The sequence below is a fragment of the Miscanthus floridulus genome, chromosome 4, assembly GCF_019320115.1.
Source record: "Miscanthus floridulus cultivar M001 chromosome 4, ASM1932011v1, whole genome shotgun sequence".
In the NCBI taxonomy this organism is placed as follows: domain Eukaryota; kingdom Viridiplantae; phylum Streptophyta; class Magnoliopsida; order Poales; family Poaceae; genus Miscanthus; species Miscanthus floridulus.
The window spans coordinates 41,896,361-41,968,449 of NC_089583.1; the positions used below are offsets into that span (position 1 = coordinate 41,896,361).

General features: G+C 45.2%; 1 protein-coding gene and 1 long non-coding RNA gene across 2 annotated transcripts; one reads left to right on the forward strand and one right to left on the reverse strand.

Moving 5' to 3' along the window:
• Positions 1-6,904: 6,904 nt before the first annotated feature.
• On the forward strand, positions 6,905-7,395 carry LOC136551406 (uncharacterized). The gene is made up of 3 exons (XR_010782553.1): positions 6,905-6,976; positions 7,059-7,134; positions 7,222-7,395. It is a non-coding gene; the product is annotated as an uncharacterized lncRNA (long non-coding RNA).
• A 9,521-nt stretch (positions 7,396-16,916) lies between these two features.
• Positions 16,917-20,412, reverse strand: LOC136548429 (uncharacterized). The gene is made up of 2 exons (XM_066539958.1): positions 20,248-20,412; positions 16,917-17,486 (listed from the first exon to the last, which is right to left on the reverse strand). Exons 1-2 carry the CDS (start codon positions 20,410-20,412, stop codon positions 16,917-16,919), a joined length of 735 nt encoding a protein of 244 aa, XP_066396055.1.
• Between the last annotated feature and the right edge of the window lie 51,677 nt (positions 20,413-72,089).

The following is a 72,089-nucleotide window of genomic DNA, read 5'->3' on the forward strand; positions in this document are numbered from 1 at the left end:
GGTAATTTATTGGATATATTTAATGGCTTGCAAATATTTGAGTTGAAGCTTGCTAGTTGGATGATCATGAGCTAACCAAGGTATATCTCTTATTGATCATTTCTTTTGGGTGCATATGAGTTAATTGAATTGGATAAATATGCAATGTTGCTTGCTATAAGATGATTGAATGGATAATTGCTTAGTAATCAAGTTTGGATTGATTTGTGTTGGATAAATTCATAAGATGACATTTAGTAAGTGGATTGAATGGATTTATGTCTTGTGAAAGTATTCAAACAAGTTGATTTTAAGTTTGATTCACATTTGATGAAGTATAGCTCAAGTGATTGAAATATGTCCTATATTAAAAATCTGAGTGAGCTGTGATCTTAGGAATGTTTGAGTAACCAAAACTTATTGGATTGGCATAAAAATTGGTGTACATGCTCTAGACTTATGGTATAAGATGCTGTACAAATTTCATGAGAATTGGATAAGAGATGCTTCAGTTTTAGAGTAGATCTTGTTAGCTATAGTGCAACAGTTTTTAGCATGTAACAGTGGTGGAAGAATTGAAATCTGGTAGTAATTAGAAGTCAAATAAAGCTCAAATATTTACAGCTGCTAGATAACTTAGTGAAGCGCATCTCCACTAAATTTTGTAGTATTTGGATTTATACTTTGAGAGATATGCATTTTTCTTTGAAGAGTACAAAATCTGCCAGAAAAGTGACAATTATTGGATTTATTTGGAGTCACTTTGATTGAAAGGTCCTCAAGTTGGAATCATGTTTATAAGTGATTGAAGCACCTAAGTTTGGTTTTGAGAAGATGTAGAAGCATGACAAGCAAAGAGTACAAGGCCATTTGATTGTGGAGTGAACTTTACACATATTTGGTACTCAAATTGGAAGATCAAGATTAAACTCAAGATGAAGATGAAGTTTAAGTTCTAGTGACTATTGGAAATCATTTGGTGGAAAGAAAAATGACATAAACAAGTAGAAATAAAATGACTTAAAGAAGGATTCAAGGTTACTCATCAAGTTAAGTCCATCACTTGGATCAATCAATCAAGTTATTTCAAGTGAGTGTCAAGAATGGTTCTTTGGAGAGAAGTCACTTCTCCCTAAGTGTAGGGGCTTGCCGCCTATGTGTAGGCAAACCAAGTGTGGTACTTGGAAGGCTAATATGGAAGTGGTAATCCGAGGGACATTTGAGATGCTTAATTGAAGCAATCAAAAGGGTTGATCAAGAAAAGCAAGTAACACCCAAAAAGAGCTAGTCATGATATTTCAAGTGGTATTCCAAATAGTTCTCTCATGCAAGCATTGATCAAATGATGAAGCAAGCTAACCACAACAAGATAGTGCACTTAATCATATTAGTGGTTCTCAAATCATATGGGTGAAGAATGGATTTCATTATACACGATTGGTCTTCACCAAGCTTATAATTGGACTTCACATTGCTATTGAAGAAATGAATTGGAATCTATGTGACTATCCTCTACTCCAACATAGCAAAGGTATCATTGTAATGTGCATGATCACTTCATCCCTTACTAGTATATGATTAGTGCATATAGTACATGCTTCATAGGATCATGCATAACAAATGAAATGTTTAAATTCATAGCCTACCACTATTGCTTGAATGATTAGTTGATCTAGTGGTTATTATATGAATTTGTTCATGAGCTAGTGAACCCAAGTACTTGATTTAATTTAGATTGCTAACAAGTGACAAGTACAACATTGTCAAGATAACCCTTGTAAAAGGTGTGAAGAAGCTTGTCCTTGGTTCAAACCGGACTTGGAAGCTTAGACAAATCAATTTAGTTCAAGTCAACTTAGAAACTCATGATAAGTAACAAGAGTACAAACAAAAGACAACAATGCAAATGGATATCTAGTTTGTTTATTTCATGTGGTATCTAGACTCAAGTATTTCATCAAGAATTCACAAGTGATGTCTAGATTAACTCACAAGAGATATCCTATAAGTGGTACTCATGAAGATAGCAAAGGTTCAAGAAATGATTTTTATTGATAAATTCAACAAGTGGTTCCATAATAGCAAATTCTTTCAAAGTGGTATCACATCTGTATGTGGTATCAATCATGCAATACGATGGTTTCACAAGTGATCCTCAACTTTTAGTGATCATCAAATGAAGAATACATCCCTCACCTATAAGAGGTCAAGTTTATCAAATGGATGACCCATGCTATGATATAGGGGGAGGTGTCCCACAAATTGGTATCAAGATCAAAGATTCTATGTGTGGTATCTCAAGGGTTACAAGTGGTGTCATTCCAACAATCAAGTGATGTCCATAAAAATATGCAAGATTCAAGCCTCAACCATCTACCCCAAATGCAAATCTTTGCATCAATAAGACACACACCTTTTATGGAAATTGATGACAAAGGGGGAGAGATTGTACAAAGATATGAAAGCTTTGGGAGATTGAGACAAAGAAGTAGAGGTTGTACATAGACATGGACAAAGAGGGAGCAACATTGAAGAAAAGAGTTGAAGAAAAGAGATGGATCAAAATTATTCTTGGACAAGAGAAGCACACAAGTAGGGGGAGCAAGCTCATGAACTTTGATTGGATGCATTTGTTATGTGCATAGTCATGTGCTTGCTTGCATTGCATAAGCTTTTTAAATTCAATATGCTTGCTTGTGTGGTGTATGCTAGTTGAAGAATTTGATTGATGAAATGAAAACTAGCATGCATAGGATGATAGCTAGACACTTGGTATGCTTTTCAAGTAATGCTAGTACCTTGCTTTTAATGTTGATCTCACGAGGTATCTAGTGATTTTATTTCCAAGTGATATCTAGCTAACCATGGTGCTAAGGATGAACTTAAAGGTGCAACTCCGATTGGTATCATGCTTCAAAGGTTTACTCTATACACCTTAGCATCATTTGGTAGAAATTACTCTCCCACAATTCCAATCTATACATATGTGCGAGCTTCAAACCAAACACTAGCACATATGTAGGGGGAGCTAATACTATCATTTCGGGTTTGTGGTACTTGTCCAAAATCATTTACACATGGTAAAATTGCTTGGGCAAGTAACATGAATCCAAAAGAGCTTAATTTCAATATCTTTGTAGAGTTGTCATCAATTACCAAAAAGGGGGAGATTGAAAGGTACTTGTGTGATTTTGGTAATTGTGTGACAACCTAGGTGGACTAATTGTGTTTATGTGAGATACACAGGTGATTAGTCCACAGGAACATGTGTGTGAGCAACATATGCCATGAAGGTGGAAATGGCTCGAAGATGTTGCAAAGCTCACACATGTGATGATGAAGGAGCTCATTGCACATGAGACATGACATTGAGTCATGTGATCAAGGTGGAGAAGATCAACACATGACTTGGCTTGATGGACCGGTTGCAAGCGTGAAGGGCAAGTTAGAGGCTTTGGAGCGATGGACCGTGTGGCGGTGAAGCTTGAGCAAGACTTGGCACCGATGGATTAAGGCAATGGTGAAAAGCAAGTGAAGTCAAGATCGATGAACCAATATGATCACGTGATGATATGAAGTGGATCATATCTTTGGTGATTGGTTGGTGCATATGTTGCATCAACAATCGAGGAGTTGGAATGGAATGCGCAAGGCAAAGGTATAACCTAGGGCATTTTATTTCACCGGTCATAGGTGTGTAGAGAAGTTTATGATTGGGTTTAGGATAGATGGCCGTACTATCAAGGGGGACAAACTTGTTTGCATATCGGTCATCTAGTGCCACTCGAGTGATCTAACTTTGCATCATTTGTAGGATCGAGTGGCGTGGCAAGTTGAGTGGCTAACTCCTTAAAAAATGTTTGTGAAAAGCTAACACACATACACATGGTGGTGTTGGCACATTTGTAAAGGAGAAGGAGTTGGAGTTGAAATGAATCAACTCGGTGAAGAAACGGAGGCGAAAGGAGGCATTGCGAGTGACCGGACACTGGCCTCGGCAGGACCGGTGCATCCGGTCAGTGATAGCAGTTGGGTGCGGTCTCGGTCAAGTGACCGAACACTGCATAGTAAAGGTGATCGGACACGCAGGGCCTGCGTCCGGTCACGTGTGACGTATGGTGACGTAGGCGATGCTGAAGTTGGCACATAGGCGCAGAGCTGATCGAATGCTGGTCTACGTCTGGTCGTGCAGCACTGGACGCGTCCGGTCACAAATTAGAGGCTTGGGGAGCTCTCTAAAAACGACCAGACTCTAATTGGTCTGCGTCCGGTCGCAAAATAGAGGCTCGGGGAGCTCTCTGGAAACGACCGAACTTAGGCATAGTAGCGTCCGGTCATCCTCGAGTTGTGTCCGGTCGCAACTTAACCATTGATATCAGGCGGTTAGCATATGAAGCTAAGGATGACGTGGCAGCCATCCATTGACCGGACACTGGTAGGGTGCATCCAGTCGATACAACCGGCGTGTTCGGTCACCCCGAGTTTTGCCCTGTGAAGGGGTAACGGCTAGTTTAGCCCATGGGGCTATAAATAGAAGGTGGTCTCGGCCATGGCTGGGGTTAAGCACCTTGGGGGACTTTGTGTCCATGCTTGAGAGTGCTTGAGAGCCCTCTAACTCACTCTAGCTTGATATTGTTTATCCGATTGAGTGAGTGAGCGATTCTAGTGTGATTGCATTATGGGGTTGCATCGAGTGGCACTAGGTGGTCGCCTTGCAAGTCGGTGGTGCTTGTTACTCTTAGAGGTTGCCACCTCCTAGATGGCTTGGTGGTGGTCTCCGTCGAAGCCCGCAAGAAGCTTGTGCGGTGCTCCGGAGAAGAGCTTTGTGAGGGGCATTGTGCTCGCCCCGCGGGAGCCGCAAAAAGCAACTCTAGTTGAGCGTGTCATTGAGCTACCCTGACTTTCGGGGTAGGTTCTTGCGGTGCCCGACATGCGGGCTTGGCGGGTGATGCCAATTAGCCGCCGAACCACCAAGTGAGCAGTCGACACAACGGGGATGTAGCGTGTTGGCAAGCACGTGAACCTCGGGGGAAAATCACCGTGTCAACATTGTTCTTCCCGTTGGTTTGCAATCCCCTTACACAAGCTTGTAATTACTTTTATATACATTGTGCTTGTGTAGTTGCTCTTGTAATTAGTTAGCATGTGTAGCTCACTAGTTACCTTCTGGCTTATGTAGCATAGAAGTAGCTCCCTTGCGTGGTTAATTTGGTTTGTGTAACCTTGTTAGTCACATTGCTTAGTTTGTGTAGCTAAGTATTTGCGCTCTCTAATTTGGCATTGGTTGCATTGTTATTGAGCATTGCTAGTGAGCTTAGGAGCTTTGTGCTTTTGCTTACTAGAATTGCGTAGGAGCTCTCCGGTGTGTAAAATACTAGTGGCATACGTTTGTGTGACATTGCTCCTAGAATTGGATAGGTGAGTTCTAGCTAGCCTGCCACCTTTGTTGCCTAATTAGGATCTTTATAAGGTGCTTGTGAACTTCGATAGAGGGGTGTAGTCTTGGCTAGACCGATTGTTTTTAATTCAGCATTTATTTCGGTTAGCCGACACAATTTAATTTAGAAAAGGACTATTCACCCTCTCTAGTCCGCCATCTCGACCCTATACCGAGGGAGGCGCCCGCCCGCGCCCCGCCGCGTCATCGGATGATAGGCGCCTGTCCGCGCCCCGCTCGCGCCAACGAGCCGCTGGCGCCCCTGTGATCCAGGAGCCACCAGGTTCGGCGGCTCCTCCCCCTTCTCCACCGATCCCATTTCGTTGTGCTGGGGATGGCATGGAAGTTCGTCGCCAACTGCTGCCTGTTTTTGAAGTGTGTGAGGATGGCCAGCGTGACGGCTGCTAGCCCCGCCGACGAGGCAAGGGCCATCCACGGCGGACGAGAGGGCATGGAAACCAGGTACGCATCATGCTTTTGTATCCATTTTGTTGAGGTAGCACACATGGTTTGAAATTGTAAGGCTGAAGCTGAAATATTCTCTTATCAGGGATACACTACATGAATCTGCCATGGACAACATCGGTGATGCTGGATATGAGGAGAATTTATTCTTCAATCTTGGGACCGGTGATGATAGTAGTTCTGAGGATGGTGATGATAGTAGGTTAGATGATACTGATACAAGTTCTCCATCGAAAGGCAACCATTCCGGCGGTGGCGAGGCCAACTATGGAAAGGTAAATCAATAGCAATATAACTTTTCTACAACTGATGTCCAATTTAGTAATGTATGATGTCAAGTATTGAGTGAAACATTATCCATTTTCATTTGCAGGAAGCTGGCAATGTCGGTTATGACAAGGAAATGTTCGGAAGTACGGTAAATGTTGGGGACAGGTACAAAAAAATGGATGAGTTCTGAAGCATAGCAAATAAGACTTTTGCAAGTGAAGAGGAGGCATTCACATTCTATAATTATACGAGGGACAAGGGTTTCAGTGTTAGAAAGGAGAAAGTGAGACGTAGCAAGCAGTCAGTGGCAATTGTGTTCAGGCGGTTTGTGTGTTGTAGAGAAGGGGAGCGAGATGAAAAACGGCTAGACAAGGAGGATTACAGCCGTAGACCACGAGCCCTAACTCGATGTGATTGCAGTGCATTACTTGATATTAGACTACACAGATCTCGTGGACTTTGGTACGTGAATAATTTTGTGGACGAGCATAACCATTGCCTAGCAATGCCTGATGAAGTTCCGTTCCTATGGTCTCACCGGAAGATTAAGGATTTCCATAGAAATGAGATCATGTCAATGGAAGCTGCTGGAATCCGTAAGCATGTCATAAGAGATGTTCTTCAATGCAGATATGGAGGATATGACAAAGTTGGCATTGTTACTAAGGATATTTACAACTATTGTTCTAAGAACAAGAGGTCAAGAATCGCATGAGGTGATGCAAGGAGAATTCTAGTTCTCATGCTGAAGAGGAAGAACAGTGATCCAGATTTTTATTTTGATTATAAAGTCGATGATGACAATTTGCCACATCAAACTGATGGGTGAGTACATTCCAACACTGATCATCCAGTACATGTATTCTTCTACTGTCTAGTGTTATCTTATTTTCCTTCCTATTCGCAGAACCTTCTGTGGGTTATTTGTGCTCAAGTATATGGAGCTCTGGGATGGAACAAGGCTAGTCCGAGATTTCACACAGGTCAGTCAATAGCCCAACACTTGCTTTTAACTTAACATTCATTGTACTTATGTGATTGGGAGTACTGATGATGGAATTGTTAATCAGGATGACGTGCACATCTTTCGGATGAGTATGATTGCGGACATTATATTTTCCCCGACAAATGATATTGAAGAATCGAAATAGAGCATTGAAGGCATCATGCAAGCATTGAAGCGTTAGAGAATAGATATTTATTTTGGTCAAGATCCAGATAGTTTGGTGGCTATGTTCTATTGAGTTCATTTGTTACCTTATAATGGTTTCTTAGCTTCGTTTGAGACTCATGTCCTATTTTGGTTTAGAAATAAGATTGGGCTGAATGGTTTGTTAGGAGTTGGAACTCGAAGTTGCTGCTATTTGGTGGCAGATTTTAAATTCTTCTATCTCCAAACATTTCTACACTTGTGATTATAATTTGCCTTCAACCTGTGCGTTTGAGGCTCCAAGTTTATGCTATTTGGTGACAAATTTTAAATTCTTCTATCTGGAAACGTTTGTGCACTTTTTGATTATGCTTTGGCATCGACCTGTGCATTTGAGAAAGTAGCATTCAGGATGCAGACCACAATCAGGCGCACAGGTGCAATGACTCGCCTTCAAACACATATCTTGTTCATCTACCAGCACTGCTCCCAGGATCCAGATGCTATACACATGCATCAACTATGCCAGATCAAGTCTCCTCACCTCCAAAAAAGGATGGCCTGGGAATCTTCATCATCAACACAGGAACGAATCCTCCACAAAATATCTACATCAAGGCAGCAACTGCAGACTGTCTTGGTGGTCATGGCAGAGGCACCAGCCATGGCGCTTGCCGCTGCTGTCATTGAGAGCCTGCATTTACACAACATCAACTTCCTATCTGACAATCAAGAACTTGTCAACTTCTTCGGTAACAGAGATAGGTCCACGCCACCTGACTGGAGGATCAAGCATCTCACACAGAACTTCATCAACTCAACAATGCAGAGAAACACAAGTGTCTTCAAGATAAGAAGAAGCCAAAACCAAACTACTCATACATTAGCAAAACAGGCATTTGTAGGGGTTCAATCCCAGCCAACGAGTCTATCATTCAGTTGTTCCAACAGAAGCCATGTTCCACAGTGCCCGTTAAGGGATGCACTGACCTCTGTAGTTACAGACTCTGTAACCATTCTATCAGCTTCATGCTGTTGAAATAAAAGTGTGCTTGCTGTCAAAAAAAGTTTAGATATCGATAAGAGGGAGCTCTTATGACCACGAAAATGCACATTGTAGGCCATGGCGTCACAGCTGCGGGAACACAACAACATTCACATGAACTTTAGCTACTAGTACAAGGAACGGTAATATTGAGAGTATCTTCTGCTAGTCTGATGATTGTAAAAAACTTCACAATGATCTTGAAACGCTCCGTCTTGAGCCGCTATACTTTTGTTTTTCTTCTATATACTTCTCTGTTCTTACGCAATGCAGGTGCAGCTCAGCAGAGCGGCAGGGGCTCGCCGTTCCACTTCTTGAGGCGCTCGAGCAGCGAGTCGATGTGCTTGCGCGGGTTGATGGCCACGAGCACCTTGAGGCACTCATGTAGGAGCTGCCTTCCAAGATGTGCTCCATGATCGCGGCAGCCACGATCTGTCCCGGGTGGTGCTTCAGCTTGTGCCTCAGGTGGTCGGTTAAATCACTGGCTCCAAAATTTTTAAAATATATTTTAAAAACTAAAGTTATTTAAACTCTATTTAAATTCCCTTCGTACTTATTCCATCTCAAGTATATCCCTTTATTCTCCGTCCAAATATATATCCCCCGCATCGCACCAATAATATCTCCAGCCATCCCCCACCGTTCTCGCACGCGCTCCGCTCGCCCTCGCCCGACAGCGCTCACGTGCGCCGGCCCCGCCGCCGCCGCTGCGGCGCACCGTGCCCGGACCCCCTCGCCGACTGTGGCCGTCCGCTCGACACCACGCCATGTGGGCCCTATCCCTCTTGCACGCCGTGGGCTCCCACTCCTTAGACTATCTCCAACAACGGAACCTAAAATAGAGACCCATTCTATGATTTAGGTCGTGTACAGTAAAAAGGATATCCCACCCAAATCTTTCATTCTCCAATAGCGACCCAAAAAAAATGCGAGCGAGCAGGCGGCGGCGGGGGGCGGAGCGAGCGAGCAGAGCACGTCGGCTGGGCGAGCGGCGGGGGCTGGGTGGAGCTTGAGGGTGAACCAGATCTGGACGGGGAACCAGCAAGCTTCGCCGCCGGCGCCTGGGCGGAGCTCGAGGGCGGAGCTCAAGGCCTTGGTCGCGCGGGAGCAGCGGTGGCCTAGGAGAGCAGCAGCGCACCTGGGCGAGAGGGGGCGGCGCGCCTCGCGTGGATCTGGGCGAGCGGCGCGCATGGCAGAGGTGGCATACCTGGTCTTCGCGGGGGCGGCGCGCATGGCGGCGGCGGCGCTCCTGGGTGAGTGGCAGCGGCGGCGGGATGGCGAGCGGCTTTGGGTGCTCGGTTTCGCACGGCAGGGAGGGCAGAGAAGCGGCTTTGGGTGGCTCCCTCTCCCCTTCCGGTCAGCTGCCTCGATGTCCGCGCAGATGGCCCCCACGCGGAGCTTCCAGGGGCAGGCGCGCCTCACCGTCGTCGTTCGCTACAGTTTTGCGTCGTGGAGACTGAGGACGCTTTTTTGCCTACCGACTCACGTGTTATGCAAAATGGCTGCTTGGTTTGCGTCCTTCGTTGGAGCGTATTTTTGGGACGCAAATCACTGTGCATAACACATTTTGCGTTTGGGTCTGTCGACAGAATATCGTCGACAGTCCTCCGAGGGGTATCCCACGAAGGTAGATTGATCGGCAGAGGAGCGCGTGATGAAGAACAAGAAGGCAACAGAGACACACGAGTTAATAGGTTCAGGCCGTCTGTATGACGTAATACCTTACTCCTGTGGTCTGTTGGTTTGTATTAGCTATCGTATGATATGCTGTGATTTTGGAGGGGGTCCCTGCCCGCCTTATATAGTCCGGGGGGGGGCAGGGTTATAAGTCGGCTAGATCTAAGAGATAACCGGAAAGTAATAACAGATTACAAGAATCATGGGACCATACATATCCTAACAAATCTCGTAGTATCCTCAGGATATCTTCCCTATACCTTGCGGGAGGTGCCGAGCAGAATCGTGCCCCGCAAGGCTTCGTCTTGTGGGCTGGGCCTCCCCTGGGGGCGCAGCCCATGTGGTCTGCCCTGGGTATCCGGGGTCGTACCCCCCACAGCTAGTCCCCGAGCGCCTTGTACCCGTTGTGCAACGCCGTCTTGAGCTTGTTCGAGCAGGTGCGAACCAAAGCCGAGCAATCCAACTCATGGTCCAACCACCGTGATGAGTTACCGAGCAGTTGACGAGCAGCGTGAACTGTCGCCGAGCAACGTGAACCGCAGCCGAGCAAGATGTCCCAAGTACGGCTTGTCATAAGGGTGTAAGGGGCTCAAGTCCACAATTGAAAATTTCTTCACAGTGGACCAAGTGTGCCCACTTAGAGTCCGACCACGAGGAAAGGAGATAATCTTCTTTGCCTTCAAGAGGCACGGAGTCTTCCAGAAAAAAGAAAGCACATTCACCGCGAGGTGAAGTGTGCCCACTTAGTCTTCGAGCCTGACAGTAGATGACGTAGTCATTTGGTGCTAGGGTCCAAAGTAGAAGAATAGAGGACCAGCCGAGCAGGCAGCCAGTCCTCGGGCATAGACCCGAAAAGCACATTCACCGCTTGGTGAAGTGTGCCCACTTAGTCCCCGAGCCTAACAGTAGGTGACTGAGTCACGTGGTGCTAGGGTCAGAAACAAAGAAATAGTGAAAAACCAGCCGAGCAGGCAGCCAGTAACCGAGCCACAAGCGAAGATATCAGAAGAATCAAACTGTGGAGAAAGAACCGGAGGAACGGCTGTACAGTAACGATTACTGAGCCTCAATAAATGGCGGAGAAGTCGGTGATTATTTGGCGAGTAACAACTGTCGACGGCGATAAATGAGCGACGTGGGCTGCGGTTGCGCAAAAACCTAGGTTACGACCCCATTAAGCCGCGTCGGAGAAATCAGAGCGACACAGATCGCGGGAACGGTTCCCCAAAAACCCTTGAATGCAGAAAGGTGGGGAAAGTGCTTTATAACAGTACCGCCGCATACCCCATTCCCACCTTTTCCACTTCATCTTCATCCTCATCTCTCGCATCGCTGAATCCGCAACCACATTTACCTCCGCCGCCAAACCCTAACCAGATCTGGGAGATGGCACCGAAGAAGGGAGCTGCGAAATCGAAGAAGATTAGTCCCAAGAAGACGTCGCCGTTGCCCGACGTGACAAGGATTGGGTGCCGTCGCGAACAGGACAGGCGGAGCTAAATAGATTGGTGGAAGCCGGCGTTCTCCCTGACCGTGCCACCGCCGGATGGCGGCCGGCCCTCGGTGAGTCCTTCCCAACACCCCATATTAATGAAGCAGTGGTATTCGAATATTATTTCTGGCGCGGGTTAGGATTTCCTGTTCATCCATTTCTGAGGGACCTATTGGAGCTCTAGGTGGTTAGTCTATGCAACCTCCACCCCAATACCATTTTGCACATCTCAATCTTCATCCATTTATGTGAGGCATACCTCGGAATCCTACCCCACTTCAATCTCTTCTGTCACCTATTCTGGCTGAAGAAGAGAGGCGGCACTGGTTCCAAGGTGGTCGGCGGGGTGTACCTTTAGCTGCGGGATGGAATGGCGAGCGAATACCTTACCGTGCCGCTGGACACATCACTGAAGGGGTGGAACACCAGGTGGTTCTACATGAAACAAAGCCATCCAGCAGTCTGCTGTAACGCCGACCACATCCCAGAAAGCCAGAGGAGTTGGTCGGAGATGCCGAGTAATGACGATATGGAGCAAGTGAAGGAACTCCTCGGCTTAATAAAAGGCATGAGGACCAATGGCGGATTGGTAGCGGCAAGTTTCATAGTGCACCGTGTTCAGCCCTATAAAGAGAGGGCGCACCTAGGCTTCGAATTCAAAGGGGAGACCGACGGTACCCGAGAGAGGCCAGAAATACTATCCAGGAATGTCATTGAAGAGCGAACTGCCGAGCTGTTCGCTCTGCTTGCCTCATTCAGCTTGTCAGGGTACACAAAACCCTTTAACTGCAAGAATCTGCCTCCTCAGGTGAATATCACAACTGTGTGTTTCCAAGAAGTTTTTTCTTTTGTCATTGCCGAGCAATAGACTGATCCACTTATGTGAAGATCCATTCGTAGGATAGGGCAGTGTATTTCTCGGGCGTGCCGAGAAGCGATTGGGCGCCGGTAGTGGATGCACGACCACCAGCTCAACCTGAAGAAAGCTCTGTTGGCATCTCCTCAGAATCCAGAGGTATGGATGTTGGTCGGACGGAGAGTCCTCCCCCGGTATCGGAGAAAATCCAGGGGAAGAGGCCGGCGGTAGACGAGCCGGCCCAGAAGAAGAGGAAAATAGTGGCTACTGCTCCCCGCAAACCTGGCGGCATCTCGTTTGGCGATGATCAGACCAATCGAACACGAAGGACCGCGGTGTTCGATTGGTCTGACGACGACGAAGTTCTAACGGCTCCTCCCCCAAGCACGAAAGAGCCTCCACGTAGCACATGCACGGGGGAACAAATAGGGGGAGGCGAAGAAGTCCGTGAACCATCGACGAGGAAAGTCCCCGAGCAATGGGCGGAGGGAATTTCTGCACAGCAGACGACGGAAGTCCCTGCGGGGCGAGCGACGAAAGTCCCCAAGCAACAGGCAGAAATGAACATGGAGCAGCAGGCAGAAAGGGCCACAGAGCAGCAGGCAGAACAGAGGTCGATCGAGGAAGAGCCAAGAATTCCCCGCAGAGCACGGGAGTCGACCCCGTGGCTGCACCTAGAGGCTCAGGGAGGCATCGCTAGTTCAAGAAATTGCACCGTCAGACCAAACCGTTAGTGTCCTTGTGCTGAAGTTACTTTGCTGTAGTTTCTTTACTTCTATGGTGACTGAATAACTGATTTGACGCAGTGCAAGGCGAATGACAGATCCAGCCCTGCCCGCTCAGACTGAGCAGCAACCAGAAGCTAGCCCCGGAGCAGGGGAGATGCCAGTGGACCCCATCCTAGAGTCCCCGAGTGCTTGGCAGCACGCGGGGAGCCAATTGTTGCCCCTGGTGGACTTGGCGGCAGCGAACGGCTATCCATGACGGCGAACGAGTCGGTGACAGCACCCTCGGCAATGGCAGAATCTGGAGCAGAAAATCTTGCAGCGCCGAAGGAGCAGACGACACTCCCCGATGCTTTGGAGGGCATGGTCGGACCCGCTATCCGGCCACCAAGCCCCCAGGTGGTGCCCCCGGCTGCAACGGAGGAGGACGAGGTGGAGGAGATCGTGCGTGATGAACCTCGACCCCAATCAGTTCGGATCCTCCAAAAGTGCAGAGATGACATAGTAATTATCGAAGAGGAGGACACCACCAAGGAATTCAGGAGACTGGAAACTGCCCTTACCGGTGTGATGAAATAGATCAAGGTTAATACTGCGTCTAGGAAGGTCCTGGTTGATTTTTGGAATTGGATAACTATACTGTCATTGTGCATTTATACGAAATAACTCGAGTTGCCGAGCAGCACCACTAGCTGATAAAGCGAATGGAGCCCCTTGCTGAGGAGAACAAAAAACTCAAAGAGGCCAGGAACATCTCGGAGAAGAATATCCAGAGGGCCCGACGCGAACGAGACCTTGCGGAGTCAACCGCGCGGGACCTGGAATACCAGAAGGGGGTCCTGACCGAAAAGCTGGTTGCTGTGTCCGAGCAGGTGCGGAGCCAGTCCGAGCAGCTGGCCATTGTCTTCGGCCAACTAAAGAGTGCTTCCGAGCAGCTGGAGAAGAAAACCAAACAGCTTAACAGTGTATCCAAGCAGAAAGTAGGTACTGTATATCAGCGAATGTACTTTTGTATTGCTGAATAGTCATATTTTCAGTGATAACTGGTGCACTTATAGAGCAAGACGCTGAGCTCGGCCAAATGCGCCAGGCCGTCGATCAACTTTGCCAGGAGAAGGCGAAGGAAACAGAGCGGGTGGACAAACTGGCTGAGGAGCTAAAAGGTGAATTCCTCCTGGTCAGAATTATTGTTGAAGTAACTTCCTTGTATGATAGAACATTGTAACGCTTGCAGGCTATCATCATAAAGCCAAAGCATAGTTTGACGTGCTGGTGCAGGAGGCCAAGGTCCAAAAGGAGAACTTCGACGCTGTAGTCGCAACAATTAAGCCGGTGCTTGACTGTGTCGACCTAGAAATGGCCACTCAGCATGACGGTAGGCGGCAATGTTCAGACACCATCATCCAGAGGTGTAAGGCAGCATGGGAGAACTTCAAGATCTTCAACCGTGACGCCATCATGTCCGTCGCTACTCATGTCCTCATGGTTGTTCGGTCCCATTACCCAACCATCGATCTTCAGTGGATAGGGGGTGGGTTTGCCGAAGGACTGAGCGATGCGGAGACCCAGCAGCTAGAGGATGAGGTGGAGGACGCAGCAAAGACGCTAGCCGACGATATAGATATGTTTGGTGAGATGGATGGTAATGGTGGAGCTCAGTAATCTGCTCATAGATTATCATCTGAAAAATCTTGACAATGTAGTTAGAACGCACGAAAGCGTAAGAAACAATTATTTATCGAATAAATGTTACAAGGTGCATGTATATGCAGTTTGCTTGTATTTCGGAGAAAAAATCTTCATAGTTTTAATCCTGAAGCGATTATGCGTAGTTCATGTAGCGTCCAAGCAGTTGGTTTGCTACTGATCCCTATGGCCTTGGCCAGCCCATAGTCCATAACATCGAGCGCAGAGCCCATGCACGTGTAGGAGTAACAGGTGTGACCCAGGAACCGCAACTGACCACCCATGATGTAGAGCATGGAGCCCGTGGCACATGTAGGGAGAGATCGATGACTGGGTCTTCTCCATAGAAAACAGCGCGGAACATGTGCTGCTTGGCGGTTGTTGTACTAACTTTTAGATAGAGGTAGTATAAGCGGCGACCAAGCAAATAGTTCTATGCTGAGCTCTTGGCCTTGGATAGCCCATAGTCCATAACGTCGAGCGCGGAGCCCGTGCATGTGTAGGAGAAATAGGCGTGACCAAGGAACCATAGCCGACCACCCATAACGCAGAGCGCGGAGCCCGTGGTCCGTGTAGGGAGAGGTTGGAGACTGGGTCTTCTCCGAAGAGAACAGAAAAGAAAGTAGACTGCTCGCTGATCGGTGAAATATTTTAGAGTAAAGTGTTCAGTGATTTGGAGAAACTTGCTTGGCGAAAATCTTTGGAGATTTGGAGGAGAAAGTTCGGCGGTTCGGAGAAAACGTGCGGCGTGATACGTTGGCGATTTGGAGGAAACGTGTTCGGTGACTTGGAGAAAGTGTATTCGGTGATTTTCGACGAAAATGTTTCGGCGATTTGGAGAGATCATTCGGCGATAACTTTGGAGGTTTGGAGAAACTTATTCGGCAAAATCGTGGTCGGTGATTTGGAGAAATCGTTCGGCGATTTTGTATTGGAGCTCATTATGGAGTATCATAATGGTCGACGACCGTATGTGGAGATTGAAAAGTAATGGAGACAAATTATGCAGACCAAAACTTTATTTATCATAAAGTGGAGAGTACATATCTGGAGCGTTTCAAGGATAGAAACGTATAAGGTGTTCGATGTGCCAAGAGTTGGGAACATCGATTTCTTCTGAGTCACTTAGGCGATAAGACCCTAGTTGGGTAACCTCTTTGACGACATAAGGCCCTTCCCATGGGGAAGAGAGCTTGTGCATCCCTTCAGTTTTTTGTTTTCTACGGAGAACGAGATCGCCGACAGCAAATGAACGACCTTTGATGTTTCGGTTGTAGTACCTCCGCAAGCCTTGCAGATATTTAGCTGTATGGACATAGGTGATTAGGCGTTCTTCCTCGGCCCTATCGACGTCCTTTGTCCGAACAGCTGCAGCCTGCTCTTCATCATAGTTTTCCACCCTAGGTGCTCGGAAGGCAATGTCTGCTGGTAGTATGGCCTCTGAGCCATAGACCAAGAAATATGGAGACACACCAGTGCTACGACTAGCTTGAGTACGTAGTCCCCAGACCACAGCTGGTAGCTCTTTGAGCCATCTGCTTGGATGCTTCTCTTCTTTCTGATATAACCTCTTTTTGAGAGCATCAAGAATCATGCCGTTTGCCCGTTCGACCTGGCCGTTGGCTCTAGGATGGGCAACAGAGACATATTTGATGAAGATGCATCGGTCTTCGTAGAAGTCCCAAAAGTGATGGCCAGTAAATGTAGTTCTAAGGTCGGTGATGATGCTGTTCGGGAGACCGAATCTGTGGATGATGTCTTTGAAGAGCTCGACTGCTTTTTTTATAGTAGCCGAGACGAGCGGTTTATACTCAATCCACTTGGAGAACTTGTTAATGGCGACATACACATACCGAAAACCACCTGGTGCTAGCTTAAAAGGCCCGATCATGTCCAGTCCCCAGCATACGAAAGGCTAGGAGGCTAGGATGGTCTACAGTTCTTGTGCCGGTACGTGTATTTGCTTGGCGAAAAATTGGCATCCTTCATAGCGTCGGATGAGGTCTTCGGCATCGGAGATGGCCGTGGGCCAATAAAAACTAGCTTGGAATGCTTTGCCGACCAGGTTTCTCTAGGCCACGTGATTGCCGCAGGAACCAGAGTGAATTTCGAGGAGCAGCTTTACCCCTTCATCTTAGGTGATGCATTTCTGTAGTATCCCTTCCTTAGCACTTTTCCTCATCAAGTTGTCGTCTACCAGCACGTAATGCTTGCTTCGGCGAATTAGACGTTCAGTTTCAGTCTTGTCGGTGGGTACTTCGGTGCTGGTGAGGTACTTGATGAACTGCTCCCTCCAATTAGCGATCGGCGAAGGTACCGCAAGTACCAACTGCTCGGTAGGGGGAACCTCTTCAACTTCCTTTTCTTCTTTAATGGATGGCACCAAGAGATCTTGAACGAAGACCCCAGGTGGAACCATGGCACGAGAAGAACCTATCTTTGAGAGCTGGTCAGCAGGTTGATTTTGATCTCGTACCACGTGGTGGTACATGATACCGTAGAACTTCCCTTCAAGCTTCCTGATTTCGGCGCAGTATGCGTCCATCTTCTCACTGGAATAGGACCAGTCTTTGTTGAGCTGGATGATAACCAGCGTAGAGTCTTCGTACACCATGAGGCGTTTGACGCCGAGCTCAATGGCTATACGAAGACCATGGAGACATGCTTCGTATTCCATGGCGTTGTTGGAGGCCGGAAAGTGTATCTGGAGAACATAGCGTAGCTTATCTTTGGTCGGCGTAATGAACAGAATGCCCACACCAGCACCATTGATGTTAAGGCCTTAAGGGCACCATCGAAGTACATCACCCAGTGCTCGGGGCAAGTAGCAGCGATGGGCTCTTGGATCTCGGTCCATTCAGCAACGAAATCAGTAAGCGCCTGTGACTTAATGGTAGGTCTGCTTTTGAATTTGATAGAGTAGGTGCCGAGCTCAATAGCCCACTTAATGATGCAACCATTGGCCTCTTTGTTGCGGAGAATGTCCCCAGAGGGAACTCAGTGACCACGATGATCTTGTAGTATTCGAAGTAGTGTCAGAGTTTGCGCGACGTAATAAGAATGGCGTACAACAGCTTTTGTACCTAAGGATAATGAGTTTTGGGCTCATTAATTACCTCGTTGATGAAGTAAACCGGACATTGCACTTTATAAGCGTGCCCGGCTTCCTTGCATTTGACGACAACAGCTGTGCTGACGACGCGAGAAGTACCAGCGATGTATATTAGCAGAGTTTCATCTGGATATGGCGCCGTCATGATCAGAGGCTTTGTTAAGAACACCTTGAGCTGCTCAAAAGCTGAGTCTGCCTCCTTCGACCAGGAAAAGCGCTCGGAGGCCTTAAGGAGCTTGAAGAAAGGTAGCCCTTTTCGCCAAGGCGCGATATGAAGCGACTTAAAGCAACCATGTAGCCTGTAAGCTTCTGTATATCCTTGACGCATGTCGGCCATTTCATATTGGTGATGGTGGAGACCTTGTCAGGGTTAGGTTCAATGCCTCGAGCACTGACAATGTAGCCCAGCAGTATACCGGATGGAACTCCAAAGACGCACTTTGAAGGGTTTAGCTTCCATCGGTACTTGTTCAGGTTGACGAAAGTTTCTTTGAGGTCGGCGATAAGGTTGTCGGCGGTCTTGGTCTTGACGACCACGTCATCTATGTAAGCTTCGACATTGCGGCCGATCTATTGGTCGAGGCACATCTGGATGGCCCTTTGATAGGTAGCCCCGGCATTCTTGAGTTCGAAGGACATAGTTGTGTAGCAATATGCACCAAAAGGCGTAATGAATGACGTCTTGATCTGGTCTTCTTCCTTGAGGGAGATCTGATGATAGCTGGAGTAACAGTTAAGGAAGGAGAGCAATTCACAACCGGCGGTGGAGTCTACAACCTCGTCTATTCGAGGCAGGCCGAAGGGGTCTTTAGGGCAGTGTTTGTTAAGATAAGTATAATCAACACACATTCTTCATTCTTTACTCTTTTTTCGAACGAGAATAGGGTTTGCTAACCAATCTAGATGATACACTTCTTTTATAAATCCAGCAGCTAAGAGCCATTTTATTTCTACCCTAATAGCCTCCTTATCTGGCGCGAATCGGCGGAGTTTCTGCTTGATCGGTTTGGCAATCGGCGAGACATTCAAGGAGTGCTCAATCTTCTCCCGTGGTACCCCCGGCATGTCTACAGGTTTCCAAGCAAACATGTTGGCGTTGGCACATAGGAAGGAGACGAGCGTGCTTTCCTATTTGGGGTCAAGGTGAGCCCCAATCTTCATGGTCTTGGCGGTGTCGTCGAGGCCGAGGCCGACCTCCTTGACTTCCTTGGACTTGGCGGAGGCACGAGGAAGCTCCAGCTCTAGGATCTCCATGTCATCAGTGGGCGTTGTCTTGGCTTCGGTGACCATGCTAGCCATCTAGATGGAGAGGTCAGTGGCTTCGGCGAGAGCGAGACTCTCTGTCTCGTAGGCGTAGGCAACGGAGAGGTTGGCTCGCAGAGCCAGGACTCCTACAGGTGAAGGCATCTTCATCACCAGATATGCATAGTGCGGTACAGCTATGAACATGGCCAGAGCTGGCCGAACAAGTATGGCGTGGTAGGCGGTGTCAAAGTCAGCGACGTAGAAGTTGATATGCTCGACGCGGTAGTTGCTTGCTGTGCCGAACTGTACTGGTAGGGTGATCTCTCCAAGTGGTCTAGATGCCCTTCCAGGTACCACACCCGAGAAGGAGGAGTCCGAGGGTGTGAGATCTGTTATCGCGAGGCCCAGCTCTCTTAGGGCCCCGACGAAGAGTAGGTTCAAAGCACTGCCACCGTCGATGAGGACTTTTCTGAAGAGCAGCTTCTGGACGGTTGCATCGAGGACGAGGGGAAACGCCCTATGTAGGGTATGTCTGCCCACTGGTTGGCCCTGCTGAAGGTGATGGGGACCTCAGACCATGGGCGATAGCTGGGGTTGGCGGTGGTTTCCTCTGAAGTGACGACGAGCACTCGTCGGGCGGTGAGCTTCCGTTCTCTTCTGCTCTCGGTGGAGGCGAGGCCCCCGAAGATGGTGGTGACCACCTTGTCATGGTCCTGGAAGGCACTGTTATTGCCCCCAGGTGGTCGGTGGCCTCCATTCCTGTCATTGGCGTCGTCGTCCAGCTTTTTGTCCTAGAACTCCTTGGCCAAATCGAGGCAGTCTTTTATCTTATGTTTGGTGTTCTTGTGGAGGGGGCACGGGCCGTCGAGGATCTTCTTGTACTGCTCATCATAGTTGTGCTTGGCGCGCAGCTCATTGATGATAGCGACAAAGTGGTCTGGTCGGTGGTGGTGATTCTGACCGGGCTTGGATCCTTCTGGCCGATCACGGCCACTGTCCTGGTGGAAACTACAGTCGTCGTAGCAGCGGTCGTTGTGGCGTCGGTGGTTAGGGCGGTCATCATAGCGGTGAGGCGGGCGATTTGTGCCCGTATCTTTGTTGAACGCACCTCAGCTTCCTCCGCATCAGCGTACTGGTTGGCGGTCATGATCATCTCGCCGATGCCTGAAGGTGGCTTGCGGTTGAACTTGGAACGGAGCTCGTGGTGATGAAGTCCTCGGACGAAGGCGGTGATGACCTCAGCTTCAGTGATGTTGGGAATATAATTCCTCATCTCGGAAAAGCATCGGATGTAGCTGTGGAGGAGCTTGGACGGCTTTTGGGTGATGCGGTTGAGATCGTGCTTGGTGCCCGGCCGCGTACATGTAGCCATGTAGTTGTTGGTGAAGACTTTCTTCAACTCTTCCCAAGATCCAATGGAGTCCAGGGCAAGGCTTGTGAACCAGCTCATGGCAGCTGATGTGAGCATGATGGGGAGGTAATTTGCCATGACATTGGTGTCTCCTCCGGCGGCGTGGATAGCAGTGGCATAAGCCTGCAGCCACTGAGTTGGGTTCATCCTTCCTTCATAGGGCTCAACCTCGGTGATTTTAAAACCACAGGGCCACTGGAGTGTTCAGAGCGCTCTGGTGAAAGCTGGGGGCCCTTCCGGGTTGTTGGCGCCGTTATCTGCAGCGTTGCCGGTGGCGATCGGCTCTAGAGCTGAGTCCGGATTACCATACTCTTGCTCGTACTCTAGGAGACGGCGTACTTCTTCTTCATGGCGACCGAAGCGACATTGCTCGATATGCCATCATGCATCCCGAATGTTACCGAGGTGCACTCGAGCGTCCTGTTCGACCTCCTAGTCATGCTGGCGATGATGCTTGGCGCGGTGGCCCCTGGCTCCTCCCTAGGGAGGTAATGACTGGTCGGTGAAGTGGCTTTGACTGGGGCGGCGATTAGATCTCAACACAGCTGATCGTCGAATCGTGCTCGTGGAGCACGAAGGTGTCTGATCCTCTCGGATCTCGTTGACATGATAGTGTGCCGCTTTCAGCATAGCGGCACCTTTGGCGAGCTCGGGCGTCTACGGGAGGCGGACGAGCTCGTTGGTGGCCACCGCGAGATTGGAGCTTGGAGTCTTGAAGATATCATGGCCGTCAATGCGGAGAAACTCTTTGTCAAGGTTGCGATGGAGCGGCCTTCCTTGCGAGTCAAATTGGTTGTCATGAGCAGCCTCGGCCATCGCAAGGGCACGCTCATTTTCACGGCGTTACGTGCGGTTGATGTTCCTGTTTTCATGAGCGGCACGTTCCTCATCGTTTTTGCCATTCCGAGGGGGCTGTCGGTGCTGACGTTGAAGATCGCGCCCCCCGGAAAGGCGGGAGAGGGGGTTGCTCGGTGAAGGTTTCGGCGAGAGTCTCCATGGAGCCTTAGGATTCGGAGTCCAGATTTTCCTCCAGGATGGTTTGGAGGGATGCTCCGGGGCCTCAGCGGGCATGCAGCATGTTGACCGTCGGTGGGAGCTGATCGGCGATCTGGTCGGCAAGAGGATGGATATCTCCTACCTGGTCGATGAATTTGCCCCACAGGGCATCTTGGTACGTAGCGGCGGCGTTGGTGAGCCCAAAGGGTAGGGCCGTAACCCCTGAAGTTTGTCAAGCAACTTTCGGTAGATTCAGATCAGAGGGTGGTCGGCGTTGAACGAAAGTGTCCAGAGCCGACTCGGCGACGGAGAGGCAATCGGCGAGCTTCAGACTGACCCGATCGATGGATTCGATCAGATCGTCATTGTTGATGTGCCTCCTCTGGTAGCGAGAAAGTGGGCGGCGAGTCATTGGTGAAGGCGACCTCGGAAGTGGTTCCAAGATCGGATCTGCAGTTGCAGGTGCGACAGTGGTCGGCGCAGATCGGATCTACACCGGCTTGAGGAGCTCTCCGACTCCGTCAGCGTTGATGACCCACGAGATGGATCCGACCGTGAAGATATGGCCAGGCTGAGGGAGGGACGAAGAGCCTACGGAAAAGCTATCTTGTTCGACAAGAAAACAACACGCACACCCCTACCTAGCGCGCCAACTACCAACAGAATATCGTCGGTAGTCCTCCGAGGGGTATCCCACGAAGGTAGACTGATCGGCAGAGGAGGGCATGATCAAGAATAAGAAGGCAACAGAGACACACAAGTTATACATATTTAGGCCATCTGTATGACGTAATACCTTACTCCTGTGGTCTGTTGGTTTGTATTAGCTATCATATGATATGTCGTGATTTTGGAGAGGGTCCTTGCCCGTCTTATATAGTCCGGGGGTAGGGTTACAAATTGGTTAGATCTGAGAGATAACCGAAAAGTAATAACAGATTACAAGAATCATGGGACCATACATATCCTAACAAATCTCGTAGTATCCTCAGGATATCTTCCCTATACCTTGCGGGAGGCGCCGAGCAGAATCGTGCCCTGCTAGGCTTCGTCTTGTGGGCTAGGCCACCCCTGGGGACGCAGTCCATATGATCTACCGTGGGTATCCGGAGTCATACCCCCACGGGGTTGCACTTTGCCTCCACTGTTGGAGACAGTCTTAGTCCTTCAACCACAGCTAGCACAGCACATCAGAGCAATAGCCGTCAGTAGTAATCACGTACAGGCAGCAGAGCCACTCTCGTCCTCGTTGCGTGCCCTCTAGTCTCACTCGTACCCGCTTGCATGCCGACCGTCCACTGCCGCACGTCGTGCTGCCCCCGGTGTCAACTGCGCCATCGCCTCAGCGCCACCGCACGTCGGTCGTCCTTCGCCCTGCTCATGCACGCCGGCCGTCCTCTCGAGCGCGGCTCTGCCATGGCGCCACAGCGACTCCATTGATGGTGAGGAGCGCACCGGTGGCACAACTTCCACTTCCTCGGCCTATAAAGGACGACGCCCGCAACTTCTCCACCTAGCAGCTGAGCCGCTGAGCCATCTCGCGTTCCCGCTCACCTTCTTCCTCCTCACACCGAGCTTCCTCTGTTCTTCGCACGAACAGACCGTGCCCCTCGTCGATCTCCACGCACAGCCCACCGTAGTTCGATTCCATCTACGGTGAGCATCTCCGATCCATCCTCCATCTTCCTTGAGCCTTTAATCATCTTTTCCCCTTCCTTGCTATGCTCCCCATGAGCTTCAGTAGCCGCTCATGGCGGGCAAGCTGAGCGCAAGAAGGACGAACGCTCCTGTACTGCCTCCCAGTCTCTGTGACCGACTCTCTCTCCCGTGTCTATGTCACTTGTTCTTTTGAGTTGGTCCACAACAGTAAAAAAAAAAAAAAAAAAAAGAGACTTTTCCCTGTGTGTCATTATAAAATATTGCAATCTTCTATGTGCCTCTGGAAAAATTCAGCGATCTTCAGCGCCACTACTCTAACTTTTCCGTGTCCTCTATGCCACTTTCGTCAGTTTGGGCTCTAATGCCGTCAAACTGCAGGTGTAAAAAGACAAAAATACCCTTAAATTTAAATATGTTATTAATTTTTGAAGCATCTTAACGACTTCAAATAAAAAACTCAAAACTAGAAAGTTGTAGATCTCGTCGAGATCTATAATTTTCATATAAAATTTATTTTCATTTAATTCCGCAAAAAAATGATGATTTTTCTAAGATATATTAATCATATCAAATCATATTTTTTTGCGGAATTAAATGAAAATAAATTTTATATAAAAATTATAGATCTCGACGAGATCTATAACTTTCTAGTTTTGAGTTTTTTTATTTGAAGTCGTTAAGATGCTAAAAAAATTAATAACATGTTTAGACTTAAGGGTATTTTTATCTTTTCACACCTGCAGATTGACGGCGTTAGAGCCCAAATTGACGGAAGTGACAAGGAGGACATAAAAAAGTTAGAGTAGTGGCGCTAAAGACCGCTAAATTTTTCCAGAGACACATAGAAAATTACGATCTTTTATAATGACACATAGAAAAAAGTCTCCAACCAAAAGGGGCACTCGGACCAAATGTTGGTCGAAAGGCCCAAAAGCACCACCAGTCAATACAGCACGTGATCAGCCATACAAATACCACTTTTCTATTATATCATTTTCAGAATTTTGTAATAGCCAATGTTGAAAAGCCAGCATCTTAACCATACCAACTCCGATTCCATCAATTCTTCTCCCTAAATTTATCTAAAATCAAACTCTACCTCCCATACAAGTTTCATGATTTTTAGAGCTCATTTAAATTTATTATTTAATTATGTCTGTTTGTCTGTCTTATTGTTTGCACGTTTTTAGAGAACAAAGGGAACAAGCTGGAGAAAGAGTACCGCGAGTTCGACGCCGACGGAGACAAGTCCAATCTAATCCCCTTTGATGCATATTGATCCCATTTTTAAACACAACCCATAGAAGCCGTTTTAAATATTGCATGTACAATATACGCACGAGGTATTTTTGCTGCTTAGCTAAATCCGTTTGAATAGCCATCCTTGCATCGATATTACCAATAAATGTCTTGTTCAAACCTAGAAATAAATAATATGCTATGCCAAAATATCGTTATGTAGTATCCTTAGGACTTGGTACCCATCATGTATACTCATCACTATGATTTATCAAATGCAATGATTTTAAATGAAAACTGTGTGAATGGTGAGGATAAGTTGTGGGTATTGTGAAAGGGTTAATGAACAAGTTATAGATGGTGATTACCCTAGAGATGGGGCGGATCGGATCCCTTTTGTGGGATGCCTTGGTGTTGTGGCTTGTACCTTTTATGGTTAAGCGTGAAGATATCAGCCTTGTCTCGATTAAGGACTGAGTTGATGATTCATCTCACCTAACTCATTTTATCGTACAACCACTCGACCTTGTATGTGGCAAGGCTTAGTCTAAATCCCCCTAGTTGGTATGGTAATCACCCGGAGGCAGGTGTGCAACATGACACTAAGAGATGTATGTGGAAACTGAGGAATTGTATGAAATGTAATGAGCTCTGTAAATTGTTGTATTATGACATTGTTGCCTTAGTGTGCCCATGGTGAGCGCTAGTATTCAGCTATGGAGGGTAATGGATTTGATGGATCTATGCTTGCACGATGGTGTTAAGTTACAGTATCCTACATGTGGTGAAAGTGTACAACCTCTACAGAGTATAAAATCTATCTAGATAGCCGTGTCCATGGTCTTGGATGGGTTACAGTTTGGTTTCAACAACTAGATGGGTTGGGATGAGTGGAAACATGAGCGTGTGTGTGATTTTAGAAATAAATGGTTAACGACCATGTGTCGTGGGAACAAAGGGTTCAACAACACTTAAAATTGTGACAAACCCCTTTTCAGAATTACTCTTATATATATGAAAAATAGATGTCTTTTGCAAATGTATTTATGAAATGAAACCCTGCATGTGTCTAAAGATAGCTTGATGCAAATAAAACCAAGCCTTATCCTTGATATATCCATATGCATGTACTGTTATCCCCTTCCGTAGGGTAAAGTTGGACTTGTTGAGTACTTTGTACTCACTCTTGCTTTGTTGAATAGAGGAAGATCCATACTTTAATCCCGAAGCTGTGTTCGAGTAAGGTCGTGTCCTCACCCAACGAAGCCTGTGGCATTGGGACCCGTCAGATGTTTGGCTGCGATTCTTTTTATTTTTGGGTCTGTTGGACCTATATTATGTTCTGGTTACTTCTAATCATGGCATGTCTTCATTGCCTACGCTTGTCGAGACTACTGGATTGAGACTTATCTATGGCAGAACCACCCTAAATAACATGCTTTCGGAGGCACTCGTCTTTCACTAGACACTAAACACCCCAAAAGTTAGCTACATCGGACAGTTCCATTGAGCCCACCCCAAGAGAACTCGAAACAATCCACATTTTACATCCAAAATCCTATAATGAGTACGAGCTTACAATACTTAGTCAATTTCATATAACAAGAGTTCTTGGAAATTATTTATTACAATACTAGAGTTCAGAGTACGATAATTAAACAGCGGAATGGAAATAAACATCTAGCAAAAACGATACAAGGATCTGTCTGTGCCCACCAGAAGAATCCTCCACACAAGAGCTACTCCTCAAGCTACACCTGCAACAGGGGTAAATAAACTCTGAGTACACAATGTACTCGCAAGACTTACCTGACTAGTGGGAATAGTTTCTTGACTCTCAAGGATATGATAGACAATATGGGTTTGTTGTTTTCTTTTTGTTTACGAAAAGCATTACTAGTCGTGCATCCTTAAGATCAAGTTTAATTAGCAGTCATGATTACTTCATTAGCTAACCATTCTAGGTAAGCACCTATTCTACTTTGAAGCAAGGGTTGAGCAATCAGAACCATTTCACCATCTTTCATCTTCTAGTTCTTACTACGGTGCTAGACCATAGCCAAGTCATACCGTCTCATGGAAATGGCGATTCGTGAACCAATGTATCCCAGTTGGGTACCCCGAAACACACACCCCTTATATACCCCAGTCACAAACAAGACCACGACAAGAGCCAGAACCCACGACAAGAGCGTAACGAGCCTTCCCGCTCCCATAAGCAAGTATGTGCTCAGAATAATAAGTCTGTGACCTAACTACCATCCACAGCAATAGACGGTCCTTAATCAATACGAACAGGGAAAATAGTGTAACCAAGCTAAGCCCCGTTGGCCGCGGGACACAACCTATTACACCCACCAATACCCATACCATATCCCTACCCTGTCTCCATTTTTCTTTCATTATTTTATTATGAGAGCAATAATAATCACCTATTGTGAGTAACGACATGTTACTCACGCTACCGAAAACCTAAGCATAGCAGCTACTCGAACCTACACTAATAAGACTCTTAGGACATGTATATCTATGCATGTGGTTTTCATAAAATTCCTGTAACGTAAATGCACATAATATATATAAACAGTGATTATCCAAAAATAAGGGGTTACGCACCGGGGCTGGCCTTGGGCAGGCGTGGTGTCAGTTGAGTCAGTCAGTGGCGGCTCTGGGACCCTCCTCATACACGAGAATATCCTCCTCGTACTCCTCGACGATCTCCTTGAACTCGTGATCGCCGGTGGTCACGATCTCCGCCAACTCGTTCTCTACATGCATGCGATGATTTTGCAACACTTAGCATTTAAGCAATAGCAACTCCTAAACTAAAAATACGCATACTAAGCTACTAAGCTAGCTCTAATGACTAAGGTACTAGCTAACTATCATCTTTACCAAGCAAAGTGTTAGGTCCAACTAACAAACACCTAGCTTTACAAATAAAGGATATATCTTTTTTCTACTAATGATTTAATGTATATTGAAACAAAGAGCATTTAACTACTCTAATGCTTAGTCTATTCTAAGGCTATAAAAATTATAGTGAGCACATAATAATACAATGAAGCTACCATAAAAATTTTAAGAATAAAGCTATCACCAATTTACCACAAAAATTCCTACAACATTTAACCTAATAATATTGAGCACTCTCAAATGATTTAATAGCCCCTGGTATCAACATGTATATATGAACTAAATACACTAACAAATAGAGCACAATTTAAGGAACCTAACAAAATTTGTCTCACAATTTTTTGACACCTACATGATTTTATATGATTTACCAAAGATCAGCTCAAAAATTAAATTAGAAAACTATTTCTAATTCCTTATGAAAAAGAAAAACGAATTCTACCGCGAGGCCCACACGCATAGCCCACGCGACGGGACGCGCACTGCGTGCGAGCGCGCGGTGGCCTGTGGTGCAGCCCACATGAGTCCGTCCCATGCGGAGATGGCCCGCGCCGCGGAAAGCCCACGCGCGCTAGCAATTTAGCAAAAGAGACCTCAAACTTCTCCTGAATTACAACTAAGTGCTAACACTATTTTCCCCTCTCAAACCTTCTCTTTCACTAAAATGTGAATCTTGGCTTCTTATGCCAATTTGAGAATTCAATTCTCTATTCACATATTTAGGGGGAGGCTCTACACCCATGGCTTGAAAATCTCAGTATTTATTTCATAACTTTTGTAAGATCTAACTGGGTTGTCATCAATCACTAAAAAGGGGAGATTGAAAGTGCAATCAAGCCCTAATTGTGGGGTTTCGTGATAATAACCACACAATTAGAGAACTAATGAGATTTATCGAGATGACAAGCAGGGAATTCATGTTTGAGGATGCTACACAAAATAGAGGAGCCTCCAATTACAAATGTAGATGGCTTCAAACTCAAAGGAGGTTTAAATTCTTTTATATTTTGAATTGAGTATAGGAAAAGTCGTACTATAAAGGGGGACACAATGCTTAAGCTCATATGTGCTACCAAGTGCTCAAACATACACATGCATCCTCAGATTCACAGCCAAGATAGTCTACACTTCACTCTTACCCTTGCTGTATTGCGTGGTGCGGCACTGCCGCACTTGAAGAGAGGCACTGCCGTACTTAAGCCACGATAGTGACCGTTGGGGCTAAGGGGGTATTTATACCCATCCTCTTCCTCCCCAACATCTCTTTTCCTCCTCCTACTGATTCCAGCACGCCCAAACAGAAAAGGAGCTCTCTCTCTCCCTCCATTGTTGACCTCAAGCCCCCAAGCAAATCCATGGATTTCCCCATCAATCCTTGAGGGAAAAGGGTCCAAAACTTGATTAGAGAGCAGCTCCATTGATTCCCCAACTCGAAAGAGCACTTGATTCATATTTTGGCCAGCAGTTGTGTTTGTTACTCTTAGAGCATGGCTCCTAGCCGGCTAGAGCGTCGCCTGTGGAGCTTGCCAACTTATGTGGTAGCCTTAGGAGGTTTGTAACCATCTCTTAAAGCTAGTATACTCACCCCTCATCTCAAGAGTTAAGTCTCATGACTTGAGAATAAGGAAGGGTTGGAAAGCCCTAGCCTTAGTGGCTAACCTCAACAACGTGGAGGTAGGCAAGCCTTGGTGGCAAGCCGAACCATGGGATAAATTATTGAGTCACTTGTGCTTAATTTACATTACTTGCATTTCATATTGTTGGTTGAGGTGATTTCTAAGGTTTCTAGTCGATCTTCTTGTGTGTGGTGTTCCTACTCATTCTAGCTCTTGATCAGTGACTATAATACCTGTAGTAAGCTGAGAAATTTCTTTGATCTAAGTTTCTGTTCATTGATTTTGAACTATGACTCAAAGTTCTCTACAGGTGTGGTAGTGCTGCTATTCTGGTCCTGTAATGCTGCAGTCCGGCAGTGCCGCCCTCTAGAGCGGCAGTGCCGTAGGGTGAATTTGATAAAAGTTTGAGTGTTTGTTTTTGATAGGCCTATTCACTCCCCCTCTAGGCCAACCAGAGATCCTACAAGTGATATCGGAGCGAGTTACCTCATATATGCTTCACCGCATGAGGTATGGAGGCCAGAGGAGGAACTAGTAGCGTGAAGCATGTGGATGTTGACATAGATAGCAGCGAGCTGAGCACGTCGACAGCGAGCAACACCACACTACCACATCTTGAGGCTACTGATGCCAAAAGAGCGCTCGATGATAATGAGAGAAGAAGAAGGAAGGAGGAAAGAAAGCTAAAAAGAGAAGTAAGAGAGAAGAAGGAGGAGGAGGAGTGGTTAGAGGAGAAGAAGAAAAGGGAAAGAAGAAAGAAGGCATAAGAGAGAAGCAAGAAGAAAAAGAAGAGAAGCTAGGAAGAAGAAGGAAGAAGAAGAGAAGGCAATAAGTGCATCATCAAGCATATCAAGTAGTTCCAAAGATGGAGATGATGATGTGTCATACCAAGTGTCAAAGGGGAACAAGAAGGAGAAGAAGGAAAGGGCAAGGCCAACAACAACAAATATGCTGCCGTATCCTTTAACTATTCTTCTATTCCTATGACTAACCATGATCGGTGGTCTTTCATCAATGTGCCCAAGGGCAAGTTACCTCATTTCAATGGGACTAACTTTTCCAAGTGGAAGCACTTGATGAGAGCTTATCTTATAGGTCTTCACCCTGGCATTTGGGAGATTGTTTGCAATGGATTTGAGCCAACCGGTTGATTCCAAGAACCCGACACTAGAAGAGATGAGAATCATTCACTTCATGGTCAAGCCACAAGTGTGTTGCTTAGTGCGTTGGATGGTGATGAGTACAATAGAGTGATTGGAGTTGATGTTGCCAAGCAAATATGGGACACTTTGCACCTAGCATATGAAGGGGTTGACAAAGTGAGAAAGGCAATAATTGACTTATTGATGTCAAAGCTCAACCGGTTTGTAATCTTGGATGGAGAGGGGCCACAAGAGATGTTTGATAGGTTGATGATGATGGTGAGCAAGATTAGAGGCTATGGTTGTGATGAGCTAGATGATCACAAAGTTGTCAAGATTATGTTGGAAGCTTATTCACCTAGAAATGAGACCATAGTCACTCTAATTAGAGACAAGAACAACTTTGAGTACTTCACACCAAATGATGTACTTGGGAGGATCTTGACTTTTGACAAGCAAAGAGAAGAAGCAAATGAGAGGAAGAAACTTGGAGAATTGCAAGCAAAGTTAGAGGGCATCAACATCAAAGATGTAGCTCTCAAGGCCAACAAATCAAGCAAGCAAGGCTCTACAAGCAAGTCCAAGACCAACCAACAAGCTTCAACTAGCAAGCCCAAAGCAAGCAAGCAAGTTCAAGAAAGAGTAGAGACCACATCATCTTCAAGTGAAAGTGAAAATGATGATGATCAATATGAGAAAGTTGATGATGTTGCTCTCTTTATGAAGAGGTATCACAAGGGGCTAAAGAAGCAAGGCTACAAGGTAGTGAAGAGAAACTTTCCAAACAACAAAAAGAGGACATGCTACAATTGTGGAAGCACCGATCACTTTATTGTCAAGTGTCCATTTGAGATCAAGGACAACAAATACAAGAAGGACAAAAAAAGGAGAAGGCTGATCGTAAAAAGAGCAAGAAGTACATGGGAGAGGCTCACACTAGGCATGAATGGGACTCAACTAAAGAGAGAACAAGTGAAGAGGATGAGAAGGTTGCAACTATTTCTATTCACAAGTCATCCCATACACCAAGGTTCTTCAATGACATGTCTTATGGCAAAGGGTGAGAAGGTAAAATCCAAATCGAAGGCCAAATCTCCTCCACCTCCTAGTGATATCTCTAGTAGTGATATTACTGATAGCTCTAGTGATGAAGAAATAAACATGATAACTAAAAATTTGGATGGAAAGACCAAATTATTTATCACTAAGCTAATGGAGGATTTAGAGAGTGTCCAAGCCGAGCTAGAATCCAGAGAAGAGACTCTTATCCAACAAGAGGTCTCTACAATTGCTAGCAAAGAAGCTCTTGCATTAGAGAGAAGTGAGGTGGAATCCTTGCGCAAGGCTTTGGCCAAAGAGCAAGAGGACCATGCTATTACAAAGAAAGCAAATAAAGCTCTCAAGAAAAGGTATTGTGACTTGGATGAAAAGCACAAAGAACTTGCGATGCAATATGGCATTCTTTGGGATAGCAACTCACATCTCCCTAAGGCAAAGGAAACCTCTACTTCCCTCCACTAGTCAAGGTTGTAGAAAATGTTTTAATCTTGATTTGAATGCCCATTCCACCAACCTTGCAAACATGGAGGATATGAGAAAGGAAATTGCTAGGCTCAATGAAGTCATTGGAAAATGGTGGATAGGTAAGACTCAATCCAATGACAAGAAGAATGATGAATCAAAACGGGCCACAATTCAAGCAAGGAAGGCATCCTTCAATCAAGCATGGGCTTGGACACACAAAAGGAGCCAAAACAAATGGAAGAAGGATAGTGAATGGATATGAGTGTGTGTAGTTTGAAAGGAAGGGCAAAATTGGTACAGATAAGCCTACACAGACCGTGGCAGTGCAGCATCCTCGAGCGGCAGTGCCACACCCCGCAAAAATGGGAAGGCTACCAATTCTGCTCCTGATCAAACTAAGCCCAAGATGAAGGTGTACTAGGAGAAACAGGTTTTCTAGAAGCCTAAGGAATCAGTGTGGGCCACCAAAAATAAGTATGCCTATCAATCGAAGACTTATGCACCTCGACAAAGCTTGACATCATGCTTTATTTTGAGAAACAAGAGCAGTGGGAAAGTGGTTGCAAAATATGTTGGAAAGGAAACCAACATATATAGGAATACTTCTATTTGGGTTCCTAAGATTCTTGTAACTAACATGCAAGGCCCCAAGTCAAATTGGGGACCTAAATCTAGCAACTAAACTTATTTGTAGGCATACTCCTCCGGTGGATCAAGTTGGGTGCTTGATAGTAGATGCACAAATCATATGATCGGAGAAAGGAGTATGTTCTCATCATATTCCCTGATGACGCACTCAAATGAAAATATTGTCTTTGGAGACAATTCAAAAGGGGATGTGATTGGTCTCGGTAAAGTTGCTATAACCCTTGAGCATTCAATTATAAATGTATTACATGTTGATTCGTTGAGTTACAATTTGTTGTCCATTTCTCAATTATGTGAGATGGACTACAATTGTTTCTTTTCAGATAAGGATGTGGAAGTCTTTAGAAGGGAGAATTCCTCTATTGTCTTTACGGGTCAATTAAAGAACAAGCTTTACTTAGTTGATTTCAACAAAAGTAAAGCTAAGCTTGAGACTTGTTTAGTGGTAAAATCTAGCATGGGTTGGCTTTGGCATCACCGACTAGCCCATGTTGGGATGAGGAACTTGGCCAAACTTCTAAAAGACGAACACATTCTTGGACTAACAAATGTTCACTTTGAGAAAGATAGGATTTGTAGTGCTTGTCAAGCCAGAAAGCAAGTTGGAGCACCTCACCCACCAAAGAGCATCATGACCACCAAGCAACCATTGGAGCTAATACATATGGATCTCTTTGGACCGGTCACCAACCTATGCATTGGGGGTAACAAATATGGTCTTGTTATTGTTGATGACTATTCCTGTTTCACTTGGGTATTTTTCTTGTATGACAAGTGCCAAGTTCAAGAGAAGGTGAAGATATTTGTTAGAAGAGCTCAAAAGGAGTTTGGTCTTCCCATCAAGAAAGTGAGAAGCGACAATGGGACCAAATTCAAAAATACTCTAGATGAGGAGTTTCTTGATGAAGAGGGCATCAAGCATGAGTTTTCAACTCCATACACCCCTTAACAAAATGGTGTAGTAGAGAGGAAGAACCGTACACTCATTGACATGGCAAGGACAATGCTAGATGAGTACAAGACACCAGACATCTTTTAGTGTGACGCCGTCAACACTGCTTGCCATGCCATCAACCACCTCTACCTACACGAGAAGTTGAAGAAAATATCATGTGAGATTCTAACCGGTAAAAAGCCTAAGGTGTCTTACTTTAGAGTGTTTGGGTGCAAGTGTTTCATACTTAACAAGAAACCTAAATTCTCTAAGTTTGCACCTAAAGTTGATGAAGGTTTTCTTCTTGGTTATGGATCAAATGAGCATGCCTATCGTGTCTTCAACAAAACCTCCGGGAGCGTTGAGATTGCGGTAGATGTGACATTTGATGAATCTAATGGCTCTCAAGTGGAGCAAGTTGATTCAAGTGTTATAGGAAAGGAGGATCCACCATGTGAAGCAATCAAGCAATTGGCTATTGGTGATATTAGACCACAAGAAGAAGAAGTCACTGAAGTGGAGGTTCCTCAAGTTGCTGCTGCACCTATTTCCACTGACGTACCTAATGCTACATTGCAGCAAGCATCTGTTGCAACTCCAGAGCACGGCAGTGCCACACTTGGGGGCGGTAGTGCCACACTCACACAGTCAGCAACAACTAATTTGACTCTAGCTCAAGGACAAAACCTACAACCCATATTTGAGCAAGATGATGATGAAGATCTAGAAGATGAACAAGAGGCCATTGAGCATCCAAGGCTAAGGCAACAATTCAAGCGGGATCATCCCATTAACAACATCCTTGGGAGTCTTCGAAAGGGGGTAACAACTCATTCACATTTAGCAAACTTTTGCCAATTTTACTCGTTTGTTTCCTCTTTGGAGCCTCTTAAGGTAGAACAAGCACTTGGAGACCCAGATTGGGTGATGGCCATGCAAGAAGAGCTAAACAACTTCAAAAGAAACCAAGTTTGGGACTTTGGTGGAATGACCCAATAACCAATGTCATTGGCACCAAGTGGGTCTTCCGCAACAAGCAAGATGAGAATGGAGTTGTGACAAGAAACAAGGCAAGGTTGTTACTCAAGGTTTCACTAAAGTAGAGGGCTTGGGACTTTGAAGAAAACATATACACTGATGGCAAGACTTGAAGCAACTTGAATGCTTCTAGCCTATGCCACTCATCACAACTTCAAAGCTATATCAAAATGGATGTGAAGAGTGCATTTCTCAATGGCCCTATTCAAGAACTTGTCTATGTTGAGCAACCACCGGGCTTTGAAGATCACAAGTTTTCCAACCATGTCTACAAACTCCAAAAGGCGCTCTATGGGCTTAAGCAAGCACCAAGAGCATGGTATGAATGCCTTAAAGAATTCTTTCTTAAATGAGGCTTTGAAATAGGCAAAGCCGATCCTACCCTTGTCACTCACAAAGTTAGCAAAAGATATATCTGTGTGCCAAATATATGTCAATGACATAATATTTGGTAGTACTAATCATTCTTTTTGGTGAGGAATTTAGTAGGATCATGACTAAGAGATTTGAGATGTCCATGATCGGTGAATTGAAGTTCTTCCTTGGATTTCAAATCAAGCAAGTGAATGATGGAACTTTTATTAGCCAAACGAAGTACACCCATGATATGCTCAAGAAGTTTGACATGGTGAATGCCAAGCCTATCAAAACTCTCATGCCAACCAATGGACATCTAAATCTCAATGATGCAGGGAAAGCCATGGATACTAAGGGTATATCGCTCCATGATCGGCTCTCTACTTTATTTGTGCGCATCTAGGCCCAATATTATGCTTAGTGTGTGCATGTGTGCTAGATTTCAAGCTAACCCCAAAAAGAGTGTCACTTAGTGGCCGTTAAGAGAATCTTGAGATATTTAGTACACACTTCTAACCTTGGCTTGTGGTGTCCTAAGGGCTCTAGGTTTGATCTACTTGGGTATTTGGATTCCGATTATGTCGGTTGCAAAGTAGATCAAAAAAGCACTTTGGGGACATGTCAATTCCTTGGACGGTCCATAGTGGTCTAGGAGTTCTAAAAACAAAAATTTTGTAGCCCTTTCCACCATCGAGGCTGAGTATGTTCCAGCCAGTGCATGTTGTGCTCAACTACTTTGGATGAGGCAAACCCTTCAAGATTTTGGATGTCACTTCACTAAAATCCCACTCTTGTGTGATAACAAAAGTGCCATAAACTTAGCACATAGACATTCGACATCATTTCTTGAGAGACCACGAAGCCAAAGGAGATATCAAAATTCACCATGTGAGCACCAAAAAGCAACTAGCCGATATCTTCACTAAGCCTCTTGATGAGTCAAGGTTTTGTGCTTTGCGTAGTGAGCTAAATATACTTGATTCTCATAATGTGGTTTGAACTATAGCACACCTTGATTGATGAACTAGCATGGATAGGAGAAATGCATTGCAAAAGTATAAATATTATGCTTAAATGTTTTATCATATGAAACAAGTGTATTATGATCATTGTTTGTATTGATTATTTGTTGCTGATCATAGTATGATTGAGATATGCATCCATATCCTATATATAGAGGTATTTAGTTAGCAGCTAAATTTGTTGTACTGGGGAATGCGGCAGTGCCACGCCTGTCCTGCGACAGTGCCGCGTGTGGCTAGCAGCAGTGCCGCACTTTGAATTCCAACTGGAATTCAGTCCAAAATGGCAAGTTATTATGGGGGCCATCTCTTCTATCTATTTCACTCGCCCCCTGGTAACATTCTCTTCCCTCACCTCACCCCGACACTGTCTCTCTCCCTCACGCCGCACAGCACACCCGCCGCCATCGCCTCTCTGCTGCCGCACTGCCACTTTCGGCAGTGCGGCGCCATGCGCTGGTCTTCCTCATCGTCGCCAGCAACCGCTGTAGCTCGTGGATGGAGCCATTTCATCTCTCTCCTCCTCAATCTATGAAAACCAAGGTGAAACCCTAACCTAATCCTGATCTATGCCATGGAGTTCTATATTTGTTGGAATATGGTTTCTAGTGACTGTATGATTAGGGTACCAACTAGTTTGATGGATGAATTGAATCAAAACAATGATTTTGTGGTTGAGCCTCATCTGTACCCGCGGTAGTGCCGCATGTTGGGTGTGGTAGTGCCGCATTCAACAGATTAAACTTGTAAATGCAGATGTTGTCCCATTGATGACTCTCTGTTTGGTTGGATTTGTGCACCAGATTTGTTTCTATCTTAAACATGTAGCCACTTTACCTACATTGTAGACAACTCCATATATTTGTTTAGGTCTACTCATTCTGGGAGGCACGAGGAAGCTCCAGCTCTAGGATCTCCATGTCATCAGTGGCGTTGTCTTGGCTTCGGTGACCATGCTAGCCATCTAGATGGAGAGGTCAGTGGCTTCGGCGAGAGCGAGACTCTCTGTCTCGTAGGCGTAGGCAACGGAGAGGTTGGCTCGCAGAGCCAGGACTCCTACAGGTGAAGGCATCTTCATCACCAGATATGCATAGTGCGGTACAGCTATGAACATGGCCAGAGCTGGCCGAACAAGTATGGCGTGGTAGGCGGGTCAAAGTCAGCGACGTAGAAGTTGATATGCTCGACGCGGTAGTTGCTTGCTGTGCCGAACTGTACTGGTAGGGTGATCTCTCCAAGTGGTCTAGATGCCCTTCCAGGTACCACACCCGAGAAGGAGGAGTCCGAGGGTGTGAGATCTGTTATCGCGAGGCCCAGCTCTCTTAGGGCCCCGACGAAGAGTAGGTTCAAAGCACTGCCACCGTCGATGAGGACTTTTCTGAAGAGCAGCTTCTGGACGGTTGCATCGAGGACGAGGGGAAACGCCCTATGTAGGGTATGTCTGCCCACTGGTTGGCCCTGCTGAAGGTGATGGGGACCTCAGACCATGGGCGATAGCTGGGGTTGGCGGTGGTTTCCTCTGAAGTGACGACGAGCACTCGTCGGGCGGTGAGCTTCCGTTCTCTTCTGCTCTCGGTGGAGGCGAGGCCCCCGAAGATGGTGGTGACCACCTTGTCATGGTCCTGGAAGGCACTGTTATTGCCCCAGGTGGTCGGTGGCCTCCATTCCTGTCATTGGCGTCGTCGTCCAGCTTTTGTCCTAGAACTCCTTGGCCAAATCGAGGCAGTCTTTTATCTTATGTTTGGTGTTCTTGTGGAGGGGGCACGGGCCGTCGAGGATCTTCTTGTACTGCTCATCATAGTTGTGCTTGGCGCGCAGCTCATTGATGATAGCGACAAAGTGGTCTGGTCGGTGGTGGTGATTCTGACCGGGCTTGGATCCTTCTGGCCGATCACGGCCACTGTCCTGGTGGAAACTACAGTCGTCGTAGCAGCGGTCGTTGTGGCGTCGGTGGTTAGGGCGGTCATCATAGCGGTGAGGCGGGCGATTTGTGCCCGTATCTTTGTTGAACGCACCTCAGCTTCCTCCGCATCAGCGTACTGGTTGGCGGTCATGATCATCTCGCCGATGCCTGAAGGTGGCTTGCGGTGAACTTGGAACGGAGCTCGGGTGATGAAGTCCTCGGACGAAGGCGGTGATGACCTCAGCTTCAGTGATGTTGGGAATATAATTCCTCATCTCGGAAACATCGGATGTAGCTGTGGAGGAGCTTGGACGGCTTTTGGGTGATGCGGTTGAGATCGTGCTTGGTGCCCGGCCGCGTACATGTAGCCATGTAGTTGTTGGTGAAGACTTTCTTCAACTCTTCCCAAGATCCAATGGAGTCCAGGGCAAGGCTTGTGAACCAGCTCATGGCAGCTGATGTGAGCATGATGGGGAGGTAATTTGCCATGACATTGGTGTTCTCCTCCGGCGGCGTGGATAGCAGTGGCATAAGCCTGCAGCCACTGAGTTGGGTTCATCCTTCCTTCATAGGGCTCAACCTCGGTGATTTTAAAACCACAGGGCCACTGGAGTGTTCAGAGCGCTCTGGTGAAAGCTGGGGGCCCTTCCGGGTTGTTGGCGCCGTTATCTGCAGCGTTGCCGGTGGCGATCGGCTCTAGAGCTGAGTCCGGATTACCATACTCTTGCTCGTACTCTAGGAGACGGCGTACTTCTTCTTCATGGCGACCGAAGCGACATTGCTCGATATGCCATCATGCATCCCGAATGTTACCGAGGTGCACTCGAGCGTCCTGTTCGACCTCCTAGTCATGCTGGCGATGATGCTTGGCGCGGTGGCCCCTGGCTCCTCCCTAGGGAGGTAATGACTGGTCGGTGAAGTGGCTTTGACTGGGGCGGCGATTAGATCTCAACACAGCTGATCGTCGAATCGTGCTCGTGGAGCACGAAGGTGTCTGATCCTCTCGGATCTCGTTGACATGATAGTGTGCCGCTTTCAGCATAGCGGCACCTTTGGCGAGCTCGGGCGTCTACGGGAGGCGGACGAGCTCGTTGGTGGCCACCGCGAGATTGGAGCTTGGAGTCTTGAAGATATCATGGCCGTCAATGCGGAGAACTCTTTGTCAAGGTTGCGATGGAGCGGCCTTCCTTGCGAGTCAAATTGGTTGTCATGAGCAGCCTCGGCCATCGCAAGGGCACGCTCATTTTCACGGCGTTACGTGCGGTTGATGTTCCTGTTTTCATGAGCGGCACGTTCCTCATCGTTTTTGCCATTCCGAGGGGGCTGTCGGTGCTGACGTTGAAGATCGCGCCCCCCGGAAAGGCGGGAGAGGGGGTTGCTCGGTGAAGGTTTCGGCGAGAGTCTCCATGGAGCCTTAGGATTCGGAGTCCAGATTTTCCTCCAGGATGGTTTGGAGGGATGCTCCGGGGCCTCAGCGGGCATGCAGCATGTTGACCGTCGGTGGGAGCTGATCGGCGATCTGGTCGGCAAGAGGATGGATATCTCCTACCTGGTCGATGAATTTGCCCCACAGGGCATCTTGGTACGTAGCGGCGGCGTTGGTGAGCCCAAAGGGTAGGGCCGTAACCCCTGAAGTTTGTCAAGCAACTTTCGGTAGATTCAGATCAGAGGGTGGTCGGCGTTGAACGAAAGTGTCCAGAGCCGACTCGGCGACGGAGAGGCAATCGGCGAGCTTCAGACTGACCCGATCGATGGATTCGATCAGATCGTCATTGTTGATGTGCCTCCTCTGGTAGCGAGAAAGTGGGCGGCGAGTCATTGGTGAAGGCGACCTCGGAAGTGGTTCCAAGATCGGATCTGCAGTTGCAGGTGCGACAGTGGTCGGCGCAGATCGGATCTACACCGGCTTGAGGAGCTCTCCGACTCCGTCAGCGTTGATGACCCACGAGATGGATCCGACCGTGAAGATATGGCCAGGCTGAGGGAGGGACGAAGAGCCTACGGAAAAGCTATCTTGTTCGACAAGAAAACAACACGCACACCCCTACCTAGGCGCCAACTACCAACAGAATATCGTCGGTAGTCCTCCGAGGGGTATCCCACGAAGGTAGACTGATCGGCAGAGGAGGGGCATGATCAAGAATAAGAGGCAACAGAGACACACAAGTTATACATATTTAGGCCATCTGTATGACGTAATACCTTACTCCTGTGGTCTGTTGGTTTGTATTAGCTATCATATGATATGTCGTGATTTTGGAGAGGGTCCTTGCCCGTCTTATATAGTCCGGGGGTAGGGTTACAAATTGGTTAGATCTGAGAGATAACCGAAAAGTAATAACAGATTACAAGAATCATGGGACCATACATATCCTAACAAATCTCGTAGTATCCTCAGGATATCTTCCCTATACCTTGCGGGAGGCGCCGAGCAGAATCGTGCCCTGCTAGGCTTCGTCTTGTGGGCTAGGCCACCCCTGGGGACGCAGTCCATATGATCTACCGTGGGTATCCGGAGTCATACCCCCACGGGGTTGCACTTTGCCTCCACTGTTGGAGACAGTCTTAGTCCTTCAACCACAGCTAGCACAGCACATCAGAGCAATAGCCGTCAGTAGTAATCACGTACAGGCAGCAGAGCCACTCTCGTCCTCGTTGCGTGCCCTCTAGTCTCACTCGTACCCGCTTGCATGCCGACCGTCCACTGCCGCACGTCGTGCTGCCCCCGGTGTCAACTGCGCCATCGCCTCAGCGCCACCGCACGTCGGTCGTCCTTCGCCCTGCTCATGCACGCCGGCCGTCCTCTCGAGCGCGGCTCTGCCATGGCGCCACAGCGACTCCATTGATGGTGAGGAGCGCACCGGTGGCACAACTTCCACTTCCTCGGCCTATAAAGGACGACGCCCGCAACTTCTCCACCTAGCAGCTGAGCCGCTGAGCCATCTCGCGTTCCCGCTCACCTTCTTCCTCCTCACACCGAGCTTCCTCTGTTCTTCGCACGAACAGACCGTGCCCCTCGTCGATCTCCACGCACAGCCCACCGTAGTTCGATTCCATCTACGGTGAGCATCTCCGATCCATCCTCCATCTTCCTTGAGCCTTTAATCATCTTTTCCCCTTCCTTGCTATGCTCCCATGAGCTTCAGTAGCCGCTCATGGCGGGCAAGCTGAGCGCAAGAAGGACGAACGCTCCTGTACTGCCTCCCAGTCTCTGTGACCGACTCTCTCTCCCGTGTCTATGTCACTTGTTCTTTTGAGTTGGTCCACAACAGTAAAAAAAAAAAAAAAAAAAGAGACTTTTCCCTGTGTGTCATTATAAAATTGCAATCTTCTATGTGCCTCTGGAAAAATTCAGCGATCTTCAGCGCCACTACTCTAACTTTTCCGTGTCCTCTATGCCACTTTCGTCAGTTTGGGCTCTAATGCCGTCAAACTGCAGGTGTAAAAAGACAAAAATACCCTTAAATTTAAATATGTTATTAATTTTTGAAGCATCTTAACGACTTCAAATAAAAAACTCAAAACTAGAAAGTTGTAGATCTCGTCGAGATCTATAATTTTCATATAAAATTTATTTTCATTTAATTCCGCAAAAAAATGATGATTTTTCTAAGATATATTAATCATATCAAATCATATTTTTTTGCGGAATTAAATGAAAATAAATTTTATATAAAAATTATAGATCTCGACGAGATCTATAACTTTCTAGTTTTGAGTTTTTTTATTTGAAGTCGTTAAGATGCTAAAAAAATTAATAACATGTTTAGACTTAAGGGTATTTTTATCTTTTCACACCTGCAGATTGACGGCGTTAGAGCCCAAATTGACGGAAGTGACAAGGAGGACATAAAAAAAGTTAGAGTAGTGGCGCTAAAGACCGCTAAATTTTTCCAGAGACACATAGAAAATTACGATCTTTTATAATGACACATAGAAAAAAGTCTCCAACCAAAAGGGGGCACTCGGACCAAAGTTGGTCGAAAGGCCCCAAAAGCACCACCAGTCAATACAGCACGTGATCAGCCATACAAATACCACTTTTCTATTATATCATTTTCAGAATTTTGTAATAGCCAATGTTGAAAAGCCAGCATCTTAACCATACCAACTCCGAATTCCATCAATTCTTCTCCCTAAATTTATCTAAAATCAAACTCTACCTCCCATACAAGTTTCATGATTTTTAGAGCTCATTTAAATTTATTATTTAATTATGTCTGTTTGTCTGTCTTATTGTTTGCACGTTTTTAGAGAACAAAGGGAACAAGCTGGAGAAAGAGTACCGCGAGTTCGACGCCGACGGAGACAAGTCCAATCTAATCCCCTTTGATGCATATTGATCCCATTTTTAAAACACAACCCATAGAAGCCGTTTTAAATATTGCATGTACAATATACGCACGAGGTATTTTTGCTGCTTAGCTAAATCCGTTTGAATAGCCATCCTTGCATCGATATTACCAATAAATGTCTTGTTCAAACCTAGAAATAAATAATATGCTATGCCAAAATATCGTTATGTAGTATCCTTAGGACTTGGTACCCATCATGTATACTCATCACTATGATTTATCAAATGCAATGATTTTAAATGAAAACTGTGTGAATGGTGAGGATAAGTTGTGGGTATTGTGAAAGGGTTAATGAACAAGTTATAGATGGTGATTACCCTAGAGATGGGGCGGATCGGATCCCTTTTGTGGGATGCCTTGGTGTTGTGGCTTGTACCTTTTATGGTTAAGCGTGAAGATATCAGCCTTGTCTCGATTAAGGACTGAGTTGATGATTCATCTCACCTAACTCATTTTATCGTACAACCACTCGACCTTGTATGTGGCAAGGCTTAGTCTAAATCCCCCTAGTTGGTATGGTAATCACCCGGAGGCAGGTGTGCAACATGACACTAAGAGATGTATGTGGAAACTGAGGAATTGTATGAAATGTAATGAGCTCTGTAAATTGTTGTATTATGACATTGTTGCCTTAGTGTGCCCATGGTGAGCGCTAGTATTCAGCTATGGAGGGTAATGGATTTGATGGATCTATGCTTGCACGATGGTGTTAAGTTACAGTATCCTACATGTGGTGAAAGTGTACAACCTCTACAGAGTATAAAATCTATCTAGATAGCCGTGTCCATGGTCTTGGATGGGTTACAGTTTGGTTTCAACAACTAGATGGGTTGGGATGAGTGGAAACATGAGCGTGTGTGTGATTTTAGAAATAAATGGTTAACGACCATGTGTCGTGGGAACAAAGGGTTCAACAACACTTAAAATTGTGACAAACCCCTTTTCAGAATTACTCTTATATATATGAAAAATAGATGTCTTTTGCAAATGTATTTATGAAATGAAACCCTGCATGTGTCTAAAGATAGCTTGATGCAAATAAAACCAAGCCTTATCCTTGATATATCCATATGCATGTACTGTTATCCCCTTCCGTAGGGTAAAGTTGGACTTGTTGAGTACTTTGTACTCACTCTTGCTTTGTTGAATAGAGGAAGATCCATACTTTAATCCCGAAGCTGTGTTCGAGTAAGGTCGTGTCCTCACCCAACGAAGCCTGTGGCATTGGGACCCGTCAGATGTTTGGCTGCGATTCTTTTTATTTTTGGGTCTGTTGGACCTATATTATGTTCTGGTTACTTCTAATCATGGCATGTCTTCATTGCCTACGCTTGTCGAGACTACTGGATTGAGACTTATCTATGGCAGAACCACCCTAAATAACATGCTTTCGGAGGCACTCGTCTTTCACTAGACACTAAACACCCCAAAAGTTAGCTACATCGGACAGTTCCATTGAGCCCACCCCAAGAGAACTCGAAACAATCCACATTTTACATCCAAAATCCTATAATGAGTACGAGCTTACAATACTTAGTCAATTTCATATAACAAGAGTTCTTGGAAATTATTTATTACAATACTAGAGTTCAGAGTACGATAATTAAACAGCGGAATGGAAATAAACATCTAGCAAAAACGATACAAGGATCTGTCTGTGCCCACCAGAAGAATCCTCCACACAAGAGCTACTCCTCAAGCTACACCTGCAACAGGGGTAAATAAACTCTGAGTACACAATGTACTCGCAAGACTTACCTGACTAGTGGGAATAGTTTCTTGACTCTCAAGGATATGATAGACAATATGGGTTTGTTGTTTTCTTTTTGTTTACGAAAGCATTACTAGTCGTGCATCCTTAAGATCAAGTTTAATTAGCAGTCATGATTACTTCATTAGCTAACCATTCTAGGTAAGCACCTATTCTACTTTGAAGCAAGGGTTGAGCAATCAGAACCATTTCACCATCTTTCATCTTCTAGTTCTTACTACGGTGCTAGACCATAGCCAAGTCATACCGTCTCATGGAAATGGCGATTCGTGAACCAATGTATCCCAGTTGGGTACCCCGAAACACACACCCCTTATATACCCCAGTCACAAACAAGACCACGACAAGAGCCAGAACCCACGACAAGAGCGTAACGAGCCTTCCCGCTCCCATAAGCAAGTATGTGCTCAGAATAATAAGTCTGTGACCTAACTACCATCCACAGCAATAGACGGTCCTTAATCAATACGAACAGGGAAAATAGTGTAACCAAGCTAAGCCCCGTTGGCCGCGGGACACAACCTATTACACCCACCAATACCCATACCATATCCCTACCCTGTCTCCATTTTTCTTTCATTATTTTATTATGAGAGCAATAATAATCACCTATTGTGAGTAACGACATGTTACTCACGCTACCGAAAACCTAAGCATAGCAGCTACTCGAACCTACACTAATAAGACTCTTAGGACATGTATATCTATGCATGTGGTTTTCATAAAATTCCTGTAACGTAAATGCACATAATATATATAAACAGTGATTATCCAAAAATAAGGGGTTACGCACCGGGGCTGGCCTTGGGCAGGCGTGGTGTCAGTTGAGTCAGTCAGTGGCGGCTCTGGGACCTCCTCATACACGAGAATATCCTCCTCGTACTCCTCGACGATCTCCTTGAACTCGTGATCGCCGGTGGTCACGATCTCCGCCAACTCGTTCTCTACATGCATGCGATGATTTTGCAACACTTAGCATTTAAGCAATAGCAACTCCTAAACTAAAAATACGCATACTAAGCTACTAAGCTAGCTCTAATGACTAAGGTACTAGCTAACTATCATCTTTACCAAGCAAAGTGTTAGGTCCAACTAACAAACACCTAGCTTTACAAATAAAGGATATATCTTTTTCTACTAATGATTTAATGTATATTGAAACAAAGAGCATTTAACTACTCTAATGCTTAGTCTATTCTAAGGCTATAAAATTATAGTGAGCACATAATAATACAATGAAGCTACCATAAAAATTTTAAGAATAAAGCTATCACCAATTTACCACAAAAATTCCTACAACATTTAACCTAATAATATTGAGCACTCTCAAATGATTTAATAGCCCCTGGTATCAACATGTATATATGAACTAAATACACTAACAAATAGAGCACAATTTAAGGAACCTAACAAAATTTGTCTCACAATTTTTTGACACCTACATGATTTTATATGATTTACCAAAGATCAGCTCAAAAATTAAATTAGAAAACTATTTCTAATTCCTTATGAAAAAGAAAAACGAATTCTACCGCGAGGCCCACACGCATAGCCCACGCGACGGGACGCGCACGCGTGCGAGCGCGCGGTGGCCTGTGGTGCAGCCCACATGAGTCCGTCCCATGCGGAGATGGCCCGCGCCGCGGAAAGCCCACGCGCGCTAGCAATTTAGCAAAAGAGACCTCAAACTTCTCCTGAATTACAACTAAGTGCTAACACTATTTTCCCCTCTCAAACCTTCTCTTTCACTAAAATGTGAATCTTGGCTTCTTATGCCAATTTGAGAATTCAATTCTCTATTCACATATTTAGGGGGAGGCTCTACACCCATGGCTTGAAAATCTCAGTATTTATTTCATAACTTTTGTAAGATCTAACTGGGTTGTCATCAATCACTAAAAAGGGGAGATTGAAAGTGCAATCAAGCCCTAATTGTGGGGTTTCGTGATAATAACCACACAATTAGAGAACTAATGAGATTTATCGAGATGACAAGCAGGGAATTCATGTTTGAGGATGCTACACAAAATAGAGGAGCCTCCAATTACAAATGTAGATGGCTTCAAACTCAAAGGAGGTTTAAATTCTTTTATATTTTGAATTTGAGTATAGGAAAAGTCGTACTATAAAGGGGGACACAATGCTTAAGCTCATATGTGCTACCAAGTGCTCAAACATACACATGCATCCTCAGATTCACAGCCAAGATAGTCTACACTTCACTCTTACCCTTGCTGTATTGCGTGGTGCGGCACTGCCGCACTTGAAGAGAGGCACTGCCGTACTTAAGCCACGATAGTGACCGTTGGGGCTAAGGGGGTATTTATACCCATCCTCTTCCTCCCCAACATCTCTTTTCCTCCTCCTACTGATTCCAGCACGCCCAAACAGAAAAGGAGCTCTCTCTCTCCCTCCATTGTTGACCTCAAGCCCCCAAGCAAATCCATGGATTTCCCCATCAATCCTTGAGGGAAAAGGGTCCAAAACTTGATTAGAGAGCAGCTCCATTGATTCCCCAACTCGAAAGAGCACTTGATTCATATTTTGGCCAGCAGTTGTGTTTGTTACTCTTAGAGCATGGCTCCTAGCCGGCTAGAGCGTCGCCTGTGGAGCTTGCCAACTTATGTGGTAGCCTTAGGAGGTTTGTAACCATCTCTTAAAGCTAGTATACTCACCCCTCATCTCAAGAGTTAAGTCTCATGACTTGAGAATAGGAAGGGTTGGAAAGCCCTAGCCTTAGTGGCTAACCTCAACAACGTGGAGGTAGGCAAGCCTTGGTGGCAAGCCGAACCATGGGATAAATTATTGAGTCACTTGTGCTTAATTTACATTACTTGCATTTCATATTGTTGGTTGAGGTGATTTCTAAGGTTTCTAGTCGATCTTCTTGTGTGTGGTGTTCCTACTCATTCTAGCTCTTGATCAGTGACTATAATACCTGTAGTAAGCTGAGAAATTTCTTTGATCTAAGTTTCTGTTCATTGATTTTGAACTATGACTCAAAGTTCTCTACAGGTGTGGTAGTGCTGCTATTCTGGTCCTGTAATGCTGCAGTCCGGCAGTGCCGCCCTCTAGAGCGGCAGTGCCGTAGGGTGAATTTGATAAAAGTTTGAGTGTTTGTTTTTGATAGGCCTATTCACTCCCCCTCTAGGCCAACCAGAGATCCTACAAGTGATATCGGAGCGAGTTACCTCATATATGCTTCACCGCATGAGGTATGGAGGCCAGAGGAGGAACTAGTAGCGTGAAGCATGTGGATGTTGACATAGATAGCAGCGAGCTGAGCACGTCGACAGCGAGCAACACCACACTACCACATCTTGAGGCTACTGATGCCAAAAGAGCGCTCGATGATAATGAGAGAAGAAGAAGGAAGGAGGAAAGAAAGCTAAAAAGAGAAGCAAGAGAGAAGAAGAAGGAGGAGGAGCGGTTAGAGGAGAAGAAGAAAAGGAAAGAAGAAAGAAGGCTTAAGAGAGAAGCAAGAAGAAAAAGAAGAGAAGCTAGGAAGAAGAAGGAAGAAGAAGAGAAGGCAACAAGTGCATCATCAAGCATATCAAGTAGTTCCAAAGATGGAGATGATGATGAGTCATACCAAGTGTCAAAGGGGAACAAGAAGGAGAAGAAAGGAAAGGGCAAGGCCGACAACAACAAATATGTCGCCGTATCCTTTAACTATTCTTCTATTCCTATGACTAACCATGATCGGAGGTCTTTCATCAATGTGCCCAAGGGCAAGTTACCTCATTTCAATGGGACTAACTTTGCCAAGTGGAAGCACTTGATGAGAGCTTATCTTATAGGTCTTCACCCTGGCATTTGGGAGATTGTTTGCAATGGATTTGAGCCACCGGTTGATCCCAAGAACCCAACACTAGAAGAGATGAGAATCATTCACCTCAATGGTCAAGCCACAAGTGTGTTGCTTAGTGCCTTGGATGGTGATGAGTACAATAGAGTGATTGGAGTTGATGTTGCCAAGCAAATATGGGACACTTTGCACCTAGCACATGAAGGGGTTGACAAAGTGAGAAAGGCAAGAATTGACTTGTTGATGTCAAAGCTCAACCGGTTTGTAATCTTGGATGGAGAGGGGCCACAAGAGATGTTTGATAGGTTGATGATGATGGTGGGCAAGATTAGAGGCTATGGTTGTGATGAGCTAGATGATCACAAAGTTGTCAAGATTATGTTGGAAGCTTATTCACCTAGAAATGAGACCGTAGTCACTCTAATTAGAGACAAGAAAGTTTGAGTACTTCACACCAAATGATGTACTTGGGAGGATCTTGACCTTTGACATGCAAAGAGAAGAAGCAAATGAGAGGAAGAAACTTGGAGAATTGCAAGCAAAGTTAGAGGGCATCAAGATCAAAGATGTAGCTCTCAAGGCCAACAAATCAAGCAAGCAAGGCTCTACAAGCAAGTCCAAGATCAACCAACAAGCTTCAACTAGCAAGCCCAAAGCAAGCAAGCAAGTTCAAGAAAGAGTAGAGACCACATCATCTTCAAGTGAAAGTGAAAATGATGATGATCAATATGAGAAAGTTGATGATGTTGCTCTCTTTATGAAGAGGTATCACAAGGGGCTAAAGAAGCAAGGCTACAAGGTAGTGAAGAGAAGCTTTCCAAACAAGAAAAAGAGGACATGCTACAATTGTGGAAGCACCTGATCACTTCATTGCCAAGTGTCCATATGAGATCAAGGACAACAAATACAAGAAGGACAAGAAAGAGGAGAAGGCCGACCGTAAAAAGAGCAAGAAGTACATGGGAGAGGCTCACATTGGGCATGAATGGGACTCAACTAAAGAGAGCACAAGTGAAGAGGATGAGAAGGTTGCAACTATTGCTATTCACAAGTCATCCCCTACACCAAGGCTCTTCAACGACATGTCCGATGATGACTACTACTCCCCTCACATTTGTCTCATGGCAAAGGGTGAGAAGGTAAAATCCAAATCGAAGGCCAAATCTCCTCCACCTCCTAGTGATATCTCTAGTAGTGATATTAGTGATAGCTCTAGTGATGATGAATCTAGTGATGAAGAAATAAACATGATAACTAAAAATTTGGATGGAAAGACCAAATTATTCATCACTAAGCTAATGGAGGATTTAGAGAGTGTCCAAGCCGAGCTAGAATCTAGAGAAGAGACTCTTATCCAACAAGAGGATCTCTACATTGCTAGCAAAGAAGCTCTTGCATTAGAGAGAAGTGAGGTGGAATCCTTGCGCAAGGCTTTGGCCAAAGAGCAAGAGGACCATGCTATTACAAAGAAAGCAAATAAAGCTCTCAAGAAAAGTATTGTGACTTGGATGAAAAGCACAAAGAACTTGAGATGCAATATGGCATTCTTTGGGATAGCAACTCACATCTCCCTAAGGCAAAGGAAACCTCTACTCCCTCCACTAGTCAAGGTTGTGGAAAATGTTTTAATCTTGATTTGAATGCCCATTCCACCTAACCTTGCAAACATGGAGGATATGAGAAAGGAAATTGCTAGGCTCAATGAAGTCATTGGAAAATGGTGGATAGGTAAGACTCAATCCAATGACAAGAAGAATGATGAATCAAACGGGCCACAATTCAAGCAAGGAAGGCATCCTTCAATCAAGCATGGGCTTGGACACACAAAAGGAGCCAAAACAAATGGAAGAAGGATAGTGAATGGATATGAGTGTGTGTAGTTTGAAAGGAAGGGCAAAATTGGTACAGATAAGCCTACACAGACCGTGGCAGTGCAGCATCCTCGAGCGGCAGTGCCACACCCCGCAAAAATGGGAAGGCTACCAATTCTGCTCCTGATCAAACTAAGCCCAAGATGAAGGTGTACCTAGGAGAAACAGGTTTTCTAGAAGCCTAAGGAATCAGTGTGGGCCACCAAAAATAAGTATGCCTATCAATCGAAGACTTATGCACCTCGACAAAGCTTGACATCATGCTTTATTTTGAGGAAACAAAGCAGTGGGAAAGTGGTTGCAAAATATGTTGGAAAGGAAACCAACATATATAGGAATACTTCTATTTGGGTTCCTAAGATTCTTGTGACTAACATGCAAGGCCCCAAGTCAAATTGGGGACCTAAATCTAGCAACTAAACTTATTTTGTAGGCATACTCCTCTGGTGGATCAAGTTGGGTGCTTGATAGTGGATGTACAAATCATATGACCGGAGAAAGGAGTATGTTCTCATCATATTCCCCGATGACGCACTCAAATGAAAATATTGTCTTTGGAGACAATTCAAAAGGGGATGTGATTGGTCTCGGTAAAGTTGCTATAACCCTTGAGCATTCAATTACAAATGTATTACATGTTGATTCGTTGAGTTACAATTTGTTGTTCGTTTCTCAATTATGTGAGATGGGACTACAATTGTCTCTTTTTAGATAAGGGTGTGGAAGTCTTTAGAAGGGAGGATTCCTCTATTGTCTTTACGGGTCAATTAAAGAACAAGCTTTACTTAGTTGATTTCAACAAAAGTAAAGCTAAGCTTGAGACTTGTTTAGTGGCAAAATCTAGCATGGGTTGGCTTTGGCATCGCCGACTAGCCCATGTTGGGATGAGGAACTTGGCCAAACTTCTAAAAGATGAACACATTCTTGGACTAACAAATGTTCACTTTGAGAAAGATAGGATTTGTAGCGCTTGTCAAGCCAGAAAGCAAGTTGGAGCACCTCACCCACCAAAGAGCATCATGACCACCAAGCAACCATTGGAGCTAATACATATGGATCTCTTTGGACCGGTCACCTACCTAAGTATCTGGGGGTAACAAATATGGTCTTGTTATTGTTGATGACTATTCCTGTTTCACTTGGGTATTTTTCTTGCATGACAAGTGCCAAGTTCAAGAGAAGGTGAAGATATTTGTTAGAAGAGCTCAAAAGGAGTTTGGTCTTCCCATCAAGAAAGTGAGAAGCGACAATGGGACCGAATTCAAGAATACTCTAGTTGAGGAGTTTCTTGATGAAGAGGGCATCAAGCATGAGTTTTCAACTCCATACACCCCTCAACAAAATGGTGTAGTAGAGAGGAAGAACCGTACACTCATTGACATGGCAAGGACAATGCTAGATGAGTACAAGACACCAGAACATCTTTTGGTGTGACGCTCGTCAACACCTGCTTGCCATGCCATCAACCGCCTCTACCTACACAAGAAGTTGAAGAAAACTATCATATGAGATTCTAACCGGTAAAAAGCCTAAGGTGTCTTACTTTAGAGTGTTTGGGTGCAAGTGTTTCATACTTAACAAGAAACCCTAAATCTCTAAGTTTGCACCTAAAGTTGATGAAGGTTTTCTTCTTGGTTATGGATCAAATGAGCATGCCTACCGTGTCTTCAACAAAACCTCCGGGAGAGTTGAGATTGCGGTAGATGTGACATTTGATGAATCTAATGGCTCTCAAGTGGAGCAAGTTGATTCAAGTGTTGTAGGAAAGGAGGATCCACCATGTGAAGCAATCAAGCAATTGGCTATTGGTGATATTAGACCACAAGAAGAAGAAGTCACTGAAGTGGAGGTTCCTCAAGTTGCTGCTGCACCTATTTCCACTGACGTACCTAATGCTACATTGCAGCAAGCATCTGTTGCAACTCCAGAGCACTGGCAGTGCCACACTTGGGGCGGTAGTGCCACACTCACACAGTCAGCAACAACTAATTTGACTCTAGCTCAAGGACAAAACCTACAACCCATATTTGAGCAAGATGATGATGAAGATCTAGAAGATGAACAAGAGGCCATTGAGCATCCAAGGCTAAGGCAAACAATTCAGCGGGATCATCCCATTAACAACATCCTTGGGAGTCTTCGAAAAGGGGGTAACAACTCATTCACATTTAGCAAACTTTTGCCAATTTTACTCGTTTGTTTCCTCTTTGGAGCCTCTTAAGGTAGAACAAGCACTTGGAGACCCAGATTGGGTGATGGCCATGCAAGAAGAGCTAAACAACTTCAAAAGAAACCAAGTTTGGACTTTGGTGGAATGACCCAATACCAATGTCATTGGCACCAAGTGGGTCTTCCGCAACAAGCAAGATGAGAATGGAGTTGTGACAAGAAACAAGGCAAGGTTGGTTGCTCAAGGTTTCACTCAAGTAGAGGGCTTGGACTTTGAAGAAACATATGCACCTGATGGCAAGACTTGAAGCAATTGAATGCTTCTAGCCTATGCCACTCATCACAACTTCAAGCTATATCAAATGGATGTGAAGAGTGCATTTCTCAATGGCCCTATTCAAGAACTTGTCTATGTTGAGCAACCACCGGGCTTTGAAGATCACAAGTTTCCAACCATGTCTACAAACTCCAAAAGGCGCTCTATGGGCTTAAGCAAGCACCAAGAGCATGGTATGAATGCCTTAAGGAATTCTTTCTTAAACAAGGCTTTGAAATAGGCAAAGCCGATCCTACCCTTTTCACTCACAAAGTTAGGCAAAGATATATTTGTGTGCCAAATATATGTCAATGACATAATATTTGGTAGTACTAATCATTCTTTTTGTGAGGAATTTAGTAGGATCATGACTAAGAGATTTGAGATGTCCATGATCGGGTGAATTGAAGTTCTTCCTTGGATTTCAAATCAAGCAAGTGAAGGATGGAACTTTTATTAGCCAAACGAAGTACACCCATGATATGCTCAAGAAGTTTGACATGGTGAATGCCAAGCCTATCAAAACTCTCATGCCAACCAATGGACATCTAGATCTCAATGATGCAGGGAAAGCCATGGATACTAAGGTATATCGCTCCATGATCGGCTCTCTACTTTATTTGTGCGCATCTAGGCCCAATATTATGCTTAGTGTGTGCATGTGTGCTAGATTTCAAGCTAACCCAAAAGAGTGTCACTTAGTGGCCGTTAAGAGAATCTTGAGATATTTAGTACACACTTCTAACCTTGGCTTGTGGTATCCTAAGGGCTCTAGGTTTGATCTACTTGGGTATTTGGATTCCGATTATGTCGGTTGCAAAGTAGATCAAAAAGCACTTTGGGGACATGTCAATTCCTTGGATAGTCCCTAGTGTCTTAGAGTTCTAAAAACAAAATTGTATAGCCCTTTCCACCGCCGAGGCCGAGTATGTTGTAGCCGGTGCATGTTGTGCTCAACTAGTTTGGATGAGGCAAACCCTTCAAGATTTTGGATGTCACTTCACTAAAATCCCACTCTTGTGTGACAACGAAAGTGCCATAAAGTTAGCCAACAATCCCATAAGCCACTCAAGAACTAAACACATAGACATTCGACATCATTTCTTGAGAGACCATGAAGCCAAAGGAGATATCGAAATTTGCCATGTGAGCACCGAAAAGCAACTAGCCGATATCTTCACTAAGCCTCTTGATGAGTCAAGGTTTTGTGCTTTGCGTAGTGAGCTAAATATACTTGATTCTCATAATGTGGTTTGAACTATAACACACCTTGATTGATGAACTAGCATGGATAGGAGAAATGAATTGCAAAAGTATAAATATTATGCTTAAAATGTTTTATCATAAGAAACAAGTGCATTATGATCATTGTTTGTATTGATTATTTGTTGCTGATCATAGTATGATTGAGATATGCATCCATATCCTATATATAGAGGTATTTAGTTAGCAGCTAAATTTGTTGTACTGGGGAATGCGGCAGTGCCACGCCTGTCCTGCGACAGTGCCGCGTGTGGCTAGCAGCAGTGCCGCACTTTGAATTCCAACTGGAATTCAGTCCAAAATGGCAAGTTATTATGGGGGCCATCTCTTCTATCTATTTCACTCGCCCCCTGGTAACATTCTCTTCCCTCACCTCACCCCGACACTGTCTCTCTCCCTCACGCCGCACAGCACACCCGCCGCCATCGCCTCTCTGCTGCCGCACTGCCACTTTCGGCAGTGCGGCGCCATGCGCTGGTCTTCCTCATCGTCGCCAGCAACCGCTGTAGCTCGTGGATGGAGCCATTTCATCTCTCTCCTCCTCAATCTATGAAAACCAAGGTGAAACCCTAACCTAATCCTGATCTATGCCATGGAGTTCTATATTTGTTGGAATATGGTTTCTAGTGACTGTATGATTAGGGTACCAACTAGTTTGATGGATGAATTGAATCAAAACAATGATTTTGTGGTTGAGCCTCATCTGTACCCGCGGTAGTGCCGCATGTTGGGTGTGGTAGTGCCGCATTCAACAGATTAAACTTGTAAATGCAGATGTTGTCCCATTGATGACTCTCTGTTTTGGTTGGATTTGTGCACCAGATTTGTTTCTATCTTAAACATGTAGCCACTTTACCTACATTGTAGACAACTCCATATATTTGTTTAGGTCTACTCATTCTGAGATTGTCTAGTGGTTTAGGAGAATATTTGAGAAATAGTCTAAATAGTTGAGAAGAATTGAATTGTGGGACAGGGAAGCACTAAGTGTGGCAGTGCCACACCCTCTGACCTAATTAGTTTAGAGTGCTTTCTTAACTCGATATTTGAATCATCTCATCTATCTAGAGTGTTTTTCAAGTGTTCTTTTATACCCCTTATGTATAGTTTCTTATTTGGACCTATATTTGTTTGCATAGATGTCCTCTGGAGGTGATGATGACCGGAGGGGGAAGAGGAAGATGACAGAGCCTCGGGATAAGCAGATGCCTCAGTCGTGGTCATGGCAGGACCACAGGGGGCAGCAGCAGTGTAGCAGGCAGAGATATTGCTAGAGACAGGGGGAGGAGAGATCAGATGATCCAGGAGGAGGAGAACCTAGAGAGGGCTGGCCGCACCATTCCTCCAGGTGCTTGCCTAGATACTCCACCTCATCTTGAGGAGTTTGACAGGAGCTACATCAGAGAGTATTCTAAGGATGTAGTCATGAGGCGTCCTATTGACACACATGCTCATCCTATGCTCAACTATGTGGGAAAGCTGAAGATGGTGGAGGAAGCACGTGAGAATAATCCCTATGAGTAGCCAAAGGATTTGGAGATTGACTATAGGTTTTGGAATGAGTTTCATTCCAACTTCTATGCATCTGTGAACTTCAACTCCAAGAAATCCAAGGTTGTGAAGATGCAGTATGTTGATTGGGAGGAGATGAAGGCAAAGAATGAGCCATAATTCAATAAGGTGATCAAGGCTTATGAGTTGTTTGGCCTCACTGATATTATGAGCTTTAGATATAATTGGAATGAGAAAGTGCTAGCCTAGTGCCATGCCACTTTCTTTTATAGTATCTACACTGATGAGATTCACTAGATGACTGAGGGATGGCATTATAGAGTTGATTTTGTGACTTTTAGCCAAATCCTTGGTTTTGGAGAGGAAGGGCGGGGCTTCACTTACATTCATGATGAGGCTAGATATGAGATCCACGACATTGCATATGTGTGGATTAACAGGAGAAGTGCAAATGGGAAGGTCAGTGGCCTGAAGAGCTATTATTACATTTTGAACAATTTGATCAGGCACACTATCAATCCCAAGGATGGAGCAGCTTCTGATCTTAATGGATATGTGAGGAATGTGCTTGCTAGATTTGCTCCTAGAGGTGATAGGTTTAATGTCCCTCGCTTCATGTGGCATGAGCTGAGGAACACCATGGAGGATGGGAGAAAGGGGATACCCTATGCCCCCTATCTCATGTTTATGATTGAGAGGGTCACTAGCTACAGATTTGAGAAAGTTGGTCATCACACCGTCTACAAAATTGAGAAGACCCGAGGAGCAGGTGCTAGCAGGGTAGTGAGACGCTCTCCATCAATTGAGGATGTGTCTAAGTCATCCTGATCTAGGCCTCATAGGGAAAAGAAGATGGAGAAGTTTGGGAGATGGATTAAGGCCATTTTCACCACTTGCACTTATGCAACGAGGTCCACATATCAGGATCGGTTGGAGAATCGTGATGCCAACAAGGAGGCTAGAGAGCATGTAGGGCTGCCACCTCTTTCTCTAGTCTAGTCACCGCCAAGGTTTGATGACCTCCCTAATCTTTCTGAGACAGATTCAGAGGATATGGAGGAGGAGGAGCAGGAGCAGCCAAAGCTTGATCCTCACATGAGTTTGAGATCCACCTTGCAGTCCATGAGGAGAAGCACCAGGAGTGAGTGCCACACTTTGACCACTCATCGCCAAGGGAGGGTGATGGTGTCTTCTTCTTCTTCCTCCTCCTCTGACAATGATGATGGTGGAGAGGAGGATGTTGCAGGTGCTAGTGGAGCTGCTAGTGGGGATGATGTCGATTGGGACACCATCCAAGAGGAGAGGAGTGAGTGTTGGTTTTTCTTTTTTTCTTCTCTTTTTGGTTCTTTATGCCAAAGGGGGAGAAAATTAGAGGGGTCAACAACTTTTTTGACGCCATGGAGGTTGCTGCAGCTAGAAGTCATGTTCGTATCCATTTAGAGTAGTCTTCGTTAGGTGAGAGTTTGAGAGTCCTTTAGAAACTCTATTTATGTAACAATGCTACTTAAGTACTTTTTATGTGTGGGATATGGACATATATTAATCTATGATGTCGCTTGTGATACAATTGTGCTAGAATGTATATCTTTATATGTATCACATGATGTGTGGTGTCTGTTCTGATCTGTGTTGTTACGGCAAGTGTGGTAGTGCCGCACTCTAGTGCGGCAGTGCCGCACCTAGCTACATCAGCAAACCATGTTGTGCATAAACTGTCATTTGCATCATGTTTTACATACCTAACATAGTATGCAGCACCCCACAGGAGCATGGATGTAGGGGGAGCCCCATCACTTTCACTAAAATATGAATCTTGGCTTCTTATGCCAATTTGAGAATTTAATTCTCTATTCATATATTTAGGGGGAGGCTCTACACCCATGGCTCAAAAATCTCAGTATTTATTTCATAACTTTTCTAAGCTCTAATTGGGTTGTCATCAATCACTAAAAAGGGGAAGATTGAAAGTGCAATCAAACCCTATTGTGGGTTTTGGTGATAATGACCATGCAATTAGAGAACTAATGAGATTTATTGAGATGACAAGCAGGGAATTCATGTTCGAGGATGCTACATGAAACGGAGGAGCCCCCAATTACAAATGTAGATGGCTTCAAACTCAAAGGAGGTTTAAATTCTTTTATATTTTGAATTTGAGTATAGGAAAAGCCATACTATAAATGGGGACACAATGCTTAAGCTAATATGTGCTACCAAGTGCTCAAACATACACATGCATCCTTAGATTCACAGCCAAGACAGTCTATACTTTACTCTTACCCTTGTTGTCTTGCGTGGTGCGGCACTACTGCACTTGAAGAGAGGCACTACCGTACTTAAGCCGCGACAGTGACCGTTGGGGCTGAGGGGGTATTTATACCCATCCTCTTCCTCCCCAATGTCTCTTTTCCTCCTCCTGCCGATTCTAGCACACCCAAATAGAAAAGAAGCTCTCTCTCTCTCTCCATTATTGACCTCAAGCCCCCAAGCAAATCCATTGATTTCCCCATCAATCCTTGAAGGAAAAGGGTCCAAAACTCGATTAGAGAGCAGCTCCATTGATTCCCCAACTCAAAAGAGCACTTGTTTCATGTTTTGGTCGGCGGTTGTGTTTGTTACTCTTGGAGCATGGCTCCTAGCCGGCTAGAGCGTCGCCCGTAGAGCTTGCCAACTTGTGTGGCAGCCCTAGGAGGTTTGTAACCATCTCTTGAAGTTAGTATACTCACCCCTCATCTCAAGAGTTAAGTCTCTTGACTTGAGAACGAGGAAGGGTTGAAAAGCCCTAAGCCTTAGTGGCTCACCTCAACAACGTGGAGGTAGGCAAGCCTTGGTGGCGAGCCGAACCATGGGATAAATCATCGAGTCACTTGTGCTTGATTTATATTACTTGCATTTCATATTGTTGGTTGAGGTGATTTCTAGGGTTTCTAGTCGATCTACTTGTGTGTGGTGTTCCTACTCATTCTAGCTCTTGATCTGTGACTATAATACATGCAGTAAGCTGAGAAATTTCTCTAATCTAAGTTTTTGTTCACTAATTTTGAACTATGACTCAAAGTTGTCTGTAGGTGCGGTAGTGCCGTTGTTCTGGTCCGGTAGTGCCATAGTCCGACAGTGCCACAGGTGAGGCAATGCCATTGTTTTGGGCGGGGCTGGTGGCAGTGGCTCCACGTGGTGGGACCAGCAGCGGCCAAGCCATAGATTGGACAAAGGCAGCCATGGTCGGCCACGCGCGGCAGCGCGCATACGCGCTATTGAATCAACTTTCATTTAGCATTTTCATTGATCATTTTAAGGTACAAGAAATTTATCTACATATTGTATCACATGCATTAACCCATAAACATGATGCTCATGACATATTTTAGTAAATGATTTAGGGTGTAACACCAAGGGTGTTACAACTCTCCCCCCTTAAACAAAATCTCGTCCCAAGATTTCATGTGAGTGCCTAGTGTGGGAAAAGGGATAAGAAATAAATTTTTACTTAACCCATTACCTTGATACTTTGCGGAGAAGATGAGGATAATGCTCCATAATATAACTCTCCTATTCCCAAGTTGCTTCGTTCTAGTGTGGGAAAAATTCACCACTTTGTTTCTAGTAACTCTCTCTTTTTCAACCAAGATTTTAATAGGATGCTCAATATAAGAAAGATCAGGTTGGAGAGGGAGTCCTTCAATTTCCACCACTTCCTCAGGGACTCGTAAACACTTCTTTAATTAGGAAACATGAAAGACATTATGTTCTGCTGATAAAATATCTAGAAATTGGACACGATAAGCAACCGCACCACATCACTCTAAAATCTTATAAATTCCAACATAACGAGGAGCTAACTTTCCACGGACTCTGAACCGATGCACACCTCTCATCGGGGATACCTTTAGGTATAGATGGTCACCAACTTCAAACTGCAAGGGTCTTCTTCGTTTGTCCGCATAAGTTTTCTGACAATTCTGAGCTGCCTTCAAATGGCTCTGAATAACACTAACTTGCTCTCGAGCTTCCTTGATAAAATCAGGTCCCCACTTCAACCCAGTTAAGAGGTGTTCTACATTTCTTGCCATACAGGGCCTTAAAACATGTCGTACGAATGCTTTCTTGATAGCTATTGTTATTAGAAAACTCAACTAGAGTCAAGCATTCGTCCCACTTTTCTAGAAAAGAAATGACACAAGCCCTCAACATATCCTCAAGTACCTGATTGACTCTTTCTGTCTGACCATCAGTTTGTGGATGATAAGCTAAACTTCTGAGGAGACGAGTACCAAGACTGTGGGGGGTATGACCCCAAATACCCACGACAAACTACATGGGCTGTGCCGCCAGGGGTGGTCCAGCCCACAAGACAAAGACTTATGGTGCACGGTATTGCTCGGCGTGTACCGCAAGACATCAAGGGAGATATCCTCAAGATGCTATGAGATCTGTTAGGATATGCTCGATCCCATGATTCATGTAATCTGTTATTACTTACCGATTATCTCCTAGATCTAACCGACTTGTAACCCTACCCCTCGGCTATATAAAGCGGGTAGGGAACCCCCTCAAAACACAAGCAATACCATATGATAGCCAATACAAACCAACATACCATAGGAGTAGGGTATTATGTTGTGCTGATGGCCCAAACCTGTCTAACTCTTGTGTCTTTGTTGCCTTCTTGTTCTTGATTATGCGCACCTCTGCCAATCAATCTACCTTCGTGGGATACCCCTCGGAGGACTACCGATGATATTCTATTGACAGTTGGCACGCCAAGTAGGGGTGTGCGTGCTATTTCCATGACGAACAAGATGGTACACTTTTCAAGCTCTTCGTCCTCTCCAGAGCCTGGCTAGATCTTTACGGTCAGATCGATCTCTTGGGTCATCAATGCTGACGGAGACGGAGAGATCTTCAAGCCGATGCAGATCGATTATGCGCCGACCACACCAACGCCTGTGACAGTAGATCCAATCTTGGAACCGGCTCTCATCAACCCTCGCCGATAAAACACCACGATCCTCGTCGTTGCCTCCACATCCCGTGATTTATCGTGGTAGCCATGGTTTCTCGTCATCGCCTCGGCATCATGCGACGATTTTGTAGCAGTATGCTATCGCGCGTGGTGACATGTTGCTGCTACGTCCTGGGCCATGAATAGTTGTACAAGCAATGATCAACGTCAATCATGGTGGATCCTTGACTACCTCTGCATACTCAGATTGTACTCCTCGTGAGATCCATTGCCGAGCCAGATATGGCATGGTGGTTGGAGTAGTTTACTGATCCGATCTGGATCACGATCGATGGGCATGCAAACGTCATGGCCATGCAAGCAATCAGGAGCTGCACGTATTCATGTTCATGCATTTACGTTGCATGTATCGACTCACCTACTTTCTTGTGGCCCTACTCTAGCGCGAGATCAATCAATCCATTTCCACATAAAAAAGCTAAGTTATTTGTTTGATCAAGATTCAGCTGCGCCTCTTGCTGACTCGTGGCGACGCTCGGCAACCTCTCGTGCCCACGTATTACGGTATCAGATTCATCGCAACCCTATAGGACTACCCTGCAAGAAGACGCCGAACAAGCTAATTATGGAAGCCACGCAAAGATAACCGTGAATAGAGGGAGTATATATAATTAGCTTGCATCGAGCTGATCAACGCGAGACAAAAAGCAGGCAAGGATGTACGACAACAACACCATGAAGCCGACGCAAGCAAGCAAGGCCAAGTATGCATGCATATATGACATGCCATGTAGCTATATGTCTCTCCAGCGGTACTCCGTACAAGTCCAAGCTAGATCACCACAAAAGCCAACGACAGCGATGAGTACTCCGACAGCAACGAAGGCTGCTCATACTGCTCCTACACCATCGCCGATTATGAGCCGCTAAACAAGCCACCGCCCGAGCCATCAATCAAGCCGTCCACGCAACATTCACCTACTCGGACATCGTTGCACGCCGACTGCTCTGCTCGACCATCTATCAAAGCGCCATGCAACACCATACACTGCCAACTAGGCGTTCTATCCAAAGCTAAGTCATGCTTTATTATTTTTCTAAATATTTCATATATCTCCATGATGTTTCTCCGAGCTGTTTTCTCCATGTTTGTTCTCCAAATGATTTTCTTTCATGTATACCATCTTAAAGATGACATACAGCTAATCCTAAGGCAAATCCCCGAATAGTCATGTTGATGCTCGGATGTCCCCAGAGATGGCCCTGTCTCCGGCTTCTCCCTACACGTGCATGAGTGTCCGCCCTCTGCGTTATGGGTGGTCAACAGTGGCTCCATGGCAACGCTTTGTTTTCCTACATGTACACGAGCCCCGCGCTCCGCGTTATGGTTAATAGGCTAGCTAGGGCTAGAGACTCAACTATACACTAACTAGTCGGACGATTTATATTAAATATAAACACATCTTCAAAATAACAATAAGTGTTCACACCAACTGATCGCCTAGCTGCATATGCTATTTCATCACCGTTGCTGATTCTTCTCCGGAGTTCATATATTTTATTTTTACATCATGTACTACCCATTCTACACATTTGTTTCGCAGGGGCATGGTTCGGTCAATGAGCTTACGCTCAGGGACTGGACAAGATGATCATCGTCTGGGTGGTTGGACCACCTATTAGACGGACTTCACCGCCAACCAACTGGTTGGACTGCTCGGCGCTCACTCCTACTCGACATTCACTTTGCCACCGACCAGTTGGTTTGACTGCTCATCGCATGAGCTTCATCATCAGCTACGCTAGGGACTCCTCGGTGTTCTGATTCTTTGTGCAAGCGTCGCTAGCTAAGCTAGGGACTCCCTTGGTGGTCGGATCTTGCTACGTCTCATCGGTGTGCTATCAAGTTGCTCCATGTTGTTCGAATCAGGGTGCTGATCTTGGGCAGCACATCTAGGGTCTTGTGAAGTACATGGTAGATGACATTGGCAAGCTTTCATTAAAAATTCTTTGACCCTACTACAAGATTCATTCTTCATCTTCCAGCAGGCTCGGGGACTACGTCATCATTATGATTCGGTTTCTCACCATACTGGGGACTTTTTTTCTAGTTACTATATTGCCTATTCGGCTGGTCTTCTATCTTTCTTCTACTTTCTGGACCCTGGCACCACGTGACCACGTCACCTACTATCAGGCTCGGGGACTAAGTGGGCACACTTCACCTTGCGGTGAGTGTGTTTTCTTTAATCTGTTCATTGGAAGACTCCGTGCCTCCCGAAGTTGAAGAAGATTATCTCCCTTTCTCGTGGTCGGACTCTAAGTGGGCACACTTGGTTCATAGCGAGGAAATTTTTGATTTTGAACTTGAGTTCCTTACATCCTTCTAGCAAGCCTTACTTGGGTAAGCCCAAGCTCGATCGGATAGTTAAGCTGGTCGGTTACGGTCCATAACTACTTGATAACTCATTAGGGTGGTCAGACTATGAGTCTGACTACTCGGCTTTGTTTACACCTGATCGGATAAGCTCAAGATGGTGTTGCACAACGGATACAAGGTGCTCGGGGACTAGCTATGGGGGTACGACCCCGGATACCCATGGCAGACTACATGGGCTATGCCGCAAGGAGTGGTCTAGCCCACAAGACGAAGACTTACGGTGCACGGTACTGCTCAACGTGTACCGCAAGACATCAAGGGCGATATCCTGAAGATGCTACGAGATCTGTTAGGATATGCTTGATCCCGTGATTCCTATAATCTGTTATTACTTACCGGTTATCTCCTAGATCTAACCAACTTGTAACCCTCCCCTGGCTATATAAGGCGGGTAGGGGACCCTCGCAAAACACACGCAATATCATACGATAGCCAATACAAACCAACAGACCACAGGAGTAGGGTATTAAGTGGTGCTGATGGCCCAAACCTATCTAACTCTTGTGTCTCTATTGCCTTCTTATTCTTGATTACGCGCACCTCTACCGATCAATCTATCTTCATGGGATACCCCTCGGAAGACTGTCGATGATATTCTGTCGACAAAGACATTTCTGGAGTTGCTCCTAGAAATGAGTGACAAAAACTAATCCTCCATCCGAAATAATGGTAAGAGGAACCCCATGCAAGGTTACAATCCGATCAAAATATAGCTTAGCATACTTCTTGGCTGAATACCTTGTATCCACTAGGAGGAAATGAGCGGACTTGGTAAGGCGATCCACATTGACCCAAATAGAGTCGTACCCCTTTGCTGTGTGGGGCAAACCCACAACAAAGTCCATAGAAATATCCTCCCATTTCCAAACAGGGATAGGCAATGGCTGTAAAAATCTAGGCGTACACATATGGTCCGTCTTAACCCTTCCACAAATGTCACATTCTGAGATGTATTTGGTAATATCATGTTTCATATTTGGCCACCAATACAAGTGACGCAAATCATGATACATCTTGTTACTTCCTGGATGAATGGAAAATTTGGAGTTGTGAGCTTCATCCAAAATTTTTCTTCTAAGCTCATCACTTGAGGGAACCGCCAAACGGTTCTTGAACTTCACCACACCTTGATCATCAACACTAAAATGAGAACCACGCCCTTCAGCAATTAACTTCTTAATATGAGGAATTTCTGAAGCATTTTGCCTTTGCTCTATAATAATTTGCTCAAGTAGATCTGAGACTAGAGCAATATGGGCTAACACCTCAGAATGGTTGAGAGACAAAGATTCTTCTTCCACTTGATGTGACTTCTGACTTAAGGCATCAGCCACCACATTAGCTTTTCTAGGGTGATAATGAACTTCCAAGTTATAATCTTTGATTAACTCAAGCCACCTCTGCTGCCTCATATTCAACTCAGATTGAGTGAAAATATATTTGAGACTCTTGTGGTCTATGTAGATATGCACTTTATTTCCCAACAGGTAATGTCTCCTAATTTTTAGAGCATGCACCACTGCAGCTAGCTTTAAATCATGAGTGGGATAATTCAACTCATGCTTTTTCAGCTGACGTGAAGCATAAGCAATCACACGTCCGCCTTGCATAAGCACACATCCCAGTCTAGTCCTAGAGGCATCACAATACACATTAAATGACCTATCAATATCTGGTTGGGCAAGAACAGGAGTAGAGGTAAGAAACTTTTTCAAGTCTTGCATCACAAGCCGAACTCCATACAAACTTGACATCCTTCTGGAGCAATTTGGTCATTGGTTGAGCTATTTTGGAAAAATCAGGGTTGAAGCGCCGATAATACCCAACAAGATAAAGGAACTCATGAATCTGATGCACTGACTTTGGAGATTTCCAATTTAACACGTCCTACACCTTGCCAGTGTCGCAGAACCGACCAATTTATAAGGGCACAAGTACAATGGCAGCCCACAAACGGTCACACTGTCATACTTGAGCCCATATAAACCCGGTAGTCTGTTGAGTATCACGACGGGTCTCAATAAACGATCCACAAACAACCAAGATCGTACATGATTCAACATACAAATCACATATTACATAAAGTTCACAGATACAATTCCATCATCAGAATATGAAACAAAGTTATTACAAACCAAGTTTGATAGATAATAGCAGAAGCAAATTAAGTTTGAAAGTAGCATTTGCCAACATAGTTTAATACAGTCCACAAAAGCATATAGAGGGATTAGTAAAGAAGCCTGCCCAAGGCTTACTCCTCATCCACAGCGGGATAGAAGCAACTCTTGCAATATCCATGATATACTGTGCCATCTGCAACAATGGAGAATAAAACCCTAAGTACGAGAAGGTACTCAGCTAGACTTACCCGTTATAAACCAGAAATACATTGACTCAAGGATTATGCAAGGCTTTATAAGTGGAGGTAGCTTGACAACATTTTGCAGAAAAAGCAATTAACTAAGTTATACAATTATAATTCCTGTCATCAAGTTAATTATAATTATCCATCTCTAAATTAGCAAGCTATCCTAGTGCCAAACATGTGATACATCATTTTAAGAGCATACAATAGTAACCATAGCAAGGTATAGTAATTCCATGTTTATCCGAACCATCATATTCCATAATAAATTACTACGATGTTGGGGCTAGCCAAGTTTCTCACTATCTGGGAGAGACGGTGATTCGAATCGATTTCAACCAGCTGGGAATTTATTCCTAACACAAACCCAAGGCAGACCAGATCATTAGGTCACCTTTGGTACAACTCAAGTACACATTTCGTGGGTTCACCCAGCACCGCACAATCAGGGACAACCAACTGTCAGGACGTTCAGGCCTAGCCTGCCCTTGGGCTCACGTCTGGCTCCCCAGCACATCCTTACTACCATCCTAGAGTAGCACACTCTTATAGAGCGGGGCCTGGTCCTGAGTTGAGCTACTCGGCTTCACGGTCGAAACGAGTTATCCGGACTAGCTAAGTGATAGGCATGCGTTCAATCTTGTCAAAAGTACCAACAACGGTACAGGTCCTTAATCGACACAGACGGAAGTCACATAAGTCAACCTACGCATAGACTCCACTCGGCCTCGATTTACATTATCCCATGGTTCTTTTCACGATAGCAAATATAGCCAACCAGTGCTTCGGTATCCACCTATATCTCGCAGGTGATAGGAAATCACCCGACTTCTACCGATCTAAGCATGGCTAAGCATATATTCGATCCTTAGACCTACACAGGGTTAAAGGTATATTTCTAGACAAGGAAACTATATGCATCAAGTGGTTCCAATCAACTCTTATAACCTAATGCATCAATCATAAAGGACTCGAGTAATATTTTGTAAAACACTGGGAGACTTAGAATGCTTCGAGGGCTTGCCTTTCAGAAAAGAAGTGGGGTGGTGGTCAGGGCACTCTGGAAGCTTCTTCTGGGGTCTGCTCCTCTTCTTCGGGAGCTACGGCTTGAGGGAATCTCCTGCTGGTCCCCTTCCTCTCCATTCGTTGAATTCCTAGCAACGTTATCTCCTCTGTCGATCCTAGATGCATGAATATGGCATAAGATATTGTGAATGCATACATGCTGACAAGTATAGTATGATGACACATGATGAATGCATTCGTAGTAAGTATTCTTAACAGCATGGTGTTAAAGTAATAACAAGTGCATCACATTTTACTGAGTAGGTGCATATCTCTTCTTGATTACTTAATCAAACACTTCAACAATTCATTTACTACACCACAAAATAGCAGCTACTTGTTTTACTCATAACTAGAGTTATATACATCAAAATCATATGGTTGTGGACATTCTGGAAAGCTTAAGAAATTATCTACAACTTTCTTTTAAGACTCTTACTGTGATTCAATAGTTATATAGGGCAAACAAATCATTCAATCAAATCTCTCCAGAAAGTAAATATTTTAGACAGCAAACTTGTAACAGCTATAACTCTAAAACCCTAAGTCCTATGGCTGTGAATCTTTAACACAAGGTAGATTAGTAAGTTATCTACAACTTTGTTATTAACAAGTTTTACAGCAGAGACCATTATCCATATGAAATCATCCACACAATCAAAACTATATATGCAGCCTTGTATTTGAATTATAAAGTGATAATTAGTTAGTTGCATACAATCAATGGCTTCTACACCTTACTATGAACATCAACAGTTACTATGCCTCACAAGAATCATAGAAAACATCATGGTGAACCCCAATTTAATTACTTACATGCCTTTATTAATTTAATTAAATAATTAGGGTAAATAATAAACATACACCAAATATGCATAATAAATTCTCAGAACATTACAGTAGACACCTAATGCTCACAATAGGCTACTATGAAAATTTCATACCATTTGCACATGTATAACATCCTATGCAAAAAAAATGATAAGCTAGCAAGGGTTAATTTAGTGAAAATAGTAAACCATATAGAAAAGTATCAAGCAACAGATTATATATTTTTTCTAGCTCCATATTAGTGCCATACTACTGTACAAAAATTTACATAATAATATATTACATATTTTTATCCCTACAAATTTCCATAGAAAATGCCATTTATTAATAAATAAGTAGAAATACCATATTTAAATCAAGTTTACAACAAGCTTAATATTTTTACTAGCTAGAGCATGTCAATACAAAACCCACAAAATTGGAACCACAATTTTAGGAGTTTTCTAGCTCAAGATATCTATTTTACAAGATTATTAACATTTAAAAAACATTTATCTAAATACATTTAAATCCCCAATAAAAATATCAGAAACTGTACATATCATATTTTTACAAAACACTACACTTCATGAGGGACACAACAAAATTTATTTCACAAGATTTGGATCTCTACAGCTCAACTTATCCTTTTTTAAAGTTGGCATGAAATTCTAAAAATGAATGAACTATCCTTTGACACTGTGTCACTGACAGGCGGGGTCCACGCTTTAGACGGGCCCGCGCGTCAGCGAAACAAAACAGGGGAGCGGCGCAGCTCGATGCGGATCAGCCCCAGCTCGTCGCCGGCGAGCTCTCCGGGCAAACTGAACTGTACAGACGTGTTCTACAGACCAAGGCGCATCAAGGTGACCTAGGTAGTGAAGGCATGCGTGCATAGGAGCATACTTGTCGCCGGCCATGGTGGCACGGCGGCGCGGTGCTGCGGTGCGCCAGCCATGGAAGGCCATGGCGAAGCTCGGCGAAGAGCTGCACCAGAACCATGGTGACGAACACGGATCTATTACGGCTATCTAGGTGACGCGAGGTGCTCCGACGTGCTCCGGCCATGTGCGTGGTGGCGCGGAGGTGTGAGCGTGGTGGCGGCGTGGTCGCCGTGTTTCCGACCGGTGAGACTGACCAAACACAGAAACGTCATGCAATTAGCTAGCACAAACCCTAGCCAAGCCCTAACACAAGTAATCAAAGGAAAAGCTCAAGCGAGCAGTGCGGCGGCAAGCTCGCCGTGGCGGTGGCCATGGCGGCTGAGATCTCCGACGAGATGAAAATGGCGAATACACCCTCACCGAAGCTCGTCAGCTGCTGAATTCAAGTCGAGGAGGTAGAGGGGGAATGTGTGCAACTGTGGGCTAGACATAGGCAGCGGCGGTGCGGTGGAGGGCACGTGAGGCGACGGTGGAGTTGGTGCGGTGCTCGATGGCGCTGTGCTTTTCCACGGCGAGAGGAAAGGCGAGCAGCCGAGAGCGAGGGAGCGGGCAGGAGTGAGTGGGAAGGGGGTGCAGGGTGGTGCAGATAACGGTGCGCTAGCTTGTGGCATCGAGGGCCCATCGCCGGCCAGCGTTGGCCACACAGCGGCCATGCTCTGTGGCCGGTTGGCCATGAACCGGCGCGGCGCGGCGTTCATTAGGGTCTGAAAACCGGCCTGACGATGCAATTTGGTAGCAATCAAACTCCTAATCCGTAGATTATTAGTGCAAACAATGTGAACAAAACTTGTAGCCCTAAGTACCAGCTGCAATAATGCTTAAGAAACCTTCTCCTAATTTGCAACATTTATGGAGTAAAATCAGCCTAAAGTTGTGCTCGTCACACTGTCAGTCAAAAATGACTTAGCGAATTTTTTGATTTTGAAAAACAACAAAATGTTGAATCTTGTGAGCTCAAAAAGACTAAGCTATGCACATAATTAGCTCATGACCCAAAAATAAAAGTTGTTCCTCTCATCAAATACTACAACTTTACTTTAGTGCACGCATCCATGCAAAGTATCTATCATATCATTCAAACTAGGTCAAACCTACTACATTTAAGTGATGACTAACACTTGAACTATGACTTAGTGACCAAATTACCCTTAGTCATGAATACCAAAGTTGTTCATAATGACATTCTAAGCATGTTTATGCTATTCATAAGGTCACACAAACATTTCATACATTGGTTACACATTTCACTTTCTAGGTCAACATACATAGCATCACTTAAGGACTTGATTAGACAAAGTGATCTTCATGAACAATGTTCCATTAGTCATCCTAAGTGTAGCTAAGATGTTTTAGTGACTCACATCAACCATTTACATGTATCCACTCATGATCATATGCATATATACAAAGAAACATAAAATACAAACGTGTTTCATATGTTTCAATCACATGTTTCAACTGTAAAAGCTTAAATATGAATGCTTTATGCTCATGCTCATGCAATGCAAGTCAAATTATGCAAGCCTAACACCTAGGGTGTTATAGCCAGGATCCATAGAGATGCCTTTAGGTGTCAGGACATGTCCCAAAACTGCACTCGATCCAACCAAAACTCACATTTGCTGAATTTGGAATATAGCTTGTGTTCCCTTAACCGAGTCAATACTTTTTGAAGATGTTGTGCATGCTCTTCATTGTTCTTGGAGTATATCAAAATATCATCAATGAGCACCACTACAAACTTGTCCAACTCTGGCATAAAGACTGAGTTCATGAGGTACATGAAGAATGCAGGAGCATTGGTGAGGCCAAAAGACATGACTAGGTACTCATAGTGCCCATACCTAGTAGAGAAAGTTGACTTTGGTATATCTTGTGGACGGATCTTAATTTGGTGATACCCAAAACGAAGATCAATCTTTGAAAACACTTTTGCACCAGCCAACTGATCGAACAAAGTATCAATACGAGGTAAAGGATACTTGTTCTTAATGGTTACTGCATTGAGAGGGCGATAATCCACACATCCTTCTTCACAAAAATGGCTAGATAACCCCATGGTGAAGGACTAGGATGGATGAACCCCTTCTACAACAATTCCTCTAGCTGCTTCTTCATTTCTGCTAGTTCCTTTGGAGCCATGCGGTAGGGACGCCATGAGGTAGGAGCGGTACTAGGTTCTAACCCAATGGCAAACTCCACATCCTGATCCGGTGGTAACCCAGGTAGATCTTCAAGAAAGACATCCAGAAACTCATAGACCATAGGAATAGAGGCAATGTCAGGAGAGGCTTCAGTATGAGCAATAACTGGTAGGGTGGAAACTGAAGACATAAGGAGAGACATTCTATCCTCATAAGAAGGAAGCTTCAACTCCACAATTCTCTGCCTAAGGTTCAGGACTACCCCATAACTTCTCAACCAGTTTATTCCTAGAATTGCATCTATGCCTTGCCTCGACAACAACATGAACTGGAGACGATAAGAGTGAGTTACTAGCACTAGCCTCACAGTGTCCGTCCAAGTGTTAACGCACAACTGCGCACCTGGAGTTCTGATTCTATAGGCAATAGGAATAGCCATAGTAGATATATTGTGCCTTTGTGCAAACCCCATACTCATGAATGAATGTGATGCACCAGAATCAAATAATACATATGTTGGGTGGGAATCAATGGTGAACATACCAGCCAACACGGGCTCTCCTTGTAGGATCTCCTCAGCCTCAATGAAGTTAACTTGTCCCAAGCGGCTCACAAGCACCTTCTTCCTGATGATAGTCCTCTTGACCAAACAAGAGTTGGCTGAAGGCTAAGAAGACTAAGTAAACATGTTCTAGGGTCACTCACGAGCATAGTGGCCTTCATTGCCACACTTGAAACAAGCACCTGACATGTTCCCCTATCCCTGATGAGGCGAAACTTGCTGTCCCTGAAGCTACTACACCTACTGAGTAGGTGCATGGTACTGAGTGGGAGGTGTCTGGTGAGTCTGCTGAGTTTGGCGAGACGACTGTCCACCCAAAGAGTGATAGGACACCCTCACCACCTATACCTTCTGAGATTATGGGTGACTAGAAGACCCAGTGATCACCCTCTTGCACTTTCACTCAGCCTGAGAGTCATGCTAAAGTCCCTCCATAGCAATGGCAGCATTCATCAAAGCACCAAAGGTCTAGTAGCCCCCTATGAAAGCATCTAGGCCCCCAGTTGGGTTTCGGTGATTAATGACGACACGAGATTACTATGACTAACGTGTGTTTTGCATAGGCAATTGGAGTTATGTCATGGTAATGGAAATTGATTAGGAAATCATGGTAATCATGCCCCTATCAATGGAAATCATTTCGGTTTTCAAAGGATGGACGACAAGGTTAAGGACAGACTAGTTCTAAGTGTCGTTTGATGTTGGAGAGACACTTAGAGTAGTATAGGACTTTGTTTTTTCTTTGGCTGTACTATTAAGGGGGGTATGGACCAGTAGCTTAACCTAGGCGAGTCTAATGGATTAGGTGTGGTGCACACTTGTCAAACTTAGCACTAGGTAGCTCAGGAATAGCCCTAAGATCGATAGAAGTCAACTTCATTCACAAAGAATTTCGAATTGGAAGTAAATGGAGAGTCAAATGACTGACCGAACACTGGTTTGGTTGTGACCGAACACAGCTTGGAGAGTCTGGTCAGTTCATTTGATCGGCAGCAGCAGTTAGAGTGCGACCGGACGCTGGATACCAGTGCTCACCGGACGCGATGCTAGCCATATCTATAGAAGCATGGACAGGCTGTTGACCACGGACTAGACGCTGAACAGAGAAATGACCGGACTCTAGGTGCCAGCGTCCAGACAACATTAGTAAGGTTCTAGAGAGGGGTTTTGATGACCGAACGTGTTCGGTGGGTGCTGACCGGATGTAGGCCAGAGTCCGGTCAGAGCAAATGGCGCTTTCTGACATGCTGACACATTACACTAATCGGTGTGTCCGGTCAGCTTGACTGGAGCGTCCGGTCATCCTGATACTTGCTGAGTTGGAACTCAACCGTTATGTTTTGAATGGGGGGGGTAGAAATACATATCCCACTCGTCCATTTGAGGTCTCTTGCCCATTTGTTCAGCTAAGAAATACCTTTGGAGTGCAAGGGAGAGCAAGATCCTAGTGGAGTGATTGAGATTAGATAATCCAAGATTAAGGACCTCATTAGTGCATAGGGAGTAGCAAGTGTGCATCCACCTTACTCATTAGGCTTGTCTTGGTCAAGTGAGAGTTTGTGCTTGTTACTCTTGGTGATCGCCATCACCTAGATAGGCTCGGTGGTGATTGGGAGCTTGGTGATCATCCGGCGGAGCTTGTGGATGACCCAAGTCATTTTGTGAGCTGTTGTGGGTGATTCACCACGACGGAGTGTCAAATAATCAGCCCATAGAGAGCACTTGATCCTTGCACGGATCAAGGAGGAGCTACACCCTTGCACGAGTGCTCCAACGAGGACTAGTGGGGAGTGGCGACTCTCTGATACCTTGAGAAAACATCGCCGTGTTCTTTCCCTCTCTTTACTTTGAGCATTTACATTTGAGCAATTCATTTATGTCTTTACATTCCTAGAATTGCCATGCTAGAGTAGGATTGGAACCTAGGGTGCAAAACTTTTATACGGGAGAACAATAGAAACACATTCTAGACACAAGGGGTGAAATGGGCTAAGTATAGGGCTTAATTATTGCAAAAATTTAGAATTAGCCCAATTCACCCCCCCCTCTTGGGCATCTTGATCCTTTCAATTGGTATCGGAGCACTCGTGCTCCCTAAATTAGGCTTAACCGCCTAGAGCAAGATGTTCCACGGGGATGGACCCCCTCCTATCTTTGTAGGGAGATGATTTTCTTATTGGAAAATTC

Bases quoted from the DNA above. Each gene is read 5' to 3' on its own strand.
- LOC136548429 (XM_066539958.1), bottom strand. From the start codon at position 20,412: ATGAGGAATTATATTCCCAACATCACTGAAGCTGAGGTCATCACCGCC. The intron at 17,487-20,247 runs GTGCGTTCAACA...TATGTTCTCCAG, and splicing joins CTGATGCGGAGGAAGCTGAG to ATACACTTTCCGGCCTCCAA.